Source organism: Struthio camelus, chromosome 3, assembly GCF_040807025.1.
Source record: "Struthio camelus isolate bStrCam1 chromosome 3, bStrCam1.hap1, whole genome shotgun sequence".
Classification (NCBI taxonomy): Eukaryota; Metazoa; Chordata; class Aves; order Struthioniformes; family Struthionidae; genus Struthio; species Struthio camelus.
The window spans coordinates 67,154,466-67,226,554 of NC_090944.1; the positions used below are offsets into that span (position 1 = coordinate 67,154,466).

Below are 72,089 nucleotides of genomic sequence, written 5' to 3' on the forward strand. Positions count from 1 at the left end.
ATGTAAGACCTCAAAATATTGTAAAAATGTTATTATCACAGTTACTGTCTTTTGTGGCCCTTCCAGCTTGGGTGGAACATGACCAAAATCTTGTTCTTTGACTTCCTCTGCCTTCAGACTGCCTTGCTTTCATGTGCTTGTCTTATTTACTTCCTTCTAAGTCTACTCATTTCAGGAAAGGGCTGTGTGAACCATTTCCTTCATGATGAGGACATTTAGGTCTGTTTCAACTACTCATTGCAAAATTATTTTCCTGAAATGCTGTTAATATTTGGTGAATTTCATTTTACTCTGGCAAAGTACTGGCCAGAAATGGTTGAATTATTAAATCCATTTTTTATAGAGCATGAACTTTGCTTTCAAAAGGCAACTCAAAACAAATTGGATTATTTTGACGAACTTAATGAAAATATTTGGCTTCCAGTTTTTTTTTTTTTTATCCTCTTCCTCCACATTCTTCTCTGCCGTTTTCTGTGCTTTTTTTGTTTAAAAAGGGAAGGAAGAGTCTATGGGCAAAAGGGGGGAAATCAACAAATTGAACAATATTGAAAATAAAAATTTTCAGATAGAATTTAATGTGTTTTTTTAATCAACGTAAAAAATTAAGAATATTTTGAATTAACATCTTTTATAGTTTCAAGATTGTTAATATCTTAACTTTGACCAGCTCAGTTCTTTTCTCTGCTTGGAGCATCTATGTGCCGGCACATATGAGAAAAACTGACTTATAAGTATGTCTGCATTTTTCAATAAAAACCAAAAAACAAACAAGGAACTGGAGATCATAGACCGAACATATAATGGGCTTCATTCTGCAAGAGAGTGAATGGCTGCAGCTTACTTTGCACTGAGTGAATCTGAGGCACTTGTCATGTGGCCACACACTTTTGTTAGCTTAGTTACAGGTAAAGAGGTAGAACAGTAGCATCAGAAATGGAAAATGATGGCAGAAAAAGTTTGGTCATTGGTTCTTTACGGCTGATGGGAGCAGCTGTTCTCCTAGGGTCTCTCCTGAAGTGTACATAAGCAATATGAAGGTAGAAGAGCACAGGAAACGGAAGACTTAAAAATAACACAAGATGGAACCCTCCCAAACTGTTTTTGCAGCAATAACTGCTCTAAGAAAAGTTATCAACTCAGATGAATCACACCTAAGTAAGGAGGCTAATTTAAAGAAACTCTAGTGAACAAAGAGAAATAAGCTTTTCCAGAGAATGATTCAGTCCTTAGGTAGACTGTGTACCTTTCTCTCTTATGATGCATCTTGAACACATGGTGAAACTCAGATAGAATAAAACTAGGTCATGATGACTGAGCACTGACTAACCAATCCTTCTAGCGGTTTCAATCTTAAGCCATGCCACTGGAAATCTGGTATCCAGCGCAGTATGGCCTGGTGTTTCTGTCTACCCTTGCAGTCATACCTACTATACATGTCTTGGCATCAGGCAGCTGTGAAGAAATAGGTAAAACTTGACCCTTACTTGGCACAAAGAAGCAATCTTGTGAAGAACTAAGCATGTAAAAGCAGAAACTCCCTTTCCTGACCCCAAAAGAATGATTTTACCACCTAAGTACTGATCACTGTATAGATTCATTAGACAGTGCTCATAGCTGAGGGCTCTCTCTTTCTGCTGAGGTCATTTATTTCATCTTATGATGGTCTGGAGAAAGTACATGGCATCATTTAAATGTTTCTATTAATATCTGTCCTTGCTTTTGAACACATACTATACTTCCTACACCGTACGTACTCCCTGTGTGGATCAGCTGTTTCAGTGCATTTTCAGTAATTCAGCCCTGTGTTCTTTAGCTGCATAATCTTGGGGAAGAAGCCCAATGCAGTACCAAGGAGCTGTGCTTCCTATAGGAAGGAGGAGGTACATGCTATGTAGGCTTTCCTGTGCTTTCAATGTCTTTTGTGTAAACCTCATTTTCAAGCTTATTTGCATTGGAAAGGTCCAGTCCCTCAGACAAAGGTCAAATGTTCTTCAGTGGGAACTTTTCCTGAATGCAGACGGCAGAATGAAACTTTCCTGCATGAAAACAAAAGGCATCTTTTCGCTCTGAAATCTTCCATACGAAGAATTTGCCCGTTGCAGTATAACACAATACAAGAAATGCAGTCTCCAGGAGGAGAGAAAAGAGGGTTGCTTGATTTAAAATCCAGATTTAAAATCCAGGCTTTTTTTTTTTTTTTTTTTTTTTCTCTGAGAAATAGAGCCGCAAGAACGGGTGGGAGCCGGCTCGATGGAGAGCAGCTGGGTACGGGCACTCCCCGGGGGGCTGGTGGGCTGCTGAGGGGGCTTAGCGCGATTGCCGCCGGCCACTTCCCCGGCTCGCCCTGAGGCTGCTGGCGTGTTTGCAGCGCGCTGCGGCGGCTTTGCCGGCCGGGAGCCCCGAGCCGCCGCGCTATTGTCTGAGCCTTTCTGCGGCGGGGCGACGGCGCGGCACCGCTCCTGAGCCGCGGAGCCTCCCGCCGCAAACGCCCTGCCTTGCAGAAGCACCACCATCTTGTGCGCGCTCAGGTCAGCCGAAAAAAAACCCTGGGCGAGCCTCGGCGAAACTTTCCCCAGCGCGGAAATTTCATCGCCGGCGGCGGAAAAAGCCGGAGCCGCCCCGGGAGCGCTGCGCGGGGAGCGGCGCGGCGGGTGCGCGCTGCCTCCGCGCCCGCCCCCCATCTCCGCGGGCGCTGCCCTCGCACTGCGTTTTCGGCGGCCGGTGCGTGCGTCTGTGTGTGTCTGTGTGTGTGCGTGTGTGTGCGCGCAGGAGGACCCGGCTCGGCGCGGAAGGGCGGGGGACGTGCACCGGCGGCCCCAGACCCGGCTGGTACCATCTGAGCGCGCCGGGCGTGTAGCAGAGGCGGCGGCAGGAGGGGGACGAGCATCCTCAAGGCCGAGCCTGTGTTTTGCTTTTTCTGCACTCGGCGCCGGGGAGCGAGAGGGATCTTCGGCACAGCGGAGCCAGAGAAGCACCTGCAGATTGCGTCTCGTCCTCCTTGTTTTCTTTCTTTCTTTTTTTTTTTTTTCTTGCAATTCAAGAAAATGCTCCTGAACCGAGGCAAGCACTGATCTTACGTAAATGGTCCTGCTTTTGGAAAGACAGCCCTGCTGGAAACTCTCGGCTCGGGGAGCCACTTTCCCTATCGCTCGCTCCTGCCTCGCAGCCGGGCCCCCCTTTCGCTAGCGATTGCAGCATCAGGGGGTGAGATCACTGCTTGCACAGGGCTGGGGGTGGGGAGGCGAGCGGAGAGACCAGCAGCCCTCATCCCCATCCCGAAGGTGCAGTCCGGCCGATTTCATCTCATTTCTTGGACTCGCTCCGGGGGATCATGTGGCCCTTCGGACCCCGCGGCAGGCACGGCGGCATCTCGCGGAGATAACGCGCCTCCTTCAGCAGCCCGCGGGGCGACTGCCGCGCTCCGGGGGAGGGGGCAGAGAAGAGCCTTGCCCGGGGGCGGCCGGCCCAGGAGCCCCTCGCTTCGCTGCTGCGGGACCTGCCCCTGCGGCCGGCGGCGCCCGGCGCTGCCCGGCGAGCTGCGGCGGCTGGAGCCGGGGCTGGGCAGAGCCGCACCGGGCAGGGAGCGGGGCAGGAAGGCGAGCAGCTGCCTGCCGTGCCGGGGGACCCGTCCCCTAGGGGAGAGGGGGCCGGGGGGCAGGGGTCCGCCCGCAGGCTGCCGGGAGGCTGAGGAGCGCAGGCAGCACCGGGGGGGAGGAGGAGGAGGAGGAGGGCAGCACCATGACTCATTTGCAGGCAGGTCTGTCCCCTGAGACTCTGGAGAAAGCCCGGCTGGAGCTGAACGAGAACCCCGACACCTTGCACCAGGACATCCAGGAGGTGCGGGACATGGTGATTACCCGCCCGGACATCGGCTTCCTCCGCACCGACGATGCCTTCATCCTGCGTTTCCTGCGGGCCAGGAAGTTTCAGCACTTCGAGGCGTTTCGCCTCCTGGCCCAGTACTTTGAGTATCGCCAGCAGAACCTGGACATGTTCAAGAGCTTCAAGGCCACAGACCCCGGCATCAAGCAGGCGCTGAAGGATGGCTTCCCCGGGGGACTGGCCAACCTGGACCACTACGGCAGGAAGATCCTCGTCCTTTTTGCTGCCAACTGGGACCAGAGCAGGTAAATGCAGAGCCACCTGCCTGCCTTAACCCCTCGTTCCCCGGGGGGATGTGTGGGAAAAGCTGCACCAGATCAAAAGGAGGCTGGATGGGCAACAAGGGCACACCACCCGGCTCTACCCAGAAGGGGGCTGGGCTGCAGCATGGAGGGAGGGAGGAGGAAAGAAAGAAGTAATAAATTCTGTGGCTTAGGCCCTTTGCAACTTTCCCATCCTTTAGGCTCTGAAATTAGTAAGGAAAGCAGGAACTGCTTAGCCGCCCCTCCTAAATGAGGGATTTGAGGTTTACACCCTTCTGTCTCTCCCTTAGCTGAAGTAAGCAGACAAGGTAGATGATGCACTTTCCCAGCCTGACAAAGGCCGGCTGCATTTGCTGTGCTGCTCTTTATGCTTGAGCATACACACTGAGCTGCCTAAGTTCAGTAGGAGAAAGTGGGAGATGCTGCTTGCAAATCAGGAGTATCCATCATGGTTTTGAAGCTGAAAAGTTTACCTATGCTGGAAGCTTAAGCTCTGCATCCTCTCCCTCAGCTAAAGAAAGCTCTTCCTGAGCCATCTGGAAATGCCAGGATGGAAGTTACAGTAACCACTTCTTTTTCCCACTTACACTGCTCTAAATATAAATTGCCTGTATAATATGGATCTAAGTGAAAACATGGACTTTGCAAGCAAAGCAACTTGAAGGAGGCTAGTGCAGTCCCATCCTTCAAAGTCCTTTCTGGGACTGCAGTAGCCTGAAGATGACTTAGCAGGCTCATCCAAGAACTGTCTACAATGAAGGCCCTTTCTTTTTAGTGATAGGCTATATGCTATGTGACACTATTTGGTTATTCTAAAGATGCCTCATTAAGTGCCATGCCCAATTTCTCCTGCACTCTAAAAATTACAGTCTCCAAAACTGGCTGACTTTTAGTACATGTAAATGAGTGAATCTGTTGAGAGTGAACTTTCTAAAACCTACTCCTATGAGCGCTGTACAGCTTCTCTAAGCTCTTGCTTCATAGCAGGGCTAAAATCTGAAGCACTTCTCAGCATGAAAACTTTAGTCTTGCATGGTGTCTTTGCATGAACCAGAACTCTTTTGTGCAGTCCATACAAGCTGGGCACAGGGAGAACTGAGTGCTCTGTGCAGATATCCCAAGCTCTGCTGTTTTAAAACATGAGGAGGACACAAACTGTTAGCAGCGTGGATAGAAAGGAGACAATCAGGCAGATCAGCACGCTTAAGCCTGCTCTTGAAGTATTTGTGTAGCTCTCCTCTTGCAGGCTATGTCGATAGCCACTGTGGCCAGCAGTCTCCCTGGCTGACTGTGTCAGTAGATGTACCAGGCACTGGGCTCTAGCTCAGAGGGCAGCTGGCACAGCATGTTTTCTTCCTCTCCAAAACAGGATGGCCACATTGCGTCCTGGGAATGTTTCCTGGCTCTTCCTAACCCATGAGTAACCCCAATACCCGGGGACTGGGGGAATGCTATTTGGCACAAATCAAAACTGTGCCCACGACCACGCTAACAAAGTAGATGGAGCCAAAGAAGCTGAGTAGGGAAGCAGGCATAGCATGGCTAAGGATGCTCTGAGTGGCCTTTATTTTCTTATTTCCCACATAAGGGCAAGCTCAACTTTTAATTAAAATAAACACCTAACCCAAACTCTTAAAAATCCCCAAAGGAAGAATTTGCAAATAAATAGATATTTAAACATTCTGTTGAATTATACCTCTGCCACGTTCCTTTGTCTGACCTATTGTAAACCACTATTTCTTAATATTAAAAAAAAAAACCCTAAACTTTATGTGACACTTTTCAGATCATTAATTCCTAGTCCCAAGAAAACTAAGAATTTGAGTTCGGATGAAAAGTAGCATTTCAAAAAATAATTGACATGTGAAAAGGGTTGGTTTATTCTCTTCTTAATTACAGATATGCTGATATTTAAACTACGTGAAATCAGCTGTCATCTCAGTAAATTTATTGCATTCTGTTCTGTCTTTTCCATGAAGTCCTGTTCATGGAATTAATCGTATTTACATTATAATAGCAAAGTGCCTGAAGTACCCCAAAGTACCTAATGGCCATGTTTGCAATTAGGTCCCCATTGCTCTTAAGCACAGTATGCATGACATACACCTTGCCTCCAGAGTTGGGAGCTTGTTTTCAAGTAGACAAATCAGTCAGAGGGGAGAGAACTGAAACCCAGCTGTGGGAAGTAGCTTGCTCCGAGGTATATAAGACATCAGTGACAGATCTGGGAATAGAGTTAGGTCACTTTCTTTTCTAATTAATTTAGCGCCTTCCATTATCTGGTGTTTAGCAATTACCTGAACCTGGAAGATAACTGTACGCTCAACTTCAATACTGGAGTTGCTTTACATTGTGTGTTAAACTTATCTCTTGACTGACAGAGAGCTTACAGAGTGTAAACCAGCGCTCCTTGTACACTAACACTGAGAGGATCATTCTTCAAAATTTGTTTTGTTAGGATTTCTCTGTATGTTTTACAAACTTTTAAAAAAGTTAATAGTGAACAGCATGCCTCCAAATTTAGTATAGCATGTGTGTACAATTTATTATGGCCAGCATGTAACAGTTTGAAACAAAAAGTGGCAATTTGTTATTTAAATGAATAGCAGACATACTATAGAGGATTTATATAGCACCAGCAGTCTATGATTTACATAGTTCCAATTAGAAAGAAAAGCGTGGGAGGGAAAAAATTCCTATGATAAAACAAGCTTGTGCACTAGACGTTAAATCATTACATTAAAGCAGGGCCTGAAAACTGTACCAGATGTCCTACCATCTGACCAAGTAAATCAGAGTTGTATTTAAAACAAACAGAAAAATGAAAGGTGAAGGCTAGTACATTAAGTAGTGCAGCAGCTTTTCAATGGGACCCTACTTAACTCTGCCTCCTGTCTCGGCTATTAGGAAAGTCAAGAAGGATGTCATTCCTTCCAGAAACCTGGCTCATACTTGGGGAGGAATCAGCCTTCCATATTAGCTTCCAGACTGTTGATTCATAATTACATTTGGCTTGTAGGTGTGTACTTGAATTTGATGAATCTTTTTTTTTTTTTTTTAATGTGTCCAGCTGGTGCTGGTATGAAGTTTTTTTCATTAATAGTACGATTAACTTCAGCTCTCTGTTGTCATGCCTATCCTGCAGTATGCTTCATGGCACCTGAACGCAAGTTCACTACAAAACCCAATGCTTTCTGATGCTGTTTATTTGAGATCTTTTCCTGCATTAATTATCTCAGAACTTTCCTGAGCAGAAGAAAAGTGCAACAGTACATAGTTCTTGTCTGTGTCATAGTAACCCAGTGAGCCCAGAACATCCTCAGTAGATATGAAAATCTGCTGTACTTGTTAGTATTAACTCTGCTGTTGCCTCAGCTAATTTACGACAGGGAAAAAGGCAGATTCAGGAGCACAGCATGCACTTATTTGCTTTAATGTGCAGAAGTGCTAGAAACTTTTCCTCCAGCTAAATGAAAGCTTAAGTTCTGCAGCCCTTAGGAGGCTGATCTGCTCCTCAGCTCACTATTAACCGCAGGTGAGTTGGTAGGGTATTTTTCAAGCTCTGCAGGACGTAGTATGACAAAATAAAATAGTAATACTACTATTAATAACAACAACTTAACAATAACAAACTATCTGGTTAATAGAGTCAGTTTATGTTTGAAAGTAATAAGTTTCAAATAATTATTATTAACTAGTGCAAACACTATCATTTTTATACAGTTTCTCTTACTGACTAATATTGCCTTATTGTTTCCTAGCTTCCTCCATGTGTCCACATATACCTATTATCACTTATGTTTAGACTGTGAATGTTTTGGCTGAGGACCATCTTTTCGATCAATGTTTATATAAAACTTAGATGAGCTGAGTCTTCATCCATGGCAGTGACTGCTAGACTCGGGGCTAATAGAAGGAGTAATGAACCATATTAAAGATAAATCTAAAAAATAATCTGGTGAAGTTATTTATCTTTGAATTGTTTCTATTTTCTGTTCATTTGTGCAACACCAGTGGTGCTTAGCTTCAGAATGAGATCCCTGGGACTTGTTGCTACTCTTTAAACAGAATAGCTCTAATAAGAAAAGTTTCAGTCTCCCAGCTTTTCGGAGTTCAAATCTGTACCCAGACTGACAAGCCAAGGAGATCTGAGGCATCATTTCTAGATACTCCTTTGTGTATTGTGAGGGCTCTTATTTCAATGAAATTCTGAAAATATTAAGCCAGAAGAGTAGATCAGAAATAGGCTGACGGCTCAGAGACTCAGCCAGTTTTCTCTTTTAAACCCTGATGTCACAGTAGTTCATTTGACAGAAACTGTCACCTGCCAGAATGGTGATGAGTCTCCAAGACAGATTGTGCATTCCTTACGTGTTTGAGACCTTCAGGAGAGACCTGGCCTAAATTCAAACCAAGAACACTTGCCATTGGTTTCTCTTAGTTATCTATCAATTTGCATCCAGAGATGCAGATTCATTCCGCTCAGTTTTAACTTTCAAAATAACAGAAGATTTCTTGAGATCAGTAAGGATGCATGTCAGCCACAGAATTAATAGGGCAGCTGTTATGAATCAGATAATGCACATGGGAATGGGCTGGAACCAGAATCTAATTAAACAGATGCTATGGTGGTTGCCATCTACATCACTGAGACATAAAATATTGAAAATAGATGACGTAATTGGATTTGACATGAAACTTCTGTCCTCAGCCTTCTCCCTCTCTTCTGCTCTTGGCCTAGTGGGAATCACAGTGACCTCTGGGAATGAAGTGGGTGCACAGACCACAGAACCAACAGGTTAAGGTGAAAGACCATGGTGAAGTGTACTACGAAGAACTAAGAGTTCAGTTAATCGTTTTAGTTGCTGTATTCTGAGTTAAATAAAGAATTATGGCCGTAGTGAGGCGTTACCTGAGCAAGCTCCGTTGCTGTCATGGTAGAAATGGTAGCCATGCTGAAGCATTTGAAAGAATTGCTGCCACTGTGTCTATTAGCATGTCAAGCCTTTTCCAGGCTCCTTGTTTCAAAGTCAACCTGAATGAACAATTTTGAGAGGTAGCAGAGTGTATCCGCACACTAGCCCCCACCTCGTTTGAACTCAGGCCTGGAACTCACACAGAAGAGGGTCATGAGGAATGCATTACATATGCGATGACATTCTTCCAGCTTTTATTTTTCACGTTAACAACTGGGCTAAAAAGGTTGTCTAAACTCTCTATTGAATTAGGTATAGTCCTATAAATAGGGGCCATTAAATGCATTTAAATTAATCATAAAATTGTAGATTATCCTAGGTATTAGTAATACCTTGCTAGCTACAATACGTCCTATAAGAATCTGTTTAAACAAGTGAAAGTGATTGAAGTTAGCTATGAATAAATCAGGTTTTACTTCTGCACAGCCTAACTCCAGGTTACTGTAGGACATGTACTGTAGTAAATTAGGCCCAAAGCATCCTGCTCACTTCGCAGCACTGGAGCGGTCATTTTAAAACTGGGACCAGAGCACAAGGGCTTGCTGTCCCCAAAATAAACGTCCTGAAAACTGAAGGGCATTGGGGTCAAGTGAAAACTATTTGTGGAACCCTTTGAATATTGCTGTACAAAATTGACACGTTCTGTTGAGCGCTAACAGTGAGCTGCCCTGTGGCTGTAATTTAGCACAGATTGATAAGAATAAAACAGTAACATCTTCCCTTCAGACTGGGTGCTAAGCTCTCTTAAAATTAAAGGCTAATATGTCTATTTTATTTTTTTATATTTTTACTTTAAAGTATAAAGGCAATCAAAGCCGTCTTGGGCCAAATTTATTTCACATTTACTTGCAGCTTATCCTATTTTGCTCGCTTTTTGTTTGTAGAAGTTTTGTGTCTATATGGAAATTATCTGGAGTGGAATGAATGTTTCAACAATGCAATACAGAGGATAGGGTAGGCTAGTGTTGAGGCTTTCTTATGTAGAGAGAGATTTCTTTTAAGAAAAATAAACTACCTACCTATATCAGAGTTTGTAAAAGTTGATTGTAGTCTGCAGAACAATAAAATATAAGCCTATCTTAAAACAGCGATTCTCTATTGTATCACCTCTTATGTAGCACTCTGGGTGCAGTATTTCTACAAAAATGGGGTTTCCTAAATGTGAACTAACGCAAGAATCCCTCAAAGTGGTATATCAGCTTTCAAGGGAATTGCACTTCAGGAAGGATTTAAAGTTTAGCTTTCACCGGGAGTTTAGTAACTTTTAGCTATGAAGGTGTGAGTTATGTTTTATCATACCTCTTTCAAAGCTGATAAGAGAAGTGTTTTGGCCAATATTCCCCTCGTGGAATGATTAATGCAGGAAGACCACAGCATAGGTGTTGCTAAAAACAGTTCCCCCCTTCTCAAGGTGTTATTTGTCCACTATAACACTGCAGACATCCATATGTACCTACTGGTTAAATTTCTAGTGCCTCTCTGGAGACTGCCCCAGAGGATCGTTTGTATGGGACTATGCAAAGACAGTGCACGGGATTTGGATTAGTTTGCGGTTCACTATAGGGCAATAGCGTAGCTGTAGTTTAGCCTGGCATGTGGTTTTTGTGCATCTGCATCAAGTATTTTTCCCCACTTTACACCTAGGGTTTTCAAGTCTCTAAAGTGCAGCTGAGAACGGAGTGTATGTTATGGTAAAGCTTGTGGAAAGCCTTTGGAGGGACTTCTGCGTACTCAGATTTCCTTACGTCCTGGTGCTCACGTGGACAGTAGCGGCAGCGAGGTGAAATGTTGGAAAACATGGGATTGGAGTGGATTAGAGATGAATCTTTGCACAAATAACTCTGTGCTATGTGAAAGCTTTAATATAGTTTCTTTAATCATATTTCATTTGCTCAGGCTGTTCAGCTGATATTTTCAATACTCAGCTTGCAATTTGCAACACCTAAGTTTTCATCTATCTCACCAGGTTTACGTTTCTGGCTTGCCTCAGCATGTGTTCAGAGTAAAAGCTACTTTAAATATCCACTAATGTATTTGTCTTTCTTGTCTGGTTTTCTGTACTGTACATAGGGAATGTATCAAAACCAAGAGAAGAGGTCCCTTACAGGATGAAGGATAGCTTCTATTTTCAACTAATCGACCTAAAGGGTATGAGTGGGGGGGAGGGAGGTTTCACTGTGAGTGACATGTCCTTGTATACTCCTAATGTGTCTTTTGGGGTGTAGAGTATTTCAGATACCTTCCTCTGACAGAAAGTGTTCTTTCTTGCTTTTAGCTAGATCTTTGTTCTTTAGGGCTTGTTTTCATTGAGAGGAGAGCCTTTTGTCTTGCTCGGGGGGTAAACATGTAATATTGTCATTCTTATTCTGGACTGTATTTTATACTTACACAAAGATAACCTGTAGTAAGAATTGTGATGATGGGGAATATGCTGTGGATATGTGGAGACCTAGCCCTACGATCATGGTTACTCTCTATAGTGACTGAAATCCTAATCTCATCGATGTCTGACAGTTTTGTCACTGACTTGAATGAATTCAGGACATCATTAGGTGTATATGTGAGTGTGTAGAAATATATGTATACATATGCATATACATACACATACATATGTACTGATATATAGCACTTATAAAAACATTTTATGGACTGCCCTAAAGGCCTGAACCAACAAAGAATATTTATACTCCAGATACCCAGCAGCCTCGTGCTACAAGAGACTAGAGAGCCATTAATCTGAGACATATGATGTCTTTTTGAGACTTCCTAGGGAGGACATTAGAAGTCAATCTTAGGAACTTGTGAATCTTCTTGGAACCAAATGTAAGGAACTTGCAGCAGTCGTCTGCTTTGTTGGAACTGCCATCCTGGAGAATAAATGGATGGGGCTGCCCAAGTAACAAGTGGCATTGTGACTAATTTTAAGATCTGAGTATTTCTCATGTCCCTTTCTGTAAGCATGAACTCAAAATTTTTTCCTACCACTGAGGCATTTGTACATAGCTATTTTCTCAAAGACTTTTCTGATACTTAATAATTTTCCTTCACTGTGCAGCCTTTCTCTTGGGAAGGCCTCCTACAGGTTATCTCTAATTTCATAAAGTGAAAAAAAATTAGTGTTTCTGAGACCTCCGTTACCTTGTGGAGTGTACTAGTGGGTGTGAAGCTCATGAGGAATTGAGGGGGAGGCAGCTGACCTCGCTCTGAGCTTCCCCCTGCAGACTCCCAAAAAGACTGCATAAGCCTCATTCCCTCAGGCTAACTGCACATGTTTTTATCCTGATGCTAGCAGAGGTACAAAACATAGGTTATGCAGGGGATTTTCAGTACCCACTTTGATTAGATGCCCTCCACAGTCTTTAAACAACTATGTTGTATCAGACAGGTAGGCTGATCTGCAAATATGCTTGGTGCACGAAATCAGTCTTATTTTATGCCAGTAAAACCTTCTGTAGGCTTGATCCTGCAAAACACTCCCTAAATGTCCCATTTAACATGCAGCTTGTTTGGGAAAGAACCACTGAATGATTTCATCTTTCCTCAGGTTGTACTTTGCACTGTGGTGCTGAGGGTATTTGTTTGTTTGCTCATTTAAAGGCCTCAACAGCAACTTTGGCTTTTTCCCAGGGTAACTGGATGTTGCATATAGCAGTTGGGCTTGGGGGACTGTAGCTGTAAGCTGTGTAATGCCTGAGACTTTGCCTCTGACATACTGGCCCCTGTTTTCCCAGGGGGAGTTTTACCTAGAGCAGGCAGGGCTTTCCAGTTTTTTTTTTTTTTTTTTTTTTTTACTATACCTATTGCAATAACAGGGTCCTGGCCTAATAATTCTTTGATGATGGAATTATGCTAAGCAGGTTTTGAACATTTTCCTTCAAAATCAGTTTTAAAACTCATTCTTCCCTCCCCCTCCTGGATAAAATTCCATTTACAGAAATCTTTCTTTCTTTCTTTCTTTCTTTCTTTCTTTCTTTCTTTCTTTCTTTCTTTCTTTCTTTTCCTGCCAAAGGAAAATTGAGAATTTCAGACTATTGAAGATTTCCATAGGGAAATTAAGGAGAATAGTTTTCCTTGTTCTCTTTCCTTTCCATGTTGAAAAAAAGTCTGAACAAAAATGGGAGAGCATACCAAACTTCTTGTAAGCCTTAGATCTCAGAAAAGTAAGACCTCAGAAAAAAGTTAAACTCAGAAAAATAAAAAGGTGGAGAGAATCTTAAATCTCCTATCCCAGCAAACAAAAGCAAATTCAAAACAATATAAAGGTCTCCAAAATGAAGAGGAGAATCATGTAAAACTTCTTTTCTAGGGAAAATAAATACATTCTGTTTTTCTCATTAGTGTCAGGTGGTTGACACTTACATGATCCTTTGCTAGGCCCTTTACTAGGAGTGCATAGTTGGGAGGTGCCCTGAGTTTTAGAAGGCTGAAAAACAAGAAAAATGTACTAGGTCAGCAAGTCCAGATGAATTTCATTTTTATTATTTCGTTTTACAAATACTTTCAATATATAGTTATGTTTATAACTGAATAGTGCACTTATACTGAAGCAAGTAGAGTTTAGTATAATTTAATGTAATTGCTAAATAGGCACACGTTCTCTTTGCTACATTTGCAGTATTACCGAGTTTTCACAGGGGCCTCATGATTTTGAGAGCTTCTGATTTTGGATGTCATCATGGGAGAGCTTTAGGGGGCCTTATTTAAAAAATTTATTAGCACAAACACTCTAAAAATTAGACTCATTTGTCTTTTTTATTTTCTGGAACATTCGCTCATCTGATATTTTCTGTTTTTGACTCTAATGCTGCATCTGATATTATGGTGCAGACAGGAAAATTTCGATCTTTTTCAGGAACTATTTATCTTACATTTTTTTCAAGATTTTTGCATACAGAACAACACTAACCTGGGGAAAAAAACCCCAGAACTTAAGCTATGACTTTCATATTTCTTCAGAAATGAATAATTCAGGTGTCTCTCACTTTTTATTTTTTTTAAATCCCAATAAGCTAAACTGCAAATTGGTATTAGTACTGATATTACATGACCAATTTTGGTCTTCCAGTCTTTAGTTTAAAGATGACATTGCTTATATATTTAGCATAGTCAGCTGCTGTGTTAACTGCTTTAGCATCAAAAAAGAAAAGCGATTGTACTCAGCAGGATTTGGCACTGAGACTGACTTAGAATACTTAAAACAGTACAGAATCATATCTTCTTTTACAAGATCATTGCTCTAAGAAAAGATTATGGCATATATGTAAAATGTATAATTACATACCTTTTTTATTGCAAGGAAAACATGCACAGTTGCTGTGGCATCTTTGTAAACTCAAATTTAATGTAGACAGTGCTAGAATCAATGAATAGCACATTCCAAACTTACTCTTAAAACCACATAATTTGATTGTAAAAGCGTTCAGAAGGAAATTAATTAAGTCTTAATAGGTTGATAATGCTTCTAAACGGAGACCTTCCAAAACCCTGGTGTACTTTTTTTTTTTTTTTTTGCTTTTAAGATCCTTGAATTGAGTATTGACCATTCTGCAATACCCTTTGTAGATTTAAGAGTAAACATTACCCAGAGAAAAGGACAATGGAGCATTTGGAAATCCCATTTTGTTATCAGATTGTCATGTGGAAGTTGTTACTTTAATTCTTTGGAACATTATAGCAGGGAATTTTAAGTATATACGTATATGCCTATACCTATACTGTACACATACACATCTATACAGACACGCACAGATATGTTTGTTTAGACATTTAATTACATGTGTAGATATTTAGGCAGATTAGGACACTACTACCTTCTACAGCAAAGTTCAAAGTTTCCTTGGTGATTTATATTTTTGAGTTTATCTTGGCTCACTAATGGTCTAATGTATATAATCCTGCCTCAGAGGATGAAGTCAACTAACTGAGCTTTTGAGACTTTCCCAGCTTTACATTCCTGTTACTTTTGAGGGTGTGCATTCCTTTTTTTTAAATTTTTGATAAATGGTACGAGGGAATAACACTTAGAAATTCTGACAGTCTCTGATCTGGGCTCTTCTGTGTGTCTTGCTACACTTGGCCTAATCAAGTCTCCCCTTAACATTCACAGGTACACACTGGTGGATATTTTGCGTGCCATACTTCTTTCTCTGGAAGCCATGATAGAAGATCCTGAGCTTCAGGTGAATGGATTTGTTTTAATTATAGACTGGAGCAACTTCACCTTCAAGCAGGCCTCTAAGCTGACACCAAGCATGCTTAGATTAGCCATAGAGGGCCTTCAGGTAAAGTTCTACTTTTCTTTCTTTTCCTGATTTCCCTTCTTTTTGTGGTTCATTAAAAACCTGGATGGCTACGGAAGCCCCAAACCTCAAATCCAGGAAACATGCACACTTCAAAATAGCAAGGTTATTAATGCCTTTTAAGGCATGGGCGCAAACAAAGGAGTAACTGTGAAGCAACTCTCAGTAGTCAGCTAACTGCAGTAATTCCTGATGTGTAGGCTCTTAATTTGCCATAAATAAGAGGTAACTTTTCCATCTTTATTCCAGAGTGGCTGACTTCCCGTAAATTCACGTTCTAGCTTCCGCCGCAGTAAGTTAGAAGTAATCAGTTTCTCTTGTCGTTTTGGGCAGGGCTAATAAAATATGGTGCTGCTGCCATACCAGGTCATTTTCTTCATTGATTCTATTGGAGATAGGTTCACACTATATCACTTGACCTGAAAAGCATGGGGCACTGTGATTAGGCAGTTAGCTGAGACTGTTTACCCACTTTAAGCTCAGCAGCTGCTTGACTGCTGGATCAGGATTCATGTGAACAGCAAATTGCAGAATTGAGTATATGAGGATTTAAATTTCTTGCTTTCTCATTGTAAATGCACTTTACATGGCACAGGGACACTGCTGAGGATACTGCATAACTCTTGGCTGTTTCTTGTGATCTTTAATGATCATTAAAATGAAAAACTGGGTTCTGTAAAGTAGTTGTTTGCTGTGCAAGCTCGAGTTGCTGTGTTAGTAATACCTGTAATTCACTCCTGTGGCAGTGTGCTTTGGTTTTACAAGGACATATATTACTTTTCTTTGATATTTTTATCATTTGTACATTTTTATTACGCATATAAAATAAAATAACAACCTTCTCTTTGAACTTTCTTTATTTTGATATTGCTATTTATGTGGAAATGAGTGTAGAAGTAGTATGGAGTTTTGATCTGTATCTTGCAATGACTTAACCAACATTCAGGTTTCTGTTGCACAGAAGGGTAGTTGCAGTCATCAGATAGAGATCTGAATTTGTCATTTTGTTGCATTTCGTTATACAACGGTGTGATTCCATGCTCTTGAGAACTATATAAGAAGGCAACAGTGAGATCTGTATTTATAATAGTTCTGTGTTTCCTTTTGTTGTTTCCAAAGCTTTTTATTTCTTGTGCGCTATTTTCAAAGTTAGCCAGTAGATTTTTTTTTCTTGGAAATAAATAAATACTTTAGTAATCTTTATATTTAAATGGTTTTATCTCTTCTTGGACATTAATCAGAGACAGTTCTTTTGAGGAGAGCTGCAGCAGATAATTACATCTGAAAATATGATGAATGACCTACCAGACTGTTAAGTTGGACTCTGAAATTCTGTGCTCTCCTACCATCAGTTGCCATGTTACTGAGTCAGGCTGAAGTCCCTTTGTTTTGCTTTCCATGCCCAGCAACGAAATTTCCAGCCAAAGCCCAGCTTTGTAGGTTCCAATACGACAATAGCCAGCACCCAGGGCTTCACTTTGTGCCCACTGTCTTCAGTCCTGTTGACTTCAGTGATGTAAAGCCAGGTACAAATAGGGGATGAGAAGGTCCTGGAATGGCAAACGTGAAGTAAACTTAACCAGCCCTTGAAGGGCCTGCCCTAATTCATGATGGATATTGTTGTCTGTAAGCAGCAGCTTTTATGAGGCCTTTTGCCACAGATCTTTTGAAGAAATCAATTAATTGGACTCTCGTAATAAATCAGCTCATTTTCTGTGGAGAAGCACTGTGGGAGTAAAGGCTAGCATTCTCATACTAGCAAAATTGCCTGACTCTAGTGATATTACTCTAGTTGCACTTCTTGGAGGCTTGTTTATATTTAATTTCTGTCTTTTTTTTTTTAAATAAACATATTTCTATGTAGAGATATATTGGAATCAATAAAATGGGCTAAGAACAACTGTGCTGAGCATCTTGGAGGGAAAACTTCGCTTTAAAAAAATGTGATCAGGAATAAGAAGTAAGAAGAATAAGAAGAAAGTATGATGGAAAGGTGGTACAGGGAGTCCCTGGAAAAAGGCTAGGGTTTGCTTGCATCTCCTTGCAAGTTTTAATACCTAAAATATTAACTTTCTTACCCTGAACAGAGATTGTCTTTTATTTTGGACAAAAATGTATAGCAGAAACATCATTCTGAATAAGCGGAAGTCAAAAGTGCTTAGTCAGGTGGTATGAAAAAGAACAAGAACGACTCAGGCACACTGTTTATTTATGATCTTTGTAAATACTCTCAGTTTAATCAGAGAAATGGAATTTACTTTGACTTACAAGATTTAACAGGGCTCAAGATGCTGAACTTTACCATTTAGGGAATCTAAATATTTATCTTACTTGGGTAGAAGGGGACAGGGGAAGTGGGATTAGTGACCACTAAATTTGATGTTAACCAAATCCCTTTGCCTCCTGAATCAAATCTATTATATTTGTATTGTATTTGCTTGGCTTGCATGGTGAGCAGAATATTGACTATGGCACATACTAAGTTGAGCTGATTACAAGTTATGTCTTTTCTGGGCTTTTCACAACTGCTTATTTTATTACAAAACTGCTTTTAAAAGTAAGACAAGTAAATATATATAGTTTTCTACTGAATACAAGTTCTACTCTATACTTTATCCGCATATCGATGTTAAATGGGAGCATGAAAAGAATCATATCCCAAACTGAGTTCAATACATTAGAAAAACTTGATAAGTACATACAGATATTTTCAGGAAAAGAGCCTTTCAGCCATGGAGTTTGTAATGTTAAAGGAGAGTGACAAGCTGACATGAATTTCCATCCCAACGGTGCTATGCTGACTAAATCTGTGCAACGTACACCTGTTCTGATTTTTAGATCAAGTGGTTTTACTGGCCAGGAAAGCCATGATCCCTGCTGCGGTGATCAGGATGCTTGGCTGGGATTCTGACGCTGCGGTCCCAGCTGGTGTATTACCCTTGTCCTTGTTGTGGAAGGGAGGTGCAGTGCTCTCTCCTGTGGATGCTGGTGTCTACAGCATTTATGTTGCTCATAGTGAGAAGGAGGATTTAAACTTAGATCCCTCATACCTTTGGTAGTGGACAATACACACATAAGCAAATGCAACATGTAATACTCCTTATTTTGTGAGAAAGCTCTATCTGGCTTAGATGCCTAAGAGTACCTAAGAACTCAGAGCAGTGAAACCTCAGCAGAAGGAAGTATCAAGCATCCTCTGAAGGGTGAGACCTAAACCCATGCCCGGACCTTAGTACCTTGTTTTGGTTCTCCCTGGCATATTTGATGGGCTGGTGTCTATAAATCCCAGTCCTTAGCTGCCCATTTCTCCTCATTCATTGCGTTCTGTAGCCTCAAAACTGAATTTGATCTGTGAGCTCATGTTACCCAGCAGCTGGGTTCCTGAAAACTGGGAATGTTACAGCATTTTGTGTTGCAGCAACCAGGCGTGTTGTATGTCTCTATATGGAGTATATATAGTATTACATAACATAACCAGTCCTGCCTTTCCATAGGCAATGATGAACTCTGAACTCTGTATTATCATACACACACGCATGATACCTTGGTGTTATGGTCTCATAAACAGCTCTGTGAGAATGTCAGCTCAATAAATAATGGTGGTCAAGAAAGAAAATCAGATGTTAGGAATTATTAGGAAAGGAGTGGAGAGCAGAGAACACGGTGAAGCCACTGCATAAATCTGTGCTTTGCTTCTGTCTTAAATGCTGAGGACACTTCTATGTTTTCTGTCTCAGAAGGTGTATTGTAGAACTGGAGAACATTTGGAGAAGGGCAAAAAAAGACCAAAGGTAGGGATAGCTTCTATATAAGGAACAACTAAGCTGACTGGGATTCTTCAGGTTGCAAGAACAAAAACTGTGGAAGGAAATTACAGGTATCTGTAAAACCATAGGTTCACAGTAAAATTTGTGTTGCAAAGATCCGAGGAGGTCATCTTAGTCCAACCTCCTGCTTAAAGCAGATTTCCTAGAGGTTAAAACAAAGTCATTACTGTGAACATGGAAGCAAAACAGAAAGAACAGGAAGACAACATGCTTGCAGCTACTTTTGCACTCAAAGCCACCTTTCAAACAGTTATTCTTGTGAGTTCTGAGGATAATATGCTAGATCAGACTTGCTGCAGCAATGTAAGGTGGAAGTAACAGAGGCCAGAGCATGTACAGTCTGGAGAGGAAAGGGACAGGACTTGCTACCCCCGTTATCTTTGAGCCTGAACTTCATTGGTATCTTAAAGGGACTCTTTCCTGGACATCATGGTTGGTTCACTTTCCTATTTAGATATCCATATTCAGATAGCGCTTACACTTAGCCAGCTAGTTCTGGATTACACATATACAATCAATGGGTTGCAAAGTCAGGAACTTCCAGAACTAAGGATGCCTCTGAAAATATTATTTTGACTTTATATATTTCCATATAACAATATGTAGTGTATGACAATATATATTGTCAATATATGTAATGTATGACAATATATATTTACATATATATTTACATTGACTTTATATATTTACATGGTCACATGCTCTGTGCAGTGCATAAGATTGTTAATACTGAGATTAAGGAATAATTATTCAGTACTAGCAAAGAGTATCAATTACCAGCAAACCACAAAAAAGAGCTTTAAACATCTGTGCATCCAAACATAAAATGATAAAAAAAAAAACACTCGTAAAACTGGAGTTTACTGCTTGAGTTTTCAGCCAGTATTTGAGAGTAGGGTCCTGATACTTCACGTGGTGCTGGGGATGACATTAAAAAGTAGTAAAGTCTCAAGTTTTTAGTGGGAATATCTCTTGTTTCCAAGAGGGCCAGTAAATCACATAGCTGCTTTCATTCAGTTTCTTATCAAAGAGTTAAGCTGCTTGTAAATGGCCCCTGTCTGCTCCAGTCCCCTGAGCCCAGGGCCAGGCCAGAGAGTAGATGAATGTGCTTGCAAAAAGCACAGTTTCTTATCGGTTCAACTCATATTCTGTAGCAGCAGTGGAAAGGGGTATTTTTCCTCAGAGCTTGTTGTTTTAGAAGTGTTTGCCTGTATTTGATCTCTTCTACTTCTGAAAAGGCCATCAAAAAGACTTGCTGGCAATTTATTCTGGAAACAGGGTGGGTGGGAACAGATCATTAGTTCTAGCTCTTCACCTGCTGTCAGAATCAGCTTAACCTGTGAGGTGAGAGAGGACTTGATGTCCAGACCTTGAGTTCAGTTGCTTACAGGCACATCTATAGAGACACAGCCATCATTTAGTGAGGCTCAGGTTTTTAAAAACCTGTTCTTTGAAGACACAGTAACTCATTTCCTCATGCTCATCAATAAAAAATCTTTGAATGCCTTCCAGATACTAATTTATTTATTCTCACAAACACACTTTTAAGATGGGGGCATACTGTTGTCTCATTTTTTCTAGCTGAGAGCTATTTCACTGAAAGATTACAGTTAAAAGCATCCGCTAATTTGAGGTGCCCACTGTGACAGCAATGGTCTCATTTTCAGACACCTTTGATATATTCAGAGTCCAGCTGCCATTAACTTTCATCTCAGGGGGAGTCAATACATCTGTAGATTTGATCCTGATAGCTCAAGCCAGAAGCCTTAATTCTAGCATGGCCTAACTGTAGAGCTCCTCATTAAATGCTATTTGAGTGTAATTCTGTGTGGTCTACTGCTTATCTGAAACAAATGGTAAGAAGCAGCAAATTGAACTCCTGTTTTACCCTCAGAAACTCTGTTGTATGACACTTTACTGATAACTGCAAGATTCCTTAATGGAGTTAAATATCCACCTCCCAAATATCTGCCGCTTGACCTGGCAGAGTAGCTGACTGCAGCAGGTTGTCATCCTCCATGTGAACCGGCACAAGAAAGAGAGTAGGCACTTTGCCAGCGTTTTACAGATATTTGCTGTAAGCAAGACATGATTAGTCTTGGAGATCTTGGCTTTCATTCAGACTCTTTGATCTGGCTGGCACAGCTAGACTCTTCTGCCCAGTCTTTCTTCTCTTTTCCCTCTAAGCAGCCTCTGTCCCAGTCCCAGTGCTTTCCCCAGTTTCTCATCCTACTCCTGTTTGCATTGCCTTACTTTTGCACCATCATCTTCACTGTTTGTTCTTTTTTTTTTTTTTTTTTTTGCCTGAAAGTCCTATGTCACCCTCCCTCCAACATTTCAGCTGTTGTGGGTGATTCCAAAGTAGGTTAAGGCTATCTTAGATTCCTAAGGAGATCTCAGTGTTTTGTGGACTTGCTGTCCAAATGCTCTCCATATCAGGCATCTAATCAACTTCAAATTATTACCTTCTCTTAACTAGTGTTCCCGTAGCTCTTCCTGGCACTCTGGAAAGCAGCATTGGAGAGTGAGCCCTGATCTCTTCACATTAAGTGAGTCCTCTAGCCATCAGGCTGCTAAGGAACTGGTCCTTCTGGTTGCTCAGGGAGGAGCTGGTCTGCCTGGTACATATGACCTAGTAGTAACTGGGCCAGGCAGAAACTGCCTGGGGCTTCTGGATATATATTTGAATGACATGGCAGGACCTGAGAAAAGAAGATTTTTTGTATCTGGAGTTTTGTTCCACTTCAAAAAAGTAGCAGTGGTTAGTGTGGAACCTAGTGAAAATTCTCATAATTGCCATTTTTTTTTCTGTTAGCAGAGAAAAACATTCAGTTAAAATAATTGCAGCTTGAGAGAAAGAAAACAGAAGAGATTCTTGTGCTTTCAGACTACCTCTTTCACTGGCTTCTCATAAATGCTAACCAATTTTCTCTTTTTATCAATAAACTGAAACTATCTGTGTTAAATAATGATAGTGACTAAATTGCCCTGATTAAGCTGAAAAATTAATGATATGCTAAGGTGAATGGCATGAGTATCAGAAAAGAAGGCCTTGTAGCTCAAACTCAAGGCACTGAATTAACTCTTGGCACGGTGATTAACTTCCTGTTGTCTCTGACAGGCCACAGTTCAACAATTATATGGTTATGACCATTCCTCAGCTTCTACTTTTGGAAGTGACTTTTCTCAGTCAAGGTCTAAATATTTCTCTTTGCTTCAGTATCTTAAGGCTATGAGGAGCATAAGTACTTTCCTTCCTCATAAGGTCACTCAGAAATAAAACTACTTTGTTTTAAATCATAAAGTCAGAGACAGAAGACATGCTTTAAGATCATAGTTCACCTTCCTGCTATAGTAAGATTATTTCATGCACTATATTTTCTAGTCCTTCACACGCAGTTTAATTTAAAGTCTCAAATACAGGTCTGTCGTATTCTTCGGAAACCTTTTTGTGGCCTCTTGCTCTTCAGATTTCTTCTCAATGTTAATCTTACATTTTCTATTTCAAAATGTTATCTCCTGTAAAGCCCTTGTTATTTTACCACATGCTGTCAGGTCCATAGCAGGAACTGGGAGAATATCTATCTCAGGGATACATCTGCAGTATCAATGATCTGTAATCACCAGCTAGGGAGTTCTTATTTGCCAGTGGAGATGGTGAGATTTGTAGTCCCCCTTTCAATACGAAAATCAGCAAAATCATCTTTTGGAGAGCTTAAGCGTACTTTTTGATATTGTCGAAATTGCGTGTGTTATCAAACCATTTTATATACACCTTTTTCTGATTTACCTCGTAAGGATATAGTGGATCATTTTTAGAATTATTTTCTGAAATCAGTCTAACTTGTCTTTTCTGTAATGCTCAGAAATCCCCTGTGATCATATTAGGCTATGCACAGATGGTTTTCTGTTACTGCCTTCTGTGCATACCACCTTGCACACGCTCCCTATTATACCAGCTAAGCATTCAGTTCCCTCTCCCCAAAACGATACATTGTGACTTTTTGTTTATACTCCTTAGCAAATGTTCAGCACCTATGGCAAGTATTTGTTAAATCCAGTTTGACTTTGGCTATAAGCAATTGCTACATGGCATAGACACTGCTATGATATTTCACCAACGTTGAAAAACCACATGTGGTGAAGCTTCTCTAGGGGGAAGCACCACAAAAATGCAAAATCATATTGTTTGACTGGTGATGTGTTTATCTCAGCTAAAGTTTCATAGTCCTAAAAAAAAGACAATTAAATTCTCTGATGTTCAAAAGGCATAGCTATGTTCAAAAGGTCGTGCTCTGGTGAGTTAAAATAGTTCAGGGACTGAAAGTTTAGATTTATAATGCATAAAGAAAATTGTATTCTTTAAGGAATAATTAAATACAAACACTTTCTGAAACATCACACTTCAACTTGGATAATATATATTTCCCAAAAATTCCCCAGTCTGAGACCAATTTCTCCAATCATTTCCTACCTATTTTGCAAAGATCAGAATAAGTTCTTAAAAACACTTCTTCCATTATGAAGCATTTTATTATGTGGAATCAAAAATAGTGCTTGTAATCCTGTCCAGTGTCTTCTATAGCTGAAAGGACTGAGTGCTAAGGTTTTGTCTAAATATAGGGAATATCCTTATATATGGACTGAAATCAGTGGTGATTATTGGTGAAAAATGGAATGTAGATTCAGTCCAAGAAACTGAATATACCTCCAGCACCTGATACTAGGAATGTCTCTTGTCAGCATGTCACCCAGAACAGTTCTGGCTATGTCAGATTGCTTGCTGGTTCTCATGGGTTACATTCTATATTATCTATCACAGTTTAGGCTTGAGTTCTGATTATGAAATGGACATTCAGCCCCCTTATTTTATGGGGCTGACTCACAGAGCATCTTCACATTTATGTCACATAGTTAGTGATTAAAGATTACATTTGAAATGTAGTTGTTAATTTCTTGCTCTTAAAAGTTGATTTCTTAAGACTCTGTTTGGGGAGGATTTTCTGTCTGAGAAAAACTGGATTTTATCCCTTTGCACTGTCAACATTGAAAGCACTTCCTGGAAGCAGTGCTGTGGTCCATCTGGAGAGGGTCTCCCTAAAGTTATGTTTACACAGCAGTTGTTGCAAATTCTTATCTGGTGTTTCACTGGATGTGCCCTATTGGCCACAAAACCTTCTGAGTTTGATAAGAGGTGCCTTCATCCTGTGCTAAGCTATTCGACTGCAAGTGTCATTTAGAGCACCACATCTTCTGGCTGAAAGCCACCATGCTAAATGTGAAGGATCCAGGATAAATCATTGAGTACTGGTAGTCCTCCAGTGTTCTTCTCTCAAAGTCTCCTCAAAGTACAGCCAGTCCTCTGAGGTCTGCAATGCGTACAGCTAACTAGGAACTAATTCTTCAGACCTTCAGGCAAAAAACCCATAAAATACACTCCAGACACCAGTGAGTGCACATAGCAGCAGTGGAAACATTCAGTAGTTGAGATACAGTAGCTTAAAAAACCCCAGCCTTTGCAGCAGGGATTTTCAACCTGCACTGAAATCTACAGTGAAAAGTGTAGCTTCACGTTGGAAGGAAGAGTGAAAAGATTTTGAAGAGTGGTGTTTAATGGAGGAGAAAAGAAAAACAGTTATGATGTTAGAAGAGAAGACAAGATAGTTATGAAAAGATAGGGCAGGCCATAGGGACAGAGTGAGTACCTAAAAGACCCCTTTCAGATTAAGCTTTGAAATATTTGAAATTGGACAATTCCATTTCCTAATTTATGTCTGTTTCTAATCCCATTGAGTAAAATGTTGTCTGCTCTAAAAGGATTTTTAAAAAGCTATACTGCCATACCGTTACAAAATAAAGATTTAAGAGGTCTGAAGTCATAGCCGACATGCACCTGCAATAAATAGCATAGTTCATTCCATCAAGCATATCTGTCCTCTCCAATGTTACTCACTGATCACACTGATCACACTGTGACTGCCACAACTTTGACAGTGCCTTAAGACTGTGTTCCTCCCAAAATCCTTACTGCACTTTTCAGGAACATTGTATGAGTTAGCTGCATAGCTACTGCAACATATTTGAATTACAATGGGATTCAGTTAAATGATTACACTTGATTAAGAGATTATATATCAGTGAGGAACTGGCCAAGCCCCAAACATTTATTTCCCCATCCTTGCTCTTTGGGGGTTTTAAGAGATGTGCAATTGCAAGCAAGGTTTGAAGTAGATTTTGGACGTTAGCTGAACTCTATTAGGTCACACTTTTCCAAGCTTTTTGTTAGGAATATTGAGCAATTGATTTTCACTGGAAAACCGGAGGGTATCCTCATACTATTGCTATCAGTTTGATCCAATTCTGTTCTTCGTAGAAGTTCAGCAGGGGTGCAATTTAATGAGACCAGCGAAAGGAATCTGACCTCTCTATAGCACACTAATTGATCAGGGTAGCCATGACAGGAAGAAACTTCAGAGAAAATCAATACAGTATCAAATGAAAGTAACACTCAAGCCTTTAAAGAGAGCAGCATGGAAAGCCAATTAAAAATGAATCTATTTGATGATACGTGGGAACAGCTAAGTCCATGTGTGCTCTTAATTTTAAGTTGTAGGAATGAAATCAAAATGAGTATTGTCTTACTTGCAAGGTGACTCTTAATTTATATTTTCTTCTTCCATCCTTTTAATTTTCTGTCCCATTAAATGTTCCTGATGAGTTATTTTACTTTTATATGGCTGCTGAAGACTTATGTTTTTAAAAGTCCCCATGTGATAGCCTACTGCTTTTCCGTAATGACCTCTGAAGTTCCCCAGAGAGGATAAAAGCACCACAGTGTAGCAGAACTGCGAAATCTCTTGGTTCGGCCTGGCTAGAATTGAAGTTCTGAGAAAATCACGTCCTGGGCTCAGGTACAGTCCCACATCTCAGGACTGTCACCTGAATACATGGAGAAGACGGTCCTCCTACCTCCATTCTCATTCCAAAATGATTTTTTTTTACCATTTGTACTTATTACTAGCGTTTCTTAAAGGCTATAATACATTTTCTGCATCTATATATATCTGCTCCTCCTCCTCTCATCGCATTTTTTTCTCATGACATCTGCTAGAAATTCTGAACAATCCCACCCTGCTCCATTCCTGAGAATCTGGGTTTTGTGATAGGTGTTTTCCTTTACTTTTTTTTTTTTTTTTTTTGACTTGCCATGAGGCTGATTGCCTTTCAGTAGACTGCTTTTGGGCTTCTGGAGGAAGATGGAGCAAGGAACAAACTACCATAAAGTCATTCTAGCATTAACTTGCCTCAGAGAGAGCCAAAAGGGGAAGACATGTACACTTAGGTGACTTTAAACGTGCTTTTTGTTTATGGGTTTATATGTACATAAAACTATACCTCTTCTAAAAAGATGACAAGTGCAGTGAGGGGGAGAATGAGAATTTGTGCCTCACATGCAAAGCCGTCAAAGCTAGTAATATTTATGTGTCTCCTTTCCTTTGATGTTTAAAGTGCTTGTAGCAAAATGGGTAAAACCTTATTTCAGTTTATGACATCTTGCGGGATACAGTGCTTAGGTTAATTTTCTGAGGAAAAATGCACTTTTCTTTTTTCAGTAGGACAGTCGTGGCCATGGTATTATGAAGTAGGTGCATAAATAATTCTCTGTTTTTCTGCTGCTGAATGGGAAAGGAGGAAATCATCTATACCTTCCATGAACAGTGAATTTCTGTGGGCTGCATTTATATAACACCAATGGCTGAGCGTATTCATGTTGCTACATCTTCTATTCATTTAGTTTTGAGTACAGGTAGTGGCATGAAGTTGTAGCTTGATTAGCTACATGAAATAATGTCAGAAGTATTGTCAATTATCAATACAGTCTAAATCTTCCTTTAAGCCTCAGTTGGGAATCTAGTTGCCAATGACATCAGCCGTTGCCGTGGTGAACTTTCATAAGCTTGTCTTTAATCTTTCAGTAGACTGCAGGTGAGGAAAGTAAACATGAGGACTGAAATGAAAAAAGCATGTATTTGCAGCATTGGTGTCTTCTCTGAAAACATATAAAAGGCATGCCTCTTTGTACTTTTGGGAAAAAAAAATGTCCTGCACTGGTGAGCACACTGTATCAGCCACCTATATCATCTAAGCAACTCCATGAAGTAAGAATTTGCAGGATATAAACAGAGCTGAGGTGTGTGGTGCTTGAAAGAAGTCAAAATCAAAAATGGCGCTAGAGCCCGAATATGATGAATAGTCTGGTATTACTATGCAGTGTTTGAGCCCCGAGGTAAGGCCAGCAAGATTAATGGGCAAGATGCTTTTAGCTACATTGAGCTTTAGCTAAAAGCTAGACATTTGTGAGAGCAACAGGCTGAGATTTTACGTTATTGTACAGGTGGAGACCAGAGCAGAGGTTTATGTGTGAGTTGCCAGCGCAGAGATAATGTTAGAATTCACCTTTGTCGAGGGAAGTGCCCAGTTTGACACATGGTGGGGGGACAAGAGGAAGGGGCTAAGGGCAGAGTACTTTGGGGCCTATATGAAGGAAGATGGATTAGGCGGGTCCTTTGAGGAACAAGCTGATGAAGAGACAGCCCAGAAAAGAGGAGAGCCAGCAGAGAGGTCCAATCAGTCTAGGACAAGCTACAAGAAAAAATTTGGTCAATTGTGCCAATAGTCTTGCATAGGAGGATGGGATGCAGACTGAGTTTCATTAGGATTTCTGAATTCAGAAGGAGCAGTGGGCTGTAGAGCCTCTAAAGCAGATCATGCAGGCAACATGCACAGAGTTGTCAGCGCAAAGAGAAGTTAGGCTGTGATTGATGAGCACCTTGGGTGTTTGTTGCATTGAACTGAAGATTGAATTAAGAGAGGAAGTATCTGAGTTGCCATTAAGAGATATGAAGATGCCGACTAGCACTTTCATTTTGAAACCCCCAAAAAGGACAGTTTGGGTCCATCTATAGCTATCTCATTCCCTGCAGCAAAATGATACTTTTTTGACTGTGCTATTTGGTCTAATAAGAGAAAATTCCTCTTCCTCAGAAGTTTCAACTTGCTTATGTCATTACAGTGTTAGGCTATAAGAACACTATCACTGAGGCTGTTATTTGCACGGTTCTTAGCAGTTTGTTTTTCCCCAGTCACGCTTCCTAGTTACACTAGGAAAGGAGAAGCCATTATTTTATAGTTTGGAAATGTCAGAGATGTTAAAGAGAGAGTTAGGGAACAGAACTACAATTGCTCTGCTTCGCTTTGCAAATAGTTTAATTGAAAAAAAAAGCAGAAAACAGGAAAGCAGAATCTGGAGAGTTTTTTTTTTTTTTACAGATTTTAAAGTTGGGATTGATTTCCCTTAAAGTCATGAAGTTTAGCTCACAAAGCTTTTGTGTTTTCCCTGAGGCTTTTCCTTCCTGGAGAGGTTTTGACAATTTTAGCTTAGTCAAAAGTAGTACACTACTTACGTTTTTAAGAAATTTATGTTGCCAAGCATTATTTCCTAAGGCCCTGCTTTCTCACATACAGGAGCATGCTGATGAGTGAGCGCAGAATAGAATTATCTTTGCCCAGGTTGCAAAAAGAGAAGTTGTCCGTGAGATTAATGTTCTGTCATGTTTTCCTAGTAGCACCAAGTTCACACTTGTGTCCTTCAAAAATACCATTTGCGTGGATGACAGTGTTAGAGGACTGGGACATAGGTTATGGCTGAGATCGGAGCCTTTTGGAGTTCTTCTGAGTCACTTGTACCATCTGTCTGTATTGCTGAGGTAACACCGGATGGAGTGAGTGAAGCTCTGGCACGCCGTGCTGCTTTTTATTTGGCATTCCAGAGCTTGAATCAGAAGCAGGCTGATGGGGAGATTAGTTTAGAATAACTTGTTTTGTTCCATGTTTTGTAGCAAACTCCAGGCATAATATGCTTTGATTCATATATTGTATTGTAGAAGACATGTTTTTCTGCAAAGCAGACAGTTTCAGAATAATGATATTTTTTGCTACTATTAGTGCATCAAATTGGAGTAGATGTGGTTTGCTTTTCAGCCCTCTTCATTCAGAAATTTTGTTTTCTTTTGAACGCACAATAAAAGCTAAAAAGAGGATTGTCACATGGACTATGCAATTCTTATCCAAGTAGTGTCAGCCTGCTTTTCCCTCTCTGCTTTATTTCTGGAAGAAATGTTCCTGTGCTTTCTCTCTGGGGTCTTTTCTTTTCAACAAGGGCTGAAGTTCACATCTCTGAATTCGTCAAACCCAAAGTGATCAAAAAACCGCAACTCTCAAATGAAATCATTTTTAAATGACAAAAATGTAGCCGTAGACTAGTCTAGAGAGGGAAGGGTACAGGTTCCCCAAATTTTTATGTAGGGGTAGGCATGGTAAATATTGGTCTCACTGTGGGAGCAATGGTGTTAGAGGAGAACAGGACTTTACAGATTATCCGAAGATGAGTTAGACTGGCAGAGTCATTTATAGGGATCTCAGTAACGCTGTAGGAAATAAAAACTGGGGAAATTTGCGTGTAGAGTTGCTAGTGAGCTTTCATAGTATGGAGAGAGTGCAGCGGAAGCAGCTGCAAAGATGATGAGGGGAGTGGAGCACCTCTCCTCTGAAGAAAGACTGCAAGAGCTGGGCCTGTTCAGCCTGGAGAAGAGAAGACTGAGAGGCGATCTCATCAACGTGTACAAGTATCTGAAGGGGGAGTGTCAAGAGGATGAGGCCAGCCTCTTCTCCGTGGTGCCCAGCAACAGGACAAGAGGCAATGGGGCAGAAACTGAACCACAGGCAGTTCCATCTGAACCTGAGAAAAAACTTCTTGACTGAGGGTGACAGAGCACTGGCACAGGTTGCCCAGAGAGGTAGTGGAGTCTCCTTCCCCAGAGGTATTGAAAACCCATCTGGACACGATCCTGGGCAATGTGCTCTAGGTGACCCTGCTTGAGGAGGGAGGTTGGACTAGATGATCTCCAGAGGTCCCTTCCAACCTCAGCCATTCTGTTATTCTGTGATTCTGTGATTCTGTGAATGTGAGACTTGGTTGTAGAAGACAGGCCAAGTGGAGAGAAATGCGTTTCAGCACAAGCATGACAGTTAAATGAGTGTAAGTGAAGTAAGTTCTCCCTGGATGACATTTAGTGGGAAGAGAACTGAGCGAATAGCAAATTGTGGGCATCCCATTTCTTGAGGATAAAGAATAACATAGAGGAGAGATGTATAGTAATAGGAGGTGTTATACTGCAGTGAAAGACATTGTAGTGCGTTTATATGCTACAGAAAAGGACAAAGGAAAAAGAGAGGGTGAAAATAGGAGCCTCCACTACAAGCAAATATCATCAACAGTACAGTTAGAGGAGTTGGGAATGAAAAGCCAAATCTCTCCTTTGGTTACCTAGGTAGCAGGTGAACATGTAATGGGAGCAGGTTAGGCCTGGTAAGTCGAATTAGTCTGCCATGAAGTGTGTGTTGTGGGAGTAGTTTTACATTTGAATATGTTACTTGTTTTGCCCTCACTTTCTGATTCCTAAAATATATCTCAAGTTTCCAGTAGTATTACATAACAGTGAGTCAAACCCAACATTTAAACTTTGTTAATTAGTTTTACCAATCCCATTCCTAGTTAGCACATGTAGTGTAACGAATGCTGCTATCCATTCTTGCAGAAAAGGCTCTAAAGTTACTAGCAATGAGCATGCAGGCAACTTTAGTCAAAGCTTATCCAAACTTTGTCCATCCTTTTCCATTATCTTTAGATAGACAAGATGGTCCAATACAGGAGGCCAGGACTTTTTTTTGTCCGTACGTTTGTATCTTTGTCTGCCATCTTTCCTTCTCCACACGTTTTCTTCTCCTAACCCCCATATTCAGGTTCCCAGGCACACACGGTGTGTGAGAATATGAGCTCCGGTGTGATCACAGCACTCATATCACGTGCTCTTACCCTGGAGGTTCTGAGCGCTAGCAGAGGTAGCCTGTCCACAGAGATCACCAGAGCTGGTGTCAATTTGATGTGCCTTTAAACAAAGCTAGATCTGCCAGATTGGACAGAGAGTTACTTGCTTGTGTTTCAAAATATTTGCCTGCTGGTTTAATCCTTGCTTCAGGCATTATTTCAGATCCCTCATCTGAAAAATAATCTTCTCTACCTGGCTAGAAACCATATTCTGGAGAACACAGTAAAATCTTCTGTGGGAATACTTTTCATCTGCAGCAGTGGTAGATTGTCCGCTTACTTGTAGGCATGCTTTGATAGCAGACAGCATCTGTAGTTTTTACTGCTTTGCATAGTGAAAAAAACCCACGTCCTGGTATTTTGGATATGGATCAGAAACGAATCTTATTTTATGTGGACTATATAAAACTAAATATAGCCTGCTAATCAAGCCACAAAGCTTTTGCTTTATAAACTTGATACTCTAGTGTCATGGACATTGCAATCTTTTTGCATTAATGCTGGGTTATATTAATCTATCATCACTCATGTAACAGTAGCACTTTAGAAAAAAATCGTATTTTTTTGTGAATGCATCTACTTCTGTATTTACTTTTGCATCAGAAAACACCGTGAGGAAGAGCTGAATTCTGACAAATAAAATACATGTAAATTGATTTTTCTTTTGTGAATTACAAAAGCATGGAAAGGTCTTGAACACAGTATTTACTGTGAATTCAGGCTCTGTTAGTCTAACTCGTATTCCCATCGAGGCTGTGCTGCTCACCCTGCTGATGATAGGGGATAAATTATTTTTACTATTGTGCTTGTGAAGTCTCCCATGTAGAAAAAGCATTCACTAGATACTCAGTGACAGTGAACCATTTCCTGACAGAACACGAAGAATCTCACTGCCTAGGTGAGTTGTTCTTTAAGACTGTTTGAAATGACTGTTTGTGTGAACATTTATGAGCGCACATCTGTGATATTTTTCCATATGGATTTTTTAATCGTGTAAATTCAGACTAGGCCTGATTCTAATCTGATGCCAGGTCTAACTCCTCTAAAGCAGTTAGTTGTGTTGCTCTAAGTGAGGTTCCCCCAAAACCCTGCATGCTCTGAGCATATCTTGTCGTCAACAAGCATTGATGTCCCTTACCTGTAGCTGACATGCAGAGCTGGGCTCTTTGTGTTCCCTTACTTCCCCCCAAGGACCACTTTCATTACTGATCCTCATCTTTTAACGTTGGATCCCTACTGAGTTGTGTGCAGAATATCGGTTATAAGTGCAGAATTTCAAAGCAAACAAGACGACTGTCTTCTTCTTGGAGATATATTGTGTCCTTGCATGTGCATGCTGCTCTTTCAGTTTTGTAGTTGTACAAAGGCCACTGAGAGAGCGTCTGGTAGTATTAGAAAGGTACGGGTCAGCCAAAAGGGCCCTTGTGTCTTGCTCATTTCTTTTTTTTTCCTCGTCTCTCCTCTTAATTCACGCAATAGTGATAAAAATACAGTGTCATCCACAGACGTCTTCCTCAGAGTGTGGTGTTCATTTAGTCTAATGAACTCCTTTAGCATTGTGAAAGAAAACCAGCCTTAGCAGAGCTCAGCTGTATCACAGGTCACTGGTCACTACCAGAATCACAAAATGGCCAGGATTTTGACATGGCCAGAATCCAGGATCATGTCCTGGCTTCCCTACTGAAATCCTTGGGATGATATCATTTCTTTCACTTCAGAGACAGAATATGAGGAAAATAATACCTCTATGTGCTTTTTGTCCATGATAGGATTTCCTTCTTTCCTCTTGCAAGCTGTAGCTTTGGGAACTTGCCCGTTCCCAGGGCAGTGACAGAAGAGCAGGTGGCCAGGCTCCTCACCCCATGCTGGTGCCTGTTCCTAGTCATAAAGCACACGTCTCCTCCACCCCAATTTCTTCTGTTAACATTAGGCCCCTCTACAAGGTGCCTTAGAAATATCTTGAGACTCCCTTGCACATGACTTGGCTTAAGCTTTTTATATCTTATTGGGAGAGCAACTATAATGCAATGGCCACTAAATGGATAACAGTTGGAGAAGGGAGAGGATCCTGATTAGCATAAGAATGCTGATTCCACATCTGACATCCGTTTTATTGGTGTGTCACATGCAGTCTCAATAAAAGTGAAACAAAAAAACATTAAAACAGTGGTCTCTCTGTAGACTGCATCCTTTGCATATTGTTACAAAGCCACGCTGCTCACCTTGGTGTATACAATATTCAATGTTCCTTGAGCAAAAGTGGGATAGAAACTCACTGTCTGCTTGTCTATGTCTGTGACACTCACCTACATTGCCGCTATATTGCACATGAGCATATTAATCACTGTATTACTGACTATGTCACTGCACTTGTCCTCAGACTTTTACCTTAAATCCTATCCAAGGGCTCAGAAACTTTTCTGAACAAAAGGATGTTTTAGTCAAGATTTAGTCAATATTTTTTGTGAGAAAAGATTTGATGAGGTGGAATCTTCTGGCACACCTCCTTCCCCCACAATCACAGTTTTATCAGTGGAAAATTCCCAACCAGCTCTACTCCCAGGGTCAGAGAAGTAGCGAACATTTATTTGCTGATTATAGTAATGACAAATGTCTAGCGCTTTTTGCTTGGTGTTTTTTGTATTTGCTAAATCCACACTTCAAGTCCCATCATATTCTTGGACCATAAAGTATTTCATTTTATGTGTATACCATATTAGTCAGTCTTCATTTACCTAGGATTTTGTCTAGCCATTGAACATGAATTCATTACAAAGTATAAATGACAGTACCTTTGATGCCATGGTGTGGCTACATCCTGGCTATTAATATTTTTGCCATTCTAAACAGATGGCTACATCCCAAGTGCCTTTCGGGAATGGTGCCTGATCAGTGCTAACTTCCAAATTCTTTTGGAGAGTGGTAGGTAGCTTTAACTTGCTTTAACAGTTTCACAAGGTAGATGATTGAGTTTTCCCTCCATGAATGTTTCTGAGCACTGTTAAATCCCCAGTATAGATACTGCTTATGATTTGGAAAATATCATTTTTTTGTTTGTTGGTATTTTCTCTGCTACATATCAGTAGGGCAGGGCCTGCTTCCATGAAGACAGATTGTGGAGAACACGTGATGCAATCAAACTAGTGCAAGTCCCCAGTGAGCCCAAGTGAGTGAGCTGTATATGAAGAACATTGCTTTGGAGATCTTTGCACTCACCTTTGGCAGGCAGATGCCGGAGGGGGACTGAGCTATTCTACAGCTGAGCTCAACAGATCCACTTGCTGTCATCTTTTATGGATCTCCTCAGTCTTTAAGTGTTTGTAATGGTATGATCACATCTTGCACTGTATAAACAGTCATGTCTGGTGTTTTGCAATGCTTGGTGACACTTAGACGCAGCAGAACGCTGCAATAAAAAATGCTGGTGTCAGCTGAAAGTAAAGAAAGAATTCAAAGAGGGAGAATGAGATTACTCAAGCTGTTATTTGACCAAGACGCTGAGGTTAATACTTATACTTCTACAATGGCACCATGGGACCTTATGCAACCAGAAGTGGTGAAGACCTCAGTTGCTTTTTTCTGCTGAAAGCTGACAACTCCAGCGAGCACAACAATCATGTATGATTGTGCTGGAGCTTGGGGGCAGACTTGAGTCAAAAGGAGAAGAACCATTTACTGAAGTGCCAACAACCATTCTGTGGCACTGCAGCTTCCGTCTGGAGATTAACCCACGGGGCCATGCTTTGCAGGTGAAATCTGTCACAGTCCAGATCTAGGCGATAAAGTTTCCAGCAGTGAAACAGCTTAAAATAACAAAGCAATCTGTTTGAATGCTGAAGGTGTCCTGGGACACACGGATAATGCTCATCTGTAGTTTATTTCATTATGTAACTTTCCACGTCAGATCTGCATAGAATTCGATTTCTGATTTGGGCATAAGCTTACATTTTATATGATCATAGCAGTTAACAAAGTGGAATCTATTAGAATAGCTCCAAGGTGAAGGTGCTGCATTAGTATGTATAAAAACAAGGGCATTCTAGTTCTGTTAAAAATTTAAATAGAAACATTATAACCTTTGAGTTTGCAGTTTTTCTATGAAGGATTACTTCCAAATTTCCGATTAAAAGTAAATGAAAATGTTCATGAAACGTGTCTCCCTTATAGAGATTTTTTCTTGCCATAAACAAATATAAAATGGGTCAAAACTGAAATATTTTAGTCTGGGAAGGCTGCCAGCGCTGAGTGGAGTTTTCAGACACCTCACATCCCTTTTTGCCTCTAGGGTGAATCTGTTCCTGTCTCCAGGAGAGACTATGGCGCGTCACAGGAAATATACTTCAACCAAATAGCATTGTAAGGAAATAGGAGCTTAGAGCACTCAAACCACAACTCCTAGGGCAATAGTGATAACAAGCAACATTTTTCAGATAGTTTTTTCCCCCTTTTTAACTCCCTCTTCCTCCCACCTCATTTTTCAGTGAACTCAAATTCCAAGATTGCTTTTGCCTTTTGTGTACTAGCAGATTTAGCTCTGGAATTTTTATCACAAAACACTTAAATATTTATGCTGCTTTTAATTTTAGTGCTGAAAGGCAGTAATGGATATGATGGTGCAGGGATTTGGGTTCAGGAGATGGAAGACTTTTAAAATGTTTCACTATGTCTGAAGATTTATCAGTTAGGCTCCAAAGTGAGCAAAGCTGACTGGAGTATTGCTTTAAATGATCTGTTTCAGGATCTTGAAATTGCTAATTGTACAGCTGGCATCAGATGTCTAGAACGTGGCTTGAAATGTTGTTCATTCAGGATGCGAACAGATATTAAATCTATTGTCCAAAACTGTGCACATATACATCAGCAGATTCCTTTGCCTGAATTACCAAAAGGGTAGGTAACAATGCAACATCTTAAAAATGACTTTATATTTATTTCAGTTGGAAGTTATTACGTATTAGTGAATTTGAATAAATTATCTGCGTGTTTCTTATTTCCATGTGTGCCAGTGTAGGCATCCTGTCTCTCCATTGCTGCCACTTGGCTGATTAATTGTCCCCTTGCTTGATCTGTTTTCTTTTTTTCTTTTTTTTTTCTTTTCTATATAGCTTACTCTATTCTATTCCCTCTTTAATATGGTAACATCACATTTGCTCAAGGCCTGTGAACTGATGTGGATTAAAAGTCCAGCAGCAGCTCTAATACATAATTGATCTACCAGTAGGACATGAAAACCTGATTCTAGTTCCTAGATAGGAAACGTCTTCTTTTTTTGTCCTACACTGATAGTCTGAGCTCTTAAATCTATTTTATATTAAAATGAATACGCTACTGGGAACTGAGAAATTATCCATGGTAATAAATTATTTAAGATACTAATTTGATGTTTGGAGTATAATGATTTTTGCCTATGCACGCAGACACATGCACACACATACACACATTCTTTTTGACCCCCTCTTTTTCATATTGGATGTGGTTCTATTTATTGGCTGTTGAAAATTGCTTATGTCTGGCAAATGTTGTGCAGTTTGGGTCTGTATTTGTCTCTTGCTATGACCTCACACCTGGTAGTACCTAATAGAAGTTTTTCCTTGCTGAATTATTTTTTGTAGAGGTGTGAAAGCTTTGTGACCTGGTGTCCAGATTCCCTCAACAACTGCAACCCTTTGCGAGTGGACAAGACTGAAGCAGGCCATGTCTACTCATGCTAATTTTGGCTCTGATTTTGCTTCAGCTTGTCATATGGCTTCACTGGTAGAGGATTCAGCTGGTGAGAATATATTACTTTTCTTAGTAGCTTAGGAATGAATCTTGACTGTTCATTTAAGAGGGGATAGAAACTTGTTTAAGGTTTAATATTTAATAATATTCTCACTGATGTGAGTTCTTCTGTATTTTCAGGCTCCTTTTAAAGTACATATGGCAGTCACAGCAAGGATGATTGCAGCTGTAGCATGAATGACAAGCGGATGATAGTTGCACAGCTGTGTAACTCATAACATATATGGCATGGTACAGGGTATGGTGCTAATGGATGGGAAACAGGCATTTTTCTCCCTTCCATTAAGTCATTTCAGGCATGCCATATGTCATTGTCCATATACTGGGGACTTAATTCCCCTCGTAGCATCAGCCACCGACATTTGAGTGAAAGCAATATGAAAAAGTAGAAAAGCAGAAAATTTAACCCATGCTATCGGAGAGGTTTTTTACATGAGTTTTTTTAAAGCGTCAAGTCAGAAATGTTGTAGGGAAGGAAAAGTAATATCTTTTTGTATACATTTTTAAGCCATGTATGTTAAAAATATGTACACAGTTTTAACATATTGCACTAGACTTAAGATGCTGCAATTTGAATAATACTTAAGCGATAGGGCAGTGAACATTAACATAAAACTATATAATTACAAAATTTTTAAGATGTTATTTATGGAGCAACAATATCTTCTACTAAAACAATTGCTAAAGTTCAAAGAAAACTTTTGAATACGTATACCCTTCTTTAGTTTGGTAAAGCTAAGAGTGTAGCATTAAAAAGTAAGTGTCAAAATGGAAATTGAACTCCTTTCCTAGATGTATTGTTAGTGCAGTTAATCTAAGCGTTGCAGGTTTTCACTGGTCTGTGAGCATGTTTTGCTCTTTATGACGTTTATGTAAAGCTGGACTCACAGATATGAGTTGAGCCAGAACTAGTAGAGCAGCTCATTCCCTAGCATTTGGCAACAGAGCCTGTTGAATGTTCTGCGGAAAGCTTAGCAGTATCTGTACATTGTAAATCCTGGATCAGAAAATGTGATACATGAAGCTTTGGAGTTTTCAAGTAAGGTAAATCTTCAGTTTGGTAGATTAAGCCCTTTACATTTACTGCAGTCACTTCTGCTGAAAAGCTGAATAGTTTTCAAAAAAGCAGCTTGAGGGCATTAGGTAGGATAAATATTAACATCTATCTGCAAATCAGTTCTTTATCTAGCTTTAGAAGTCTGTCATCACATTGGTTACTTTGGCTGATGATGACCTTCAAAAATAATACAGCTTTTGGGAAGTGAAGAGATTTTGGAAATTATAAATCAACTAAAAAGAGAAGCGGTTTATTCTGAAAAGAACTTAGAAGGGCTCAGGAAGGTCACATATGAGTGGGTTTCTCCCTGCAGGTATAAACTGTCCAAATATATTGTTCAAAAACCCAGCTTTCACTGTGAACTCTTCATCTTTGACTCGCTTTTTTATAATTCTCTACATTCTTATAAGAAAAATTGCAGCCCTTGCCAATCGTTATATCCTCCGTGAAATCCCAGAAGCAAGCCAATTGGTATTAAACCAGTGAGCTTAGCTGAAGGCTAACAGATCTTGATGACCTGTAGACATGTTGGCTAATAAATTATGGAACAGCCAATGTTAGCTCGATAAAGACTGGGTGAACTTTCTGACTTTCACCATTGTCCATTACATCTTTTGGCTTTCTGTGAATTGGGCTGCATGACTCATTTATGGCTAATGCGATACAAGGACTGCATGTGTGTTGCTGCCATATGCAGCTTTGTTGATGGACTTTGTCTTTCCTACTATTGAAAAAGTACCATCTGTAGCTACGGGATTGTTTTATAAGCACAGTCATATTGAAAAATGAATTCATATTTTGAAAAATAATCCTGTTATTCATGTAAGTTTCACTGGAGTGAACTTAACTGGAGTAAGGTAGGCATTTTTTTTCATGAAAACTCCTGTAAAAATTCTTCCCAACAGGCAAGTAGGAAAACAGACAAACCATGTCTTTTTTTCCAATTTCCTGTTGCAGCAAACTCTCAGTTTTTTTGTAGACTGACCAGAAAGGTGTCCAGAAATTTCAGTCATTGAAATTTTAACTTTGAGAATTTTGAAGATAGTCTGAAAGTGAGATATGTGGACCTTGTGTAACCTCATTGATTTTACATTTTTCATCAGTGACTGACCTGTTGAAAGCTGCCAGGGTGCACTCTTTCGTCATTTCAGAGTTCAGTTTTTTTCCTTTGTGGGTATCCACACAATAAGAAATTTGTGCTACTCTCACTTTTTCTTGCTGAGAGGAGATTCTCATGGGTTACACTGTTATCTTAGCAGGTAGAGATCTGCATTTCTAATTTTGGGCTTCCATCTCCTGAAAACCTTGGGTATGAATTTTAAAGAGTTTCAGAAGTGTGCCTTCAAAATAGATTCTAGGATCACATTTCTTCACTAATGACGCATACTGATTGCACAATAAACATATCGACTTTGCCCTAGATATGCATGATAAAACAGGTAATTATTAATTTGCCCACTTGGTGTGATCTCTTTTTTAACTCTCATATTTTTCTTCTTAGACACTAACAGAGAGGTGCATGCTTATATGATGTTAAAAAGATAGTCAATTAATGTCTGAAGTTAGAATTCAACAATAACGATTCACCTGATCCTCCAGAGTAATAATCAGCATGGTAGTTCTCCCTCAAGCAATACTGAAATTCCCTGGGCTCCTAGGAGTATTTCACAAGTGCAGAGGGAAGCTGAGGTGCGATTAACTCATAAATCACTAGGAAGCCATATCTTTTGAAACATCTTTGTAAAGATAAAGGATCGTTAGACAGTTGAGATTGAGGCTTTGTTAAAGCTGACAGACTAAAATAAGCCTCTGCTCCTTACTATCACTAAGATGTCTGAACATTTTTTGGAACTGGAAATAGTTTTGTACTGCTGGGAACTGACCTCTTGAAAATTTGTATGCTACATAGTTCATGATACCTCTAATTCTAATAGAATATAAGACTTATTAATGGATCTCAAGTCAGTTATTCAATTTCCCTAGTAATTTAAAGCTTAATTATGCTGCTTTCTAGATCTCAGTGGCTGTCCTCAGCTGATTTTTCTTAAATCACTATCCCTCCAATTTTACAGTTCAGTTCAATTCTCAGGACTCTAGTTTGCACAGAGTGACAGATTAAAATTGGATGGCTAAAATGATTACTGCTCTTAGTGCCTACTCCAGTCATGGAGATTGATTTCCTCCTGTACAAGGAAACATATGGTTCATGGAATAGCTCTGGAATCACTGTGGTTTTCAGTCTATTGTATTATGGCAAATTGAACGTGGTAAATTTGTAATCCAATTTTAATATGTCCTGTCTGTAACAAAAAATTCCATGTTTTGGGGAGCTTTGGATAATAAAATTGCAGAAAATAATTAGTATTTTCCCCATTTCTAAGTAGTAGTCTAGTTGAAGAATTGTTATCTTTCAGCTCAGTAGTTAATGGCTGGTGCCGCAAAGCTACATAATGTGATTTAAAAGCTGTCCCAAAGAGGAAACTTGCATTTTTGCCTCTGTCTAATACCTCTGTTCACCCTATCTATTTGCAGGCCTGCTCTCCTCATTGCCTCTACTAGGTATACTTATGCGCTATTATGGAGAGTGAGTTCAGATGAAGCTGTGAATTTCAGCTGAAGCCAATACAGAATTATAAATTTATAGGTAGCCTCTGATTCTTGTGAGAAATTGTCTGTTGAGATGATATGCTGAAATTATATGGAAACTAAGATTTTTGTACATTTACCATATTTGAATTTAGGTCTGAAAAATCCGTTCCGTCTTGATATGTGACTGAAAAACACAGGACCTCCATGTAAGATCAATTTACATTTCTCTTTCCCTGCCTTTCTGTGCAATTTTTGGAGAGGAGCTGAAAAAAGGGATATGATGAATGTTTTCTTTTGCACATCATGGTAATTTCTCTATATTCCTCCACATATTAATTTTAATTTAATCACTCCTATTTTCTTCCGTTCCTTGCTTTTATCTTATTTCTCTGGCTTCTACCCTCTTATTGTTTCTTTCCTTCTTCATCTTAGCATTATCCTAAGGTTTCCCTTCCTTTCTTTATGTTATGAAGTAATTATAAAATAGAATGGGAGATCATGTTTTGGTTGAACAAAACACAACAAAAAACCCTACCTCCCCTAAGCCACTTCTAGTTAAAGTGATATTTAGCCAGCTCACATTTGGAAATGATCACAGCACAAGGCAAGGGCTATCTGATTACTATTTATGCTCGACTTTGAAATGGCCTCAGTACAGTGGGAAGCTTTCTACATCATGAAAAGCATCAGAAGAACAATAATCTTCTTATTAATAGCTTTGGCAGAGTCCAAGGACTGTTAGGGGATCAGGATAGTCTTTCCAACTAAGGGAAGACCAGGCAGAGGCACAGGGGTAGTACAAGGTGATATGGCATCTCTGTATATACAGTTCCTGGACAAAGACTTTTGTCTTCAGAAATATGAGTATGCCATTTCTTATGGCCAGAGATCCCTCGCATTATTTTTATTCTATTAGCATTATGAAAGTATTATTACTATATTTATGCACAGCACAGTTTTCAGTATAGTGTTCTTTCATGTATCTGTAATCTTAATCTAATAAGACAGTCACAAGCTGCCCAGAAAATGGATGTTTTTTCCCTATGGGAATTTCCACAGAAAAAATCACCATCTGATAATTGCCTATTATAAAAAATGATTTTCTTTACAGGAGGAGAAAGTAGTACAGAAAAATCTACTTCTACCACCTTTCTTAATGTTTTTCTGATTTTGCCAGTTTGGAAATAGCATCACATCGTGATTTTTTTTTTTTTTAACTTTCTAATTTCTTACATTCTAAACTGTCGAAAAGTTACTTAGAATTAAAAAATGGGACAATATTTGTAGCTTAAAACGGAATTCTCCTTGGAACATAGCATATTTTATTTCCTCTTAAGAAAAAGATCTTTATTTTTCCTGGTTCAAAAGCAAAAAAAGAGCAAAGGAAAAAAAGAAACCCAAAACCTTAAAGCCTGTATCAAAACAAGCAAAAATTACTAAAACAATTTTACACAATTTCTAATGAAACTTTTTGAAAAAAGGCCAAAAATCTTGAAGTTATTTCATTTACAAAAATTAAAAAAATTCCAGATGAAAATGAGCATTTTTTTGCAGAAAATATTTTCTCTATTAAGACTCTGTAATTAAAAAAGTGAGAGCGATTGAACTGTTTGTCCAAATAGTGGCATATATTTAATATATATGTAATATAAATGTATATAATCATGACAAAACATGTAGTCACATGACTTTTAAATGTCTATCTGCCTAATTAATCTAACGAATATATAATTTTTATGAGTAGCTTATTGAAATGAAAGACGGAAGATTATTTCAAATTAGAATAGATACTTCAGTAAAAAGAGCAATGTCCTCACTGGATGGATACTATCTCTCTCTGTTCTCATCTCAGTCAATTAAACATATTTCTATATGAGCTGTAAGATAAGATGACTAACACATATTAAAAGAAGCACTGCCAAAAGTCAGACTGCCTCATCGATATCTTCTTAGCAAAATGACAACATACATTTCTAGATAATTAAATCTATTTTGTAGGAATGCCACTAAATGATGTTAATTTGCCTTAAGGTAGTGCTCTTTTAGTTGAATGCAGCAACAGAAATATATTTTGGCACTTTTTTTTGTCTTAGAAGGAGTTTAACATTGTTTAATAGGAACGTAAAGCTCAAGCAATGCCATACTCTTATGGGGGGAAGTCACTAAAGCAACCAATTGTATCATATGGGTACACCCATATGTTTCTGTTTAGGAGGAAATTTCATAGTTAACATCCTTTTCATTGAACAGTAGTTTTGATCCGGCTTCTCTAGAATGTATGAGTATTCCAGGGATCAAGCACAATTTCACTAGCACTGAAGCTTGAAAAATAAAAGGTATTTTTGCTATTGAGCAGTCTAGCAGTAATTGTCTATAATGAACAGGAAGTAAACTTCTTTTTTGTCTTTACGTAAGCAAGTTTTTAAGCTGCAGACCTTAAAGAGCTTGGGCAGAGGGACAGAGAGGCCCTGAGGTGAAGTCTCCGGCTGTTACAGTCAGCCTGGAGTTCAGCTCCCTCATAATTTAGTAATCTCTGTCTCAAAATGAGGTAGGTTGTTCATCCCCCGCTCTGAAATAGTGGGATATTTGATGATTAGTAGGTCTCTACCAATTTCCAGCCTAACTGTACTCATGGTGCACTTTTTCCCATTTGTTCTAGGTTCAGTGTTGACCCTTGTTTCAAATGGGTCTTTCCTCACCTGCCACTTACTTCTCCCTGCTGTGTTTATAGGTCTTACCTGCCTATCAGTATTTATATTGCTAAACTGAACAATCTGTATTCTTTTAGGCTCACAGATACACTTTCCAATCTCTTTATCATCCTACCGTGAACACAGTTCCAACCTGAGTGCACCTCTTCAACATAATCTTGACGTATAAGATATTGTGTAGTGCTTAGTTTTGAGCTATTACAACTATCCTGTCATGCATGGACTCCTGCAGGAAGTCTGGTATTAGAAATGCCCAGCTTTTGAATATCTTCAATGAAATTTAGGATTTGGGAGCAAGTCTTAGGCTTTCTTTCCTAATGTGGACAGCAGAGGCTATTGTTACAGATGTATCGGCCTCAGATACATCAAACTTTGTAGTACTAAGGAACGGAAATATTCCTTAGGAAACACGATAACGTTTCTGGACCAATTCTAATCAGAGCTTTTCTTTCTCTGGTTTTCTGTAGTTTCCTGTTTAACACGCCAAAAATTAAGTTTTGACACAGTGCATGTTGCATCAAACAGAATGTTCTAGTGTCTTTCTAGTGGAGCTTTCCATTATGAAGATACTGTTTTGGTTCATCCTATTGATTTTTTTTTTCCCCCTGAAATGTTGACTTTTTTGAATAGCTGTAGGAGGTACCAATTTATTATCTTCAGGAATAACTTTTAACTGACATTTAAGTTATTAACAATTTAATATGCTCTCTTTGAGCTTGTAATTTTTGTTACAAAGGTACAGTTGTCCCAGTTTTGACTAGGTAGCCTCTTGACTTCTGCATATGCTAAGGCCCGAATTCATTGCAGCACTCGAACACAGACTTAAGTAAAGCATTTGAGTGCGTTCATCACGTTTATCTAGACAGCCCTTTGAAGGATGCCTCAAAACTGTCCTCAAAACCATTTCACTGCTCGTAAGGACAGTGAACCTGCAAATATGAGCTCAGAGCATACATGGCCCCACAAGACATGGCTGCACAAGCCCAAACACTCTAGCACTATAGGCGTGTGCTGTTTGTAAGTATGTTGGTATGGGGCAAGATGTGTCCACACAGACTGTTTGCAGGTATTCTGCAACATGATTGTGAGGCCCTGAGGTGGCCAAGAGGTGAATGCATCTTTGGGCGTTCAGAGGTCCCAGCAGTTTCTAAAGGCTCCACTTTAAGAGCCATGCAAACAAAGTGGATTTCAATACTGATTTTAGCTGGAGGATCTAGTTAGTTGCAGACTGAAAAGCCTAGCACATGGAACCCAAGGAATGGAGAATACTATGGGCTTTAAGAAGTGCTTTTATTTTTCACATTTGGTAAAGATGATAAAAGTTGTTCATGGTCATTTTTATCACCTCTTGCTAGGATTACAACTCTGACAACAGTAAGAAGACTTGCACTGACTTTCATTGGGAACTGGGACCACCTAACTGTCCTAGGTCCTGTAAGATATCATGTATTGGCTTTGCTGATATTGCAGGTACTGTGAGAGTATCTGCAGGCCTCAGCTGAGAGTGGGGCCCTCTGTAAGACCCACAGAGCTGTCTCAGATCGTGGCAGTGCTGAGCTCAGGATGGGACACGGTGCTCAGTGAGTGGAAACCTGGCTTTTTGGCATGTGCTATGGACTATAAGCAGCAGGCAGCAGCTGCCTTCTTGGACAGGAAGTTTTTGGAAACAGGTGATGTAAATTGTGTGCAGCAGAGCTGAAACAGCTGTTTTCTGAGTGAGCAGAACCTTATGTTTGGAGTTGGAAACCTGGTAGGGTGATTTGTGTGGGATAATTCTCCATAGCTGGTTTGTAGACATTAGAGGAGAGGTCAGTTATTAACATATCAGTCGTCATCCAGTCTTGCAAACGGTCGTGTAGGTTCTGCCTTTTCCTTGCTGGCACGCTGTTAACTGTTACTTGTAAGCCTTGTATCATGAGAGCTCTAGGCCCTAATTATAGCTGCCTGCTTGTCTGTGGAATGGCCATGTCCCAAATGGTGTTCATCAGAGGCACGACTGGTTTGTGTTCTTCTGTATAGTCAGAGATTGTGGTGAATGCTAAAAAATCCACATACCATGTTTATATAATTAGTTAGATGAGATGCATTCCTTTTAATGATTTGATAATGCCCCATCAGACTTTTTCAGTCAGGTGCACTACTTGCTTCATGGCTTATCCCTGTTTCTTACCATTTTCAGGCATGGGATTCCTTTTACATGGAATTCATATGATTCATGGGTTACATTACATGTTTTTTTGTTGAAGTGCAATATGTCTACAGAGGCAGTTGTGACTGCCACCAAGCCTATGACTTAATTACATAAAAACACAACAATCAGTATTTGGAAGAAATTCTTACCTGTTGTTTGTGTAGAAAGGCCATCTGTCTGACAGATCCTGGTATGGAAGCCTGTTGTGTTTGAGAAGAGCAAGACAAAGTTCTGACACTGGTTTCTCCAGCAGCAATAGTTGCTTATTCTGACTCTTTATTTTCTCACCAAGTACTCAGTTCTATGAAACTGAGTTTTAGATCAACATTTGAGAGCTTTTGATTTTTAGGCCCAGCACTGTGGATCATGCTGGATCGTTTTGACCACCTCATCTCTTCCAGTGCCTCCGTTTTGGGGATTCTCAATTACAGCTTGTATTTTAGGAAAGGCTTCTCAATTCAGTCACTCAAATTGCTACGTACCCGACATCGTTAGTTAGTTTTTGAAAATGCCTTTTGAATTGCTGAAACTCTGAGACAATCTGTCTTGCAATATTAAGTGGCATCTCCTATTTGAGGATCATTCCACATACATTCATGACCCTCTATGTAAATGGATTCCAAGATGCCGAAACAGATAGTGGAAGTGCGAAAGTGTTACTTTCTAAAGATACTTCTTTTGTCTGCTAGAAATGTAATATCATCATAAACATCTTCAAAAAAGTATGAGCAATCATCCATTTTGAACATATGATGGAATACAGGTCCCTTTGGCTCTGTATTCTGAATCAGTCTTTGTGCATGACTGTCTTACCTTTTGGGATCATTTCACTCACAAGTTGGCCTCAATTTGTACGGTTTACATTTTTGAGCAATAAAGAACAAACATTTCATAACTCTATGTCTTGTGTGTGTAATTTTAGGAGCAATTACATTAATTTAAAAGCTTATAAAATCATGAAAGAAGACATTATCTAATATTAGGAATGGCTAGTTTACTTTGATGTCATCCATATTGCCTACATCAGAAAAAGTGTTTGACCCCCAAGAAGCTCAACACAGTTTACATTCCAACGTTAATTCTGAAGATATCTTCAAAGGCATCCAGATGAAATTAGCAAAAGATGTCTTCTGCAACTCTTTTTTGCTTTGTTTGCATTCTTTTTTGCTCAGGATACCCAGCATGCTGCACTGTGCTTCTTTGCTGGAGCAGCAGCCTGAATAAGTTCAATAAATACAACCTTCTGTGGGTGAATGGTATCTCCTGCCACTAAAGGTTAAAATGTCATTCAATGATTTATCCTTCTTAACGGATTTGTTAGGTTCTTCTGACAGGGACATAATTTACTACCTTTCCTACATCAGAGGTTATGTTCTCAAAATGGTGTTTAGGGATTTATGATATTGAACTAGGTGAATTACATGTCAAATTATCAACCATTCTGTTGGACAGTCAGTGTTGCCAGGATCTAGGCATTTAACAAAATGAGGTTTCTGTAAAACAGTCTTTCAATAGAATTGTTTTATTTCAAACCTGTTGTTAATCAAATGTTTCTGGAGAACGTCTGTAAAATGGACTGTTAATTGCATTGACTGCTGTGCTGTGGCCAGCCACATGTCAGTTATGTATCTGTCGTAGCCGTCATTCTCTGTAGAATGTTGTTGAAGTGTCACCTCCCTGATGGAAAATATTTCATCTAGTAATCCATCGAGGTGTTGCAATATGGGGCAGGTGATACTCTCCTAGTAAAAGAGGTCAAAGAGAGAAGGGAGAAATAAAATACCATAGTAGCGTACATGTAGACTGAGTTTTTGTAAAACTAAGTGTGTATGTCTGCATTTGTGAGTGCTACACAAGCACAGCATGCATGCAAATATTCTTTTTTTGACTTTGAAGTTTTCAGTCCTGTCATGCTTCTGTATGGATATGACCGGTGTAAAGACTGCCTGGGTTGGGAATACCTGCCATTATTTGAATGGTGCTTTTGAGAGGAGCAAGTAGCCTCTTCAGCCTTAATATAGCACTGTACTCAGTCACAGAACTAAGCAAGTTTCTTGGCACATGCACTTTGTGTCAGAGTATACTCCTGTCTGGAAACATTTCATTAAAGATTTCCTGTCATGTTCATTAAATAGTTCCTGCCTTCCTGATTTGAGAGTTCTTGATTGGTTGTTATAGCCTGTGATTTTTCTTTGCTGCTTTTTTTTGTGCTGCATGTCCTTAAATCAGTATGCTTCAAATGGCCTTCGGGTCTATGCCGTTGGATGCTTCCTTATGGTCTGCTATCTTGTCTCCAGAGGAGATAAAAATGTGTCTATTTACACGGAGTGCCCCAAGTAAACATTTTATTGCTTCCTTCTGAGTCTCTGATTGCGCTAATATAGACCTAAAGCTGCCTCTGTTGCAGCCACACGAGAGGAGGTGAAGCTGGGAAGCACATCCTGTTCTGCACCCGTATTGTCAGGCAGGGAGATGGGAATTGCTGCTGCTATGAGGAAACCTGGTTTTGAGCAAAGTGACTAACATGATTGTCTAGGCTGGATGACCTTTTGAATAATGATTCAAATGAAAGTCATTCATTTAATATATCTGTGTACCTAAACACCAAGAAGGTTCTGACATAACCTCTGAAAATGGAAGAAGGTCATATGTCAGGTTGTATGCCTGTTTATGTATTTGCTTCTTTGCCCAGTACTGTAAGTCTGGGCAACATAAAAGATGGCAACAGCTTATTGCTTTATTAGAGCATATGATCAATCAGGCAAAGATAAAATGAGGACATGCAATGAATTTGGTGATGGTATTCTAGAGTGGCTATCCTCTTCAAACTACCAAACCATTTGGCATGTTTTGTTGACTTTTGGAAACTGAAAATGCAGATCAGAGTCTTTGTTAGGGAGTTATCTTCCCCTTTTGTTTTTCAACAAGAAAAGGGGTCATTGCAGATATTCTATCCTTAAATTTAAGCTCCCAGAAGGCCTGTGACTGTGCAAGTAGAATTACTGTCAGTAGTATTGCATAATAGTAATGTCTAATGCATTCTTAGTTTTATGAAATATGAATAATATCGGAGACATTTTGAACAGTAGTGTAGATTTGCACTTGCTTTTTAAAGATGAAAACAAGAGGGACATTGCTGGTGTTCTTTAGTGACAATGGAAGAGATGACATTATGTTATAGGAGGGATACTATTAAAAATGAATAAAATTCCATAAATGTGGGAAGGAGAAAAATACATTGTGTAGGTAGATTATGTGCAAATTGTAAATGTTTAAAGCATATCTGGAGGTTGGAAATGCCATGCCTTTATTAGAATACTATAGTTATTTCAGTGCACTTCATAACTGCTCTGTGTAGCGTGTATGATGTGTTGACACCCAGGCATGGAAATTTGGAACTCTACCAAGAGGACACAGTTTTAAAGAATATTTCTTATCCTTTCAGGTTTACTGTAAAAATGAAGGCATTCAGCATAAAAAATTGATCTGATACATATACAACTTCAGTTAAGAGTCTACTCACTTTGTATGTTTTTGTTTTGTGACATATAGGACAGTTTTCCTGCTCGGTTTGGAGGAATACATTTCGTCAATCAGCCGTGGTATATCCATGCCCTCTACACAGTTATACGGCCCTTCTTAAAGGAGAAGACACGGAAAAGGGTATTCTTCTGTTTGATTTTCCATTATCAGTCATTTATAGCTAGCAAATGTACCATACTGTGGCAAAGTAGATGTAATATCTCAGCTTGTTATTGATGCAATGCATTTAAATATGTCTGCATTGTAAAGAGTATCTTCACCTGTTTTAGAAAAATGCATAGCTTTATTTTTCAAGGATACAGCCAAGCAGTGCACTAAAATGTATTTTTAGTTGTAAGCATATGCTTTCTCTTGGGTTATATAAAAATTGTCAACATTACAATTCCCATAAGAAAGTCATAGTGGCAAAACATTAAAACAATCCCTATTTTTCTTTTAAGAACAAAAGTAGCGAGTGCCAAGTCCTTTCCTAATGTGATTTCCTTGACGTTAGCGTGAACTAAAAGACAGTTCGCACAGACTAGATTGAAAATACTGTTTTGAATGAAAAACCTGTAGAAGGATATTTGTGCACATGCATCTGTGCACAAGCACCAGTAGTTTCTAAGATGTTGCTTAATTTGCAACATTTACATCAATGCAATTAAGTTAGAGCTTGATGGTGATAGCACATAGAATGATATTATTTCTGTAACAGGAAATTTGTCATCCGGGAAAGCCCAATCAGCATCATACACAAAGCCACTGCAAAGATTATGACAGTCTTGTTTTTTACAGGAGCAGCTCTCTAAGGAGCTCTATATTTTTTGTCTCTTCAAACACAGTCTACAAGGCCATAGTGATCCTTGGTGTTTAGCTCTTTTTTACTGACAGATTATGCTTCAGAGACCTCTGGTACTTACAGATTTTGAACTATAGATCACAAAGCCTTTTATGTAATATGTGTTATAAATATGCAAACGAAAACCCGTTTTGCAGGATTCAGTTGCGCTCCACTGACTATAGCTTCAACAAAGAACATTTTAGTGCCAGATATGTTTGAAGCCTATTTAAGGCAAGTGCTGTGGATGCATAACTGAGGAGTAAAGTACAGCCCATGAATATGTTACAAGATTAAAAATAAGGGGCAAGGCAGATGAATATGGGTGCTTGTCAGCTGGGCATCTAGATTTTTATTTAGACACCTGAATCAGTGGCTTATATTTTCGTGAATTCTCACTTTCTACAGCTGTTTTTCTCAAAACTGAATACCTATATAAAGTAGGTCAGGTGGTTAAATATGGATTCCGAGTCCAAAATTTAATGTTATGTTAAAATGTGAATGTTGTGTCTTAGCACATATAATTTAAAATCAACTTTCAGGAAAATAAGTACATAAATAAATAAATTATTGTGAAATAAAATCAGAATTCTCTTATTCTCTTCAGAATTTAATCAGGCTTATTGTTAATCTGTTGTGTTTATTCTGAATTATTTTATATTATTTGCATATGTCTGATAGGTTTTCAACCAATAACTATATTAAGATAAAGTAGTACTAGGCATAATACCTAAGCATTATACTAGGCATAAAAGCATTCCTAAAAAGAGAAACATTCAGTTTGAAAGGCACTATAAAACAAATTATATTTGCCATAAATATCTGTTATTTCACACAAGGGTAAGTCCATCCCAAGTTGGAAGGACAGTTGCTGGGTTTGCATTTTCGTATTACACTTTCTTATCTCCAGAGCTGATTGGAAAATCAGCTGAAATAAACACATATTTGGTCTTTTGTCTTTCTCCCCTTTGAATTTAACTCTTAGTAATTATTTTAGGGGTATAGCTATCCAGAGAAGCCAATGCAGGGTAGACAGGGATTGAATGGACAGCACTCCAGCAGCTCAGTGATATCCATCTGTGCGTAACTCGCACTCTGCAGTGAGTGAGAGGTAGCTCGCAGCTGGTACAAGGCAGCAACCTACCTTGCCTTACTGACTGCTTCTCTACTAAGAAATTAAAAGGGACTGGGCATAGGCTTGAGCCCTGGTATGTAAGCATTCATCCGGTTTGATTATGGGCACCCTCTGGCATGGTATTGGCCTGTGCCAGCTCGTGTTTTTTTAGGCATGGCCCAGGAACAACTCAGGGCGTAACACAGACCAGTGAACACTATGGATGAGGTAAGCCTCCTTTGGAGATAAAGCGAGTTTAACCAAATGGTGTGAACTGTGCCATGGCAATCGCTCTGTGCCAGAGAGTGAATCCTGGCCTGTCTTATTTGCTAGTATAGAAGTAGGCACTGAGAGTTTGTGCAGCCATAACCTACAATAGGCATTTCCTCTCGGGGGAAGGTCTGCAGGTCCCTCGTATCAGTGGGAGAAGGCTCTCCAAATCCAGTGTCTAATGCCTATAGGTCACATATTCCAAATCTTTGAGGAGAAAGGAAGAGCTTTTATGTGTATAAGTGTAGACACACACACACACACATAAATACATATGTATTTGTATGTAGAGCATACCTGGAAATAAATCATTCTACCAAAGCACCGATGGACAATATGAAGTAGTCTGTCAACTACTCCGTCACGCTGCTCACATAAATTATCTTATTGTTTTCACTTACTTCATACATTGTCAACTATGGGTGGTGGTTACTAGTATTACCATATTAGGGAAGAAAATGTCTTGAGTGGGATCATCATTCCACTGCACTATTTATCTTATTTGTAGAATTCATGGCTGGATGCCGAGAGTCAATGTATATTCCTTAATGTATGTTTTGGATGTTGATTTTATTTATTAATTTATTTACTTTATTTCATGATATTAGGAAAAACAAATAACATAAAAGAGAGTCTCTCTGTCTAATTTTTTTATCTGTCTAGATATCTGACACCAATTCTTACCCTTCTTAGGCCCCTGGTCCTGCAAACCTTTGAAGTTATTTGTATTTTAAGCAATCGTATATTTGCAGGACTGCGAACATAGACTGACCGTACTCAAGGCAGGTGCAATGTCTGCCTTGGGTGACTAACTCTGCAAGCCTAGCACAGACAGAATATTCATACCATACAATATGCAGTGATAATGATGATGCAATTTAGGCTTTGATGATTTGTGTGATACTGCTTTTCTTAAATTTCCACATGTATATACAGATATTCCTGCATGGAAATAACCTCAACAGTCTGCATCAGCTAATACATCCTGAGATCCTACCCTCTGAATTTGGAGGAATGTTGCCCCCCTACGATATGGGGACTTGGGCAAGAACACTGCTAGACCACGAGTATGATGATGACAGTGAATGCAATGTCGACTCCTACAATGCTCCTGCAAAAGATCTAGACAAGGACCTTTCTCCCAAATCCATGAAAAGGTGTGTTGAAGTTACTGTGGTCTTCTAGTACTGCTGTGAAGTTAATGTTTACCTTCCTCCTTTTTATGTTTTATGAAGCTATAGGCAATTTCTTCAGTTTATTTTGTAGGAGGATTTTTTTAAGAAGATCCCTGTTGATTATCGCCCACAGTATTGGTTATTGCCCATGTGTGTTGAGAGTTCAATATGATGAATTATTTCATCAGTGCCATTCAGGTAGTGCACATAGCATTGTATTCAGAACAAGCTAATGTCCTGCCTGAGCTTACAGTAGGCATTAGAGAGCCAGTGCTGGCTGGAGTGAGCCTTAAGGCAGAGGATAAAATGTGTATAATTGTCCAGCCAGATAGCGGTGATGATTCTTACCTTTTCCAATCTCATAACTGAGTGCCAGTTATCCACCAGCCTGTGGATGCCACAATATTTACAGCACCTGACCTTTCAGTCACAGTTACTGCACACAGCATGAGAAAAAGTAATGAGGAAAACCAGCACAAGAATCTGTGCAAATTGTTGTACTTGGGTTGATAAACATCTTCACAGTCTGATACTCTTCTCTTTAAGAAGACACAGTATAATTGCTTGCTGCATTTTACCATTCTAAATCAAATAAAGTATGGGGAGAGGTTACTTGTCTTTACAGTAACTGTGGAAGCAGTGAGATGATTCACATGGGAGAGGTGAATCTGGTTTGACCTTGCCAGGGAGGTAGAAGAGAAAGGCCAAATGTCCTGAAGAGTGTGATACAAAGGGTTGAGCAAAGGAGCAAAAGTCAGAGTTCAGCTCTTAAATGGGTAGGTCTAGCCATGAGTCAGAGAGGACATACAGAGCAGAAAGGCTTTAAATGAAGTCAGACTGTGCTAACGTGAAAATTCAGTTTCAGGAGATAGCATTTGCTGCAGAAGAGAGAAGAGTCTTGGAAAATAATGTATGGAAAGTGGAAAATAGGTAGAGACTGGCTGGGAATGAGAAGTTAAGAAAGGTCCTGAATCCATACGTCAAAGATGCAGTTAGCAAGAGCAATGGAGAAAATAGGTTAGTGAAGAGTCTGGGAAAGTGGAGAAAGTGAGCAATACATTCATATAAGATTTGCACATACTACAAGAATTATGAGACATTAGGGAAGTTGCCTTGGAGAGAGGGGTGAAACACTGTTGCAAAATGAAGTCATGGGAGAAAAACAGCCTCATCAAGGAGGCAACAAGAAAACATGAGAAAGCCAGTAACAAGACCCTTGGAGGTAGATTTTCCAGACTATCCTGGAGAAGGGCATTATTAATTGGAAAACCTTTGTAGTGCATTTACTAGATTCTCCATCCTTTCTCAAAGCAGAAAACACTTACCTATTTTCTTCTCATTTAACCTGTGCTTGAAAAATCTCTGATGCAGAATTATACTTCAGTGTAAACTTCAAATTGATCTTCAGTTTACTGTCTGATAGTCTTTCTGTCTGGGTTAGCTGGCACAGTAGGAGACATATAGCAGAAAATAAACGTGTTGAGAATTATATCTATATAATATTCAGCTGAATGTCCTCACCTTCTATATAGATTCTCACATTTTCAGATAGTGTATCTGCAGTGTCTACTGGAATCCTCCTTCCCAGCTGTTCTACATGAAAAAGTACAGAGTAGGCTTACTGTGCTAGTCCACATAGAAGGGAATAGTAATAAGATGCTAAGGAGAAAGTCCCAGGACTTTGGAGTATTAAATATACAGACCACGTTACAATTTCATTGATGCAAAGATAGAAGTAGGTAAATTCTGTTCAGTTTAAATATGAATTTAAATTGAACGTGGCAATTGATGGATTCATATTCCCTAGTTTTAAAACCACAGTCAGTGTGGTAAGTTACTGCCAAAACAATTTTTTAACATCTAAAAATGTGACAATAATATAATAATGATGATGATAATAATGATGATGATGATGATAATAATAATAATAATAATAATAGTAATAATGAATTTGCATAACTGCATAGACCAAATTTCATAGGGGTCTAACATGTCTCCAACAATTATCTTGTTTAATTTGGCTTGCCATTTTAGAATTAGTTTATTACTCTGAAAAAATACCCTTCTTATACCAAAATCCTGCTAAGAATTCTTTTCTTCGTTACTCATATTTGCTCATATTAGCACTGAAATTCCTAATATATGCTCTAGACCTCCTGGACCTTTGGTTGAGTTGGAGGAGCCCGGAAAGGAAGGCTTATCATAGGGTGCCTGGTGGAGTTAAGGAAGAATTAGTGCCGTCTGTAGCAGGTGCCTCTAAGGCTTAAGTTCACATCATGCGGCACAGTTGCAGCAAAGTTGTTGAGACAGACGCAGTGTCCGCCCTTGGCTCTCATGGTTAAGGCGCAGAGGTGGAGCTCCAGTGACTGGGACACTTTTTGCTGCTAACCACAGCTTGATTGCTTTTTTGAACAGATGTATTTGTCTTTGGCTCCTCCTTTCTAAGGTAAGAATTAGTAGTACAGCTCTGTCCTACTGTGATTTGTGAGAATTTGATCAGTAGTGTCTGTAGAGTTGCTTGGGAGACATATATAGAAGGTGAAATGGACTTACACAAGTGTTTTTCCTCTCATATGACTTAATCCGTGAATTACTGCTGCATGGAATGCAATGTGACAATAAACGTTGATTTAAAACTGACTAAAAACTATTTTCCCCTCTTCTGCAAGGCATTTGGGCTCCTGAACTTAAAAGCCTTAGATCAGGATTTGTTCAGTTAAAATCTGCCTTAGAATCTAGGAGTTTGGAAGCCCTGGGAATTTATGAGCAAAATTCCCCCCTGGGAATTTGAGGCTATGTTTGCAGCCTTTCTGGCTCCCCTTCAGTTCACCAGATGAGAACTCCTAGACACCTTGGCTGCTGAGATATTGACAGCCTAGGAAGAAGGATGTCAATCTCCTATTCGTACTTACATTCAATTGGGAATTCTTTGAAATTGGTCTGCTCCCACAGCTTTTTTTATACTAATGAACTGGATTTTCCAAGAATATAGCTTTCCACAGCGTTCAATCAGCTTTACGTTAGCACAATACATTGTGCAGTTAAAAAAAATTGTTTTTAATTCATTGGGATCACTGTCTGCCTGAGGAATTGACCAATATTCTAGATGAGGCTTATTGCATAATATTAATTAAAAAATTTTAATTATGTTTATCACAAGAGAGAGCACCAGATTTTTAAAGCTAATTTTCTTGATTTTGCCATTAGCAAGAAAGAGTAGTAAATGTTATTTGAAAATATCCTTGGATTTAAAGCTTTCACTCTGGGTTTACTTCAGATATTTTTCCTCATTTGTGTTTTTGAAGATTTTCTTTAATTTTTTTGAGACCGACCAAATTGTTTCCTGTTAACAGTCTCATTCATTGGTTTCAGCGGATGGTGCCAATTTATAAATGGAGAATTGGCTCTATAGGTTCGTCTTATGAGAGAGGTTGGAATTGATAATGCTTTCTCTCTGTGCTGTAGCACTGCAAAACACCAACTGGTAGTAATGCTGCAGCCCCTTACAGTGAACTTCCTCTGACTGAAAATAGATGCTTAAATTGTAGAGATGCACATGTGCTTCTAGCTGTCTCAAGTTCTCTTTACAGAAAGGGAGAGAAATGAACATTTCTAGCATGCGATTCATCTCACTCTAAAGGAGACATCTAACAAAGGGTTCATGTACTGTATCCTAAAAATGTCTATTTTTTGACAAGCTGAGGCATAGGTCAGGTGAGTCCCATTCTTAACGCTTCAAACTTTATTTTTAATGGAGCATTTTGGTTTTGCTGAAAGCTATATCTGCTCCTTCTCACTCACACGTGGCTGTTGCAGTGTATTGTAGTACTGGTGTTATAATTCTGTAGTGAACCAGAGGATCTTAAACATTTTACAGTCATCAGTGAATTTGCCCTTACCATCCATCTGTGCTCTGTGTAGTTAAGCTGATAAGAGCATTTGACAGACATGTCCACTGCTCCAGAAATCCTGCTGGCTGTGGCAGAGTTCCCCAGGGTTGGCTTAGCAGCATGCGCTTTTGCATTTAAGTGCTGTTCAGAAAAGGAGCAACTTGTGCTTCGAGCTAACACGTCACTAATTGCAACATGCCATTAGCCAGCTGGGTTGCTGAATTATACCTTCTTTACTAGCCCACTGCCGTATAGCCCTCTGGTCAAGAGGGTTAGTGCTTAGGACATTGCAAAAGACAGCTTAGTTTACCCCCTATTGTTTATTAAGGATGAAGCCTGCTTCACTATTTCATTGAAAAAAAAGAGAATCCCTTTATTCCACTTTTTGCCACTATATCCACAAATTAGCCCCGAGCCTGTTAAAGCCATGTAGACATTTCATGAGGGTATTTTCTAACCACTTGCTATGATCAGATGCTCACGGTGCCTGTACCATTATTTTTAAGCCCTGGCAAAAATGAAAATAAACAAAAGAAAGCTGAGGTTTGCCCTCATTTGACTTGATCTGGAAATGTCAGATAAACATGTTATCCTTCTGCAGGTCTCAATCAGTTGTGGATCCTGGGGTGCTAAAACGCATGGATAAGAATGAGGAAGAAAACATGCAGCCTTTGCTTTCACTTGACTAACAGTTCCTGAGCATCGAAGATGAACTGAAGTGGAAGGCACTGCCTCTTACCAGCAAGAAACTATTGGGAAAGAATGTACCAGCTGGAATCCTATTTATTCATGTTAATGTAGCATAATGGAAGCAGGCAGCAGGTTTCACCATTCTACCTGAATTCTGGATGCCCTGGGGTAAAAAAAGAAGAGGAAAGAAAAAGGAAAATAAAACAAAATAAAATAAAATAAAAAAGAGGAATCAATAATTTATTCTGTAAGTGCCAACTTGTTTGTAAATATAGTATTACAAAAGTATTACAAAACACTTCAATTTATAAGTTATGGTAAGCAAATACTATGGGAATGAATGACTATTAAATATGTCAGTGAAATGCACCATAAAAAGGAGAAGAAAACATGCTCACGCAAACACGCGCACGAACACACACTCGCACATAGAAATGCATACTGGACAAAGAAAAGTATCAAAGGCAGTTAAATGTTGTCCTTCTTATAGGAAGCCATATTGCAGCTATCGCATTAACTGCTGTTTTGTTTTCTCTCTGCAATGCTCATGTAGTGTGCAAAGATAAAGAAGGAATACAAGAACTTGGAGATGTTGTAACCAGTTGAATATTTCTTAACTGTAGGAATTTATTTCACAAGTAACTTTGTGGTCTAGGATTGTAACTTAGCATAAACTGTGTAGCATTGTAAAAAAGATAGCAGATGAGCTGGCACCAACTCTTTGACAACTTTGTTGTTTGACTATATGAATCTGTGAAGTTTCTTCCTTAACTTTTCATTTACAGTTTGGGCTTTGCAAGTAACTTGACATATTACCCTAATCTGGGTGTTGTAATGTGGGCCATAACGGAACTACTTCTCTTGCATTTTGGGTGCACGTCAAGAATTTTTCCAGAACTCTGTTCTCCCTTGGAATGAGAAAATATTCCTCTAAATACAGTGTAATAACCAGTATTTGGATCTAAAGCCTGGCAGCAGCAAGTTAAAAGTCAATCGCTGAATCCTGTGCACTGGGAGACTGCGTACATATATATATATTTTTACCAATCTCAAACAAACCTATAAGGTGACATTGTTAGACAAGTATATTTAATCGAGGGTTTATACAAGGAATCTTACCTATTCAGTGTACTTAGATATATTATAGGTTGTATATTGAGACAAAGTCATTATTAATGTAGTAAAACTTTCCATAGAACAGCAGCATCCCACACCACGTGAGGATTAATGTGAATAAGTTGTAGTCAAACATCTCAGCCTATGTGTTTAGGACACTTTCGTTTTGGTTGTAATGTAACTGTATATATTGAACATGTGCCATAATAGAGAAATACATTTTACCTCAAAAGGGCAACAGGTTTTGCTAGGCATTGAATAAGTCTGCTGAAATGCAGGGATTGTGTCTTCATCGTTGCGTGCTGATGTGTGTGCAGTCTGTTTTATGCTGAGAAAAGAATATGTCCTTTACACTAGGTAGGCATTTCTTATTAGGATTTAACTGTGCAATCAGAATGAGAAGACGCAGGATGCCCAGCAATACATCTGAATAGTTAGAGGTATTGCAAGAGCACGTCTGAACAAAGTGGGGATTAATTAAGAATGCTCTTAGCAGCTGACCACTGTGGAGGTAATAGCTGAAGGAACCCTGCTTACAAAGCTCCATAGTACCAAGAATTTCTTCAATTACTTCAGTTATCACTTAAGTTTCAAAGTCGGCAGTTTTAGGTCACCTCTCCTCTCCAGTGATGATTCCAGTTCTAAGAATTAATAGACTGAAGCGTTAAAAGAACGTGGAGAGTGGGATCTTGAAAATGCACGTCTCTGAATTTGGCTGTAGCTCATATTATGGCAACGTTGCCGTTTCTCAGTTCTCAGAAAACCCTATCAACATCAGTCTTGATTAGCCCAGGCAATACACAGAAAAAGCTTTCATACTTTGCAGTACGTTAGCAACTTTGATAAATAGTGTGTGTCTCAACATGTGATTGTATTGCTGGAACTTGTTGACCAAGTAATTGGGTTTCCACTCTCTTAACGCTATTTTCATGATACATATTATGAGATCCAAAGAGTGAAGATACAGAGCCTGAACTTGAGAAGTGTTTATCAGTGGCACCTCTAGAAAGGGTACAGGGAACTGTACATGCTTATATCTTTTTAGTCTGTCTTGCGGATTTTCAGTACTAGAAACTGTTGTAATACCACTTCTATGCTTTGAGAGACTTAAAAGATTTATGAATTCCTACCTACTATTTTATTCAGCTCTCTTTTTCGTGAACCTTATAGCATCATGCCATCTAGGTATCTCTAGGGTTTACTAAGTGCCATATTTGAATGTATGTTATGCACACCCAGGCTTATGGTTAGTAGAATAGTATATTGCCATAGATCTGATTCTTAAAATCCATATCAAGTAAAACTCTCACATTAGTAGAATTTTTTTCCCTCTAAGGGTTCCAGGATTTAGTCAGAGTTTCACGTTTATGCAAACTATGACACAGTGGTGATCAAAATCTTTATGGATGCCTTTGGATTCATGGGCTGAACCTTGGTGTAAACCAGCACAACACTGATTTTAGAATATGCTAGCTGTCTGGTCAGAAAACACAAAAGCATCATAAATCCCGATAGAACATCTTTGTACGAAAGTATATTGATAAGACTGTATGACGCTTCTGCAGATCAACTGATAGATTTGTTTTGTTTTTGAATCCTTTATTTAGGCACTTAGCTGCAATTTATGCAATGTATTCTGATGACCGATTTCAGCTTTAAGTTAATGAATATTAATATATTCTTTCCAGAAAGTGAAAGTAGGATATATTATAATTTTGCTTAACTGGGACCTCATCTTTCATCAAGAGCAAAACTACTTTTTCAGTGAGATCCTTACTATAATGGAGTTGGACTACAGTTCTTCTTGGCTACAGTTTTTACTTAATTGAAGCAAATTTTTGCAGCAGTAGCTGCAGTTGTGGCACTGGATAAGAAATGTAATTATTCTTCACATGCTCTCAGTATTTTTTGCGGGCATTTCTCTTTTACTTACCAGGATATATATTAAGCAGAATATCTATCTTTCCCTTGTAGAAAATCTGTATAGGTAGGCCAATTTTTGGTAAATGACATTTGGACGGAAAACTTTTTTCCAGTCTTTATTATCATAGGAGATGTTGTCTAATTTTTATAGCAGAATTGAAGTGCTAAAGATAAAATTCAAAGGAAGGCATTTTAATTTCTTATCTTTGTTGTATACTGGATAGAATTAACCTTGCTGCCGTTATGCGTGCCGGTATGCATACACTAAAAAAGAAAATGCCTGCAATATGAAGAACTTAGTGGAAAGACTAAATGCACCTGTCCAACTAGCTAGGTGGAAAAAAAAAGGAACAGGAAAAAAACAAGTGTAAAAATTGACAGTTTCAGGCCTTTAACAAGATCTAAAATTGTCCACTTAAACTGTGTCTTTTCCATGAAACAAATGTTTAAAATATATAGTGAAGTCATGGAAACTTTCATGCTTTAAGCCTTGATCCTGTAGCCAGAGATGTCAATAATCTTCAATAAAAGATGCCAATAAAAGAGCTTTATGTGGTGACTGACAGGGAATCAGTCCCACTGAACTACAACAGATACACAGCCTCCAAATACTTATTACTTGTAAAACAGCTTTAAAATAATTATGTCCTTATAGAAATAGAAATTTCTTATACAGGATATTTAAAATGTCACAAAAGTCACAAAAGATATTCGCAGAGATATATATAAACTAAACACAGAATTAAAGAAAATAGGAGTAGAAGGGACCTCAAGAGGCCAGCTACATTAATAAGTGGAGCAGCAGATTTGCTTTAATTGTCTTTCTTCAAGAATGGTTTTAACTTTGCATGGAATGTTCTTTGTATTATTTAATTGCAGACACAACAAAGCTTAGGAATAATACCAGACAAAATTGTAACTTGACTCTATTTTGTTCATGTCTTTTCCTATTTATCTATTGTGTTTGAAAAATGAAAAAGTTCACTAAGCATCCTAAGAACTACCTTTCAAAATTGCCTGGGAAGCGTTTTGCAATACGTCTCGGTCACGTCCCTGTTACGTTGTTTCTATCGTTATTGTTGTATATATTCGTCAAGAATCTTAAAAAAGTCGTATTTGAAAGAGCACACAAGAGAGCATATCTCAAAATCGGACTTTGAGATTTTGTTTAAAATCCTAAAACAGTTTTTTAGTGTTTACTTTGAATTTGCTTTTGGTAATCTTTGCCTATGGGAAACTCTGCTACGCTATCAACAGCACTGGGTACCAGGACAATGCTGTAAGACAAATACCAATGTGAAAAGCGAGAGTCTCAAAGGATTGTGCTGAAAAATCACTTAAGTCCATGGTTAGCTGTATAATGTCCTCTTACCGAACAGCATTTTGCGGGTAGTTTACAAGCATGTGTTTGTGGTGCTGAATATAGGACTTTGATCCACAAGGTTCAAAGCACACTATGAAATCAAGAAAATAATTGTTATCCCATTTCTCAGGTAGCAAAATAGAAATACAGCCAGTTAGAGATGTTAATGTGTTAATAGAAGGCATTTATATTGTGTTTATGTACAGCAAGAATGAAACTAATCACTCAGTCTGGTTTGAACTGAAGGAAAGAAAGTAGTATCTGTCCCTATTTTGTGTGAGAGGAATGTCTGGGTGTTGATTCAGAGTCATTCCTGGACTCCTGGGAAATCTCCTAAATACTATAGCTTGAGACCTTTGCAAACCAGGGATGATCTGCTTTCCTGTGGAATTAAATCTGAATGTACACACCTTGTGCTGAGGAAATGTTAAAAAACGGTATGTCCCCCAAATGAAACACCTTTGTTCCCCGTATAATTAATGAAAAAAGGTGGTTTGAAGACAACCAAAGGGAGATCCTGGCTGCCCTGGAAAGAAGTCTGAGCTTGACCGGGGAAGATCCCCTTCTGATGGCCTTGAACGATGCTTACTCTGGCATTGACAATGCAGGAACAATACAGGCTTGTCATTTAAAGGCATTCTTAAGTGACGTCAAATGACAGTGCAAGCTAGGGAGATATGATCCCACACCCTTTATTGCCTTGCAGCCTTTAATGAATCTGTGTCAAGTGTCTGTATCTAGCACATTAGCTTGGACGTAGCCTTCAGTCTGCATTTCAGCTTTCAGTTGTGTGGGAATTTTTTTAGTATCAGCTTTTGGGATCTTGATTTGTTCCCTTCCTACGGGTCTGTTGTTACAAAATGGCATTGACCCCTGTTGGTTTGCAGAACTTGCAACATGATTTTGTTGACAAAACAAAACAAAGCAAAACAAAACCCCGACAACTTATGATATGCTGAGCATTGGTACAGTTGAAATAGAGGTCACAAGTGCTCATTACTTTGTCATTCATGCTCCAGTGTTTTATGTGAGTAAACTGCTCTAATTGATAGCAGACATATCAAACTCATACAATGTGAGTTGAAAAAAAAAGGAAGAAAAAGAGAAGCTTCTGCAGAAGTTCAAAATCTGTGTTGAGGGTGTCACAGTGGAATTCAAATGGGAGAGAGCAGCTGGATATAGGCAAAATGTATAGACAGCACCAAGGAAAGATGTTGATGCTTCCTTATGGTGCAGTATTTCAAAGCTAAGTTATGTTAATATATAGCCAAATTATTTTGTCTACGGGAATCCTGGTCAACTAGCTCTTTCATTTCTGAATCATTCACTTACAACAAGTCTTTTCACAAAAAGAGGTGACAAAGCTCCTATTTGCTGATAGCAGAGAATTCACTTATAGAGAACTGACATATTTGAACAGCAAACAAATGGCTGGGGTTAATTAGGGTTTGTATTTGATATGGAAATACGGCTGTGTTTCCTAAAAGAGGCTGCCTCGTCATCAACACACAGCGATGCCAAAAGGCAAGCCTCTCAAATCAGGTCCCTTGGTTAATAAAAAATTAAGGGGAGGAAAAGCAAGGGAAAAGATAATAAAGAAAGATTAAAAAAATAATTAAAATGAAAACAGAAGCAGGCTTGTGCTGGAAAGCCAAATGACTGGCAAAAAGGATGTGAGGGAAATTGTGCAAAAACTTCCCCAAAGTAAGTCATTAGCCCTTCAAGTGTTCCCATCTGCATTGAGTAGAGTGCCTGTTTCTCATCCTGTTTGCCTTGCACGGCCACGATGGAGTTTCCTGAATCTTTAGAAAATGCTTTGAAATACCATGTAAAATACTCAGTCGCGAGCTACAGTAACTGAGTGTGTCACCATGGCTTTAATGGATCAGCGTATTTCGCCAGATCTTAACTCTGAGACGGGCCCTGGGCTGACTCAATCCTGGGCACCCAGAAGGATATGCGAAACACGGCGTCCTGCCTGGCTGACTGCTCGCTTTCAGAGGTCATGTGGGGAGAGAAGGGAAGGGATGGTGCACCAGGAGGAAAAGGTAGAAGGCTTATGGAGTGAAAGGGAGTGAACGTGTCCATCCTTTGAACATATTGGGTAGGGAACCTTTCTCTCGCTCTGTAATCAGCATAAAAGAGGCCTTACAAACCCCACTGCACATCTGTCATTGTCAGGGAGAGAGAACATCTTTTCCTCTTCACAGTACAAACCTTTTTTTGGATATTTTTAAACCTGATATGTATGCCATGCCCGAACTGTCTCTGCTTCTGTTGTTTCCACTGAGGCTCTGGGGATGTGGCTATCACATAGCATGTAGTAGCTGGAAAGCTAATTTCACAAACCTGTCTCAAAGGAAGAGAAGCAAGGGCTGGATTCTGCAAGCCCCTGCTGCTATTTCATATGAGAATTTAGTGCTTATTTAGATTAAAGTCTATCTTGCCTTGGCATCAATATCTGCACCTGCTCTGTTTAGAAAGGCCGTGAGTATAAGTGGTGAGGAAATGTTCTCCAAACACATCGGTGTCTTGTGCTAATTATGCAGCCTTCAAGCTGTAGCTGGTGATCTCTGTCCAGTCTCTTTAAACAGTTCTGCTGGTGATATTAATAGTAGCCATTAGTCACTCAGAGTCGAGATGATTTAAAGGAAACTGACATCTTTGAACATCACACTTAGATTGAAAAATATTTAATTGGTGATTGTTACAAGTAACGCCTAAGATTTTGATAACTTAGAGTTTCAGGGTTTGGTTGCATTGTATCTTTGATAAGATTTAGTGTATAATCACTTTCCCTTAAATATGTTTTTCCCTGAGGTTCATGTGGATCTTTCACGCATCAGTGGCAAAGGAAATTACATTAAATAGTAGAAAATGTGATTCTAAAGCTATTAAAACTTTCAGAGGAGCACATATAGAATGCCTGACACTATTTTTAAAGAGTTTTGTTTTGCACTTAACTAGGTTTCAAGCTGACAATAATGTCTCTCTTAAATCAGTGGGTTCTCCAGCTCTTTCACCCTGTGGACTGTTATGTGAAAGGCATCCTGCGAACCTTTCCCAGCTCTGCATCTTTTCTTCTCTTACCCCCTTGCATTCCCCAATGTCCTGTTTTCTGTACATATTTTATTCTGTAAATAATTGGAGAAAGCTGTAAAACCACTGGTGATCTGCAGACTGGAGCCTGAGAACCACTATTTTAAATATTTCCCTTATACAAATCTGCGGTGACAGAGTGAACTGGAAAATGGGAATTACAGTTGACCTCAGGCACAGAGGAATACAAGACTCTGGCTGAGTCCCTAAAGGTGTAGATAGACAATCACCTGAGACAGCTGTTGTGATTTAGGATGTTACCTTCCCCTGACTGTTAATTATCACCCCTCAGCTGGGAGTTACTGCCCCAACACTTAAGCAACTGTGTATTGTGGAAATACTCCTGTTCCAGTGAAGGCTGTGAACAAATAGCACTAACTCTGCTGATTCTGCACTTGTGCAAATTTAAAAATATTCATATAATCTATTGATACAGCTCTGTTAAAAGGATGACAATTAACAGCTAGTTGTGGCAACATCTAAAATTACTGCAGCTAGATTGGTCTATCTGTGCCTTAAGGCTCTAGTGATCTGTAGAACCTGCATAGCAGTAACCACTAAATACATTTTTTCACATGCAACAATCTACTTTGGAGCCTTACAGAAAATACTACAGCACCTATCAAAAATTAAATTGCAGAAGTAATTTGCAGACAGTACTCACATCCTCAGGACAAATTCTTGTTTGTTTGTTTCTCAATTTAGTACTGTTAGGACTCAGGGGGTCTGAGATTTGTAAAGCCGGGACAAGTCCATCAATCATGTTCAATCTATGTATATTTTCGATAACCTCTTTTCACAACTTGTTGTCAGTTTGGATTTTATTGTTGGACATAGTAAGAAGGTTACTTTTGGTCTGTTATGTTCTGACCTAAAATTTGAAGATTGAGCAACTTTGTGAAACATGTCACACTTTATACTGTATATTGAAATATCATCAGTTCTCTGTGATCAATGGGCTACTTTGAAAAGTACTACTACTTTCAGTCATTGTTGGTTACTGAGGAAGAACGACATTCTGTTAAATAAAATATGACCAAATGAAAATTAAAATACACATATATTTTTGTGTTTGTACATGGGAGTGCTTGTCTGCTTGCTTGTGCTAGAATACGTATGAAGGAACTATTTAAATCAAACTATAATTGTTTTTATCAAGTTTTTGAAAGAAAAATGAGAAAATACCGAGCAATGTAAGTTTATTCTGGCTGAATGTCTCTGGCCTCCATGCCTCCCCAATCCCACAGCAAGTTTTAGAGCGCTCACGTATTCCATACTTGCAATATACCATAGGGCAGGCTGTCACTTCTTGGAAGTCTGCAGGTCATGAATGCCCTCACAGATGAAGATCATGCAGAAATATAGTACAAGAAAAGCTCATTCTTCCCAAAGATCTTTATTCCTCTTGTCCCTCTCATCTTTCTCCATGCCTTGTTCCCTAGCAGCATTTCATGTTTGTTACCTTTTCTTTTGAACTCATGCCAGGAAGAAGTCATGTTAGCTCTGCGTGGAGATGCTGACTTCTTCAGGGTGGTATTATTGCTCCCAGGAAACAGTAGCCAGAGTAGGACAAAACAGACTTTGTCGAGTTGAAGCAATGCCTGCGGAAGAACCATATTTAATTCTAGATTTTATTGGGAGGGGAAGAGATAGTAAATGATAGTTGTGTGTTTATGTGCTACTCCAATCTTCTTTCTGCAGTATTCCTCCCTTTAGGCATGTCGACCCTTAATCACATTTGCAGTACATTTTCTATATCTCAACTTTGGTTTACAAAGATTAAAAAAAATAGCCTGGAACAGTTTTCTATTTCACATAGAATCTCAGTGATATACTCAGAAGCCTTCCTTATTCGAATTGTGCAAGGTATAACTTACCATGAAGAAGCACAGATTGTCTCGTTATCACATTGAGAAAATACCAATGGTGTCTTTCCACTTGGAAATGTAGTCCTTCAGTTCCCAGGCACTGTCGTTGTATACAGTATGTAAGCAATTACTGCGCAAGGATTCATTCCATCATTACAAATGTAACAAGATAGACTTTCGTAAGGGGCCTAGTGCAGCTGTCACTCTCCTCCCTTTCAGATCAGTCCCTCATGTCACTCTCACTGAGCAGAACTAAAGCTCCTGAAAGCTGGTTTCGTTTGCTACTATACCTCATTGCAGTGCCTCAAGTTACGATCACTCTGAATTTGCATGTTGCCAGGCTGCTTTCTCCTGAAAACAATGTGCTCCCACTGTGTGTGTGTGTATGTACATGTCTGCTTGTCCTCCCTGGCTCCCATTGAAGATCCCATTTACCAGTTCCAGTTACCTTCGGGAGAAAGAAAGAGGCCTCAAAGGTTGCAGGTGGATTGAGGTATGAATGTGTGATGTGACACAGCTGATTGCAAGGCCCTGATGGAGGAGATGTGGGAGCCAGCTAGGGTGTGCTGCAGCTCACAGCGAGTCCTCTGTCGTGACCGCTTGCCAGAGCTGTGGGGTGAAGGATGGGGCAAGCAGTACGAACCTTGCTTTTGGCCAAAGGGAATGAGATGTGATGGAAACCTACACTATGAATTGCATGCACAGTGTGTGCCTGGATCTCCCAATTTAGACGTGTAGTACCATAAAAATAGGCACCTGGGCAGAGGGGAGGGACACTTGCAGTTCCTGGACTGCAAGCAGGGTGAGCTCATGCTGTTAGATAATAGCATGTCTGCACAGATAGGAGATCTGATATGTAATCCAGCCAAAAAAGAGAGTGTCTGTAGAACTCCCACCTGCCTCGGGGCATGATCAACAGGATGCGTAGGAGTACTGGAGACTCAGCTGGAGAATTAATTACTAGAGATGCAACCACAACTTCAGTGCAGCCTACAACAGCACTGCAAGTGTGTAGGGTAGGGCAGTAGATGGCGTGACTGGGAGAAGCCCTGTGAATTTCAGTAGTACTGGCAGTGCTAATGCAACTTTTTAAGTGGCTGTTGAGCATAATATAAACATAGCAAGTGTACAGAAAGTTCAAAATTCCTTATGGCAGTGGAAAAGGAAGAATCTGGTCTCATATAGTGCTGGTGTCGTTCTCACAGGTTGAACAGTGGAGAAAAGCAACACTTGCCCTTCTAGATATGTATCCATGGCTGGTCAAAGACACTTTTAGCAGCTGAATCTTGACTGACACAGCCTTTCTTTCCCTCTGCATAGATTACCAGGCTGTTAAGCAATTTTTTTTTCATTTCCCCCTTTGTTTTAACTGTTGAAAACTCTTGAGATTAAGAACTGAAAAAGTACATATGAAAAAATAGTCACAATGGTCAACATGGAGATAATATTTTTACCCTACCCGTCTCCCTTTCTATTCACATCTGCAACTTTTTCACTTTAAGTTTTCCACTTTTTTCTTTTAGTGCAAAATTTAACACCTTGTCTCTTCTAAAATTTTCAGAAGAAAAATGAAATTATTTCCTAGCAGTGAAATATCGTTGTTTCAGTTTTATTTCTAGTGATAAAGTATAGAATACAGTTAATTACATGATTTGGCACTAACAGTTTTCATTTAAATCTCTGAAAACAAGTATAGTTTTTCCTCATCCAGCAACAAAGTGGGAATCAGACTGATCTCACCAAATCCAGTCCATATGAAGAAGCTGTGATTTAAATGCTGGTCTTAATGAGAAAAAAGTCATACTTTCTTTCAGTTTGAAGTTTGCCTATAAAATATGAACCTTTCCATTAAATTTCCAAATTACCTCAATAGTAGAAAATGACAACATGATCAAAAGCTTTGGGGTTCCTTCTTTTTTTTAGGCATATAAACTTTTTATAGTTCAGAACAAGCCACCAAGAAATAGCAGGAAAATAGGCTGCAATCTTTAAGTGGTCTGCCTAAAGTAGTAAGTACAGCTGAGATACTTTCCTGTGCATCAGACTATGAATTCGAAAATTTCCAGCAGCTAAGGCTTTACCTTACTGTTAGATCCTTTTAATATTCATATAAGAAAGACCTCAAGGAAAAATAAAGCAATTTGTCTGTAGAGACCAAAGCACCAGAAAACAAAACAAAAAAAGAACTAGTGGGCCACAACTCATACTATCTTCCTCGATTACATTTCTCACACATGTGACTTTCCTTTCTTATTCTTCAGAAAACTGTAGCCAGTGATCTCACCCCATGCTTTGCATTGGGATGATCTTAGCTGCAACTTGCACATTCGCCCTGCACAAGCCCGCTAAACCGTAATAGCTTCTTGTGTTATGATAGTGCCATTACTTATAAATTGTTTCAAAGCGTTTAAGGACTGAGCTCGATCTTGAAATAAAACTACAGCACAGAAGAGAGTGTTTGGAAAAATCTTTTCAAAAAGACCTGTCAAGTACACAGTCTCTTCAAGAAATACGGTTTGCAGTCACTTTTGGGGATTGTGATCTTCAAACCCCAGCAGTAAAGGAAGGGTAAAATGATTTAATAAGACTGATTTAATAAGAGACCATGCTATGAAAATGTGGCTTCTGCCTTTTCTTAATTTCTCACTATGAGAAAACTGCCCCATTATAGGGCTTTAGTAAAATGTACAAGCTATTGCAGCACAAGGTGAATTAATTAGAATTCAGGTATTGACTGAGACTAACCTCAGTTCTTGTGAACAACATAGGCAGACGCTTGCTACTTTTGTGGGGGATCTTATGGAAGTTTTCAGGGAAAGTGGGAATGTAACTTGCTTTTCCACTTCTCTATGTTCTATAAGGCTTGCTACCTTTATTTTTTCTGTGTTCATCTCCCTGTGCTATGAAAGGAAGAAAATGGATCTAGAATATAGGAATTTCTTTATTCTCCATTTATTTCCAGTTTCCTGTCATCTAGACTTTTCTGATGCTGAAGTTGTTGTTGTGTAATTTTTTTTCAGGAGAAGTAGAGAGATGAGTCCTTTTTTTCCATTCCAAGGTAATTTATCAAATTATGTTTTCATAATCCAGCAGCTGCACACATTTATTTTTGACTGTGTGATCCCTCTAGTTTATTATTCAAAGATCAGCTGCTTGTAATGATTAAATATAAGCATCTCAGAAATGCATAATGATGCCAATTTTATGCCTAGTTTTCTTCCCCTGGAAGCACCTTATCGGTGCAATATAAAGCCCAAGATGACAGCAATTTACACCTCTGCAGAGACAATAAAATGCAAATAGCATGATTTAACTTGAGCATTTTCCCCTGGAAATAATTAATTTTACTTTCTCATTATTTTCCCTTGTGCAAAAAAAAAAAAAAAGCACTAATAAGATGACTGCTGCAGTTTTTTTTTTATTTTAGTTTCAGTTTTTGTTTTTGTTTTAGCTCAGATGATAAGTTATCTAATACAAATGACTATCAGGGAATGTTGTATATTAGTTAAATACCACATAATGAACAGGCACTTGTCTGCTGTGTTTCACCACTGCTTGTTCCTAGAGTGATATTTGTGTGGGTTTCAGATTACTGAAGTTAGTTTCATTATGGGGTGAAGCCACTAAATAACGAGGCTGAATATGGCACAGCTCCTTGATTTGGATTTGATATACATAGAACTCTTTTATAAACGGTACTTTATATAACTCTTGGTCTCTGGTAGTTTTTTTCTTGCATAGCCTCACAGAGGAAAAATACTGCACCATGGGGAGCAAAGTACTAGTGCTACCAAGAAATCACTGTGGAAAGGCAGAGAGCGTAACTGTCACGTCTCCTGAGCTAGAAGAGATTCCTAAAAGGATTTTTTTTTCTTGGAACACCCCTCCCCACTCCTCCCACCTGTCAGCCCCACACACTTGTACGTATCGATTTTAACATTTTAGTTTGAACGCTATTTGCAAAAGCATTTTGATTAAATTGACATGTTAATTTTTAATTTTCCTTCTCAAAATGGCTTTCATTTTAAAATTGATTTTATGACAGTTTTTCACATATAAAAATGATTAAAATAATTTTTATCGGATCCACTATTTCGATTATTAAAATTAATATGTCAGTATTATTAGAGGAGTCTGAATTATTAACATTAAAGTTTTTGAAGGAAATTTCAAATTGTATTTTTTTTATTTTTGGAGGGTTTTTTTTTTCCAGAATAAAATGAAATGCCAGACTGCCAGTGTTTCCCATGGAAACCTGCTCTATTGCTTGACTTCTGTCAAAATAAGTCATAGGCAGCAAGTATATATTGGTTCCTTTCACTGATTCACTCAGAGAAGATTAAAGGGAATAAAAGGACACTCTAAGTCATTTACCTGCTGATTTACTGCACTAGAAAAATAATCAGATCATTAACTTCTGTCTTAAAATGTGAGACTAGTCTTCTGAAAAGTTTAGTTAATACTTGCACCTTCTCTATAAGTTTGATCAACTCATCCTGCAGTTTTATTACCTCCGTGACATCTACAGCCAGTGAGCTCCACAATACCAGAGTGCCGATGATTAATGTAATTCTGTTTGAATTCCTTATAGTAGCACAGTAAGAAATATCATGAGAAACTGCCTGCATTTGTCTGACAAGGCAGAGAGGGAGGGGATTGTTTTAATGCTTTGAATTTTTTTCTATTACAAAGTTTTGCTAGTTCTAGCTGCACTTAGATGGCCAGAATTTTTGCAAGCAGCCATTTCCCACAGAAGAGCTCTGATTCAGCAAAGTTGAAACATTCCTTGAAACATTTCTATTTCATCAAAATATTCAAAGTAAAGTTTTGAAACAGTTTCAATAAGTTTATTTTGATGTTATAGTTTTCTTTTTATGTTAGTCAAAACAATGACATATTTCTACTTCAGTTTTGATATTTTATTTTATTAAAAGTTTTGTGATTTTTATATTTCATTATGATTTGAGACAAATATAATTTTAAAATCCTATAATTTATTCTGAGGAAAAAAAGATCCTTTTTTATTTTTGGTTTGGACCAGCTGTTCTAATTTGCTATAGGTTACTTTCAGAAAGGTGAAGGTTTCATTAGTGGATTTCTCCAGCCATTCAGAAGCATATTCAGACATTCAAAGTCTAATTCTCTTTTTTCCTTCCTCTTCACCTGTCCCAAAGTTTCTACCTCATGGCTAGATTCCACTCTCATCTGATGGATATTCTTCAGCTAAATCCAAATGGATCCTCCCCTGAGGCTTATACTAAATAAACAAGATGGTGGCTTTACATCTTTCCTTTCAAAATCTTGCAAATCTCGGACATAGTATGTCAGAAACACATTATAATGAATTAACCATGCATATACCCAAATGCATTTCTAGATACCGGGATAGCCAGGGAACTCACATTTATCAAGAAAGCAAATATAATTAACTACACCCAACAGAGAGGAAGTGGTAAAGGGAAAGAATAAGTTATCTAAGATACAGTTCCTACAGCGAGTGGTTAGGAAGTAAACCAGAAAGACAAATACTCTCAGGCTCTAAGTGTAATTGCAGTGTGTAAGGTTCCTTTTCCTTTCTGATCAGTTAGTCTGTTGAAAATCAACTTATTTTAGAGAGAGCGCACCACATAATGTATTATTTATCAAACAAAACGCGTCTCCTTTGCAGTATTGCTGACTGCCATCAGTATTCAAT

The 72,089-nt window shown here is 39.2% G+C and overlaps 1 protein-coding gene across 1 annotated transcript; it reads left to right on the plus strand.

Annotated features, from left to right (window-relative positions):
- Positions 1-3,663: 3,663 nt before the first annotated feature.
- CLVS2 (clavesin 2) lies at positions 3,664-57,195 on the plus strand. Its single transcript, XM_009678216.2, has 5 exons — positions 3,664-4,127; positions 15,228-15,402; positions 49,076-49,186; positions 52,207-52,427; positions 56,937-57,195. The coding sequence occupies exons 1-5, from the start codon at positions 3,739-3,741 to the stop codon at positions 57,022-57,024; spliced, it is 984 nt and encodes a 327-aa protein (XP_009676511.1). The 5' UTR covers positions 3,664-3,738; the 3' UTR covers positions 57,025-57,195.
- Positions 57,196-72,089: the final 14,894 nt, after the last annotated feature.

What these genes read in the sequence shown, in the direction of transcription:
- CLVS2 (XM_009678216.2), top strand. Translation starts at nt 3,739, where the DNA reads ATGACTCATTTGCAGGCAGGTCTGTCCCCTGAGACTCTGGAGAAAGCC. An exon ending in GCCAACTGGGACCAGAGCAG is followed by an intron (nt 4,128 to 15,227) that starts GTAAATGCAGAG and finishes TAACATTCACAG; the next exon opens with GTACACACTGGTGGATATTT. An exon ending in TAGCCATAGAGGGCCTTCAG is followed by an intron (nt 15,403 to 49,075) that starts GTAAAGTTCTAC and finishes TGTGACATATAG; the next exon opens with GACAGTTTTCCTGCTCGGTT.